The sequence below is a fragment of the Salarias fasciatus genome, chromosome 10 (genome assembly GCF_902148845.1).
Source record: "Salarias fasciatus chromosome 10, fSalaFa1.1, whole genome shotgun sequence".
Classification (NCBI taxonomy): domain Eukaryota; kingdom Metazoa; phylum Chordata; class Actinopteri; order Blenniiformes; family Blenniidae; genus Salarias; species Salarias fasciatus.
The window spans coordinates 3,229,159-3,301,247 of NC_043754.1; the positions used below are offsets into that span (position 1 = coordinate 3,229,159).

General features: G+C 46.6%; 1 protein-coding gene across 3 annotated transcripts; it reads right to left on the reverse strand.

The window, feature by feature from the left end:
• Nucleotides 1-7,183: 7,183 nt before the first annotated feature.
• nrip1b (nuclear receptor interacting protein 1b) lies at nucleotides 7,184-59,295 on the reverse strand. 3 transcript variants are annotated; one of them, XM_030100314.1, is made up of 2 exons: nucleotides 59,038-59,295; nucleotides 7,184-12,508 (listed from the first exon to the last, which is right to left on the reverse strand). In XM_030100314.1, exon 2 carries the CDS (start codon nucleotides 12,059-12,061, stop codon nucleotides 8,447-8,449), a length of 3,615 nt encoding a protein of 1,204 aa, XP_029956174.1. In that variant the 5' UTR covers nucleotides 12,062-12,508; nucleotides 59,038-59,295; the 3' UTR covers nucleotides 7,184-8,446. The 3 variants fall into 3 exon arrangements, with proteins under 3 accessions (XP_029956174.1, XP_029956175.1, XP_029956176.1); XM_030100315.1 differs by lacking the exon at nucleotides 59,038-59,295 and adding an exon at nucleotides 56,912-56,931; XM_030100316.1 differs by lacking the exon at nucleotides 59,038-59,295 and adding an exon at nucleotides 35,945-35,964.
• Nucleotides 59,296-72,089: the final 12,794 nt, after the last annotated feature.

Below are 72,089 nucleotides of genomic sequence, written 5' to 3' on the forward strand. Positions count from 1 at the left end.
CGACTCAGTCGGATTCACCCGTTTAACCGTTTGGTTGAAGTTAACTTTGGAGGATCTCTCAGAACCGCAGACGCGAGCGTTTCCAGACCACTGACATTTTAACTATGGTGGTTTAAAATGTGGTTAAATGAGATTTCAGAGGCTTGAGAAGAAATTGTAACATCACCAGTGACTGAATTACGGTCCTGTTTCAGTGGTATTCAGGAAGATTTGTGGCGTTTTGGTGATTTTAAAGTCATGTGACGATGAATCTGATCATGGATGAATAACCAGCTCCAGAATGAAACACGATAAATAGAATAAATCCAGCTGGACTGAAACAGTTCCCAAACTTTGTCATATGCTTATTTTTGACCGTATTATCGTATAGAGGTTCATGTATATTTAATGACTAATATAGTTGACTTTCAACTTTGAAAAAAACTATGAATTTACATGGAATTGAATGTTATTTCTCTTTAAAAAATCCCCCAAATGAAATGCCCTTGAAACAGACTCATCCAGCGACATCGGCAGCTCTTAAACAACAGACAAACAGCCGTACAAAAGGTACAGAGAAAAAAAGCAACATCTGTCAAGCTCTGACGAAGGTCTGGATGAGTTTTAAAGATTAAATTACGATATGCAACTATAGTACATATGATCGATACAGAGAAATACAGCAGAACTTTGCAGTCAACTAGAACACCTGAACTTTAGTTGGCAGATTTTTTTCAAGCTTTTTTAATAATGTGACAATCTAAAATTACTAATAATATAAAGTCAAATGACTTTACAGTCAATTTTGTGAAAAAAAGTTCCCACTAATTAAATGATTGTATTGACTGTGTTTAACACTGAGATAGATGTTTAAAAAAAAACTTTGAAAGTCCGATAACTGCAGCTGATAATGTAATATGTTGATTGTACTGATTGTGTTATAGATGATAAACTTTTTTCACTATTTTATTATATTACTGGAAGATTACTGGTTTCATTTGATAATATGAATTTATTAGGTTATAAGCTATATTTCTACTGCAGGTATTCATTGAAACACTTAGAGTCATTAATCAGTGTAAATAATCAGATTAATTAGTTACCGAGCATTAAACCAACTGAAATCTCCCAGAATTAATGGATTTTCGAGGAAAATAACTGTCACTGTCATGCTATGTGATCGATTATCTGCGGGAAAAGTCTCCTAAATGTGACTGAAAGAATCAAGAAAAGCTTTAAAAACAGACTGATTCATATTTGCAGAACTTTTCTGTGGACAGATTTGGATCTTATCGTAAAGTGTTCCAGCATGTTGGGATTTGGGGAAACGTTAAACGTTGCGTCGTATCAAGATTCTCACATCTGTTCGCAAAATCTTAAAAAAAAACCAGAAATGAAAGAATGAGTCGGTTCAGAGAGCTGAGACTCCGACTGTGTGGCAGCTTTTCAAAGCGCGACTCAACACGTCAACCCGCCCGAATCCCGGCTGAACGCCAGATGCAGCCTCTATTATTTTTGCCTTCAGACATCAGAAAGCCAACTCAACAAAGTTAAATTTGCCGTGCGGCGTCCTAAACGGCCCCCGGCCCCCCGCGGCACAAAGTTCACGTCCCAGGCCGGTCCCGGCCAGACCGGCTGACACTCATCTGCCCTTTCTCATTCTGACGGGGACTCCGAGAAATGTTTACTCCAAAAGTTCACGACCCCACAGATCAACCGCGGCTTGGCGGCTCGCCGTCAAGCGCGCAGGAAATTAGCGGTGAGCGCACTTCCTGGACGTGACTACGGCGCTTCTCGGGCGAGCGAGCAGGTGACGGATCCAGTCGTTGATCTGGGTATCTGGGCGGCGGCGGCGGCGCTCGGCCTCCCCGGCCACTTTGTAGAACATTCCCCCCTCGTGCTGATCTGACACGGCGAATATCATCCATGTTCTCTCAGCGTCGGCCAAGAACCGGGAGGCTGACAGCCGCTCGGCGGACGGCAGGGAGCCCCGCTCATCATGAATATTACATCGGCCGTGTTGACGCCGGGACGTTCGAACGCCGCTATCTGATCCCGGATCCAACAGCCTGTGAATGATCACCGCTTCCAGTGAGTGTGTGTGAGTGTGTGCGTGTGTGTGTAAGTGTGTGTGTCTGGACTGAGAGGGGCCATGGGAAACAGCGGGGGGGTCAAGAGGCTATCAGACATGGAAGGAGAGAAAAGGACTTAAGCCGCGATGCCACTTGTCATATTTACATGAAACATGAGAAGAAGGGAAGGAGCGCATGAGTCTGAGTGCATGAGAGAGGAGGAAGAGGAGGAGGAGGAGGAGGGAGGGAGGGGGGAGGGATGGGGGGGGGGGGGGCGGGGGGGGCTGCCACAGCTGCAGGCTAACAGTTGATCCTGTCCCGGGAAACAGGATCAGCCAGGTCAGGGCAAAAGGAGGTGGGACAGAAAGGTCACGACCCCAGGGAAAGGGGGGGCGGTGAAGGAAAAGACTTCACAAAGAGGTACATCTTCAAACGACTGCGAGGAGGAGGGGGGGGGGGGGCGCTATGAGGGTAGGAAAATAAACCGATCTGACCTCTTTTCTGGGCGCAGGAGTTTCCCCAGGTGTTTGCTTTAACCTTCCACTGTTGACTGACTGCAGGCGCAGCTCGCATGTGTTTCACACCGGAGGCTTCCTGCTCGCTCGGTGTTTCAGCATCCACACATCTTCCTTTGCAACTGGAAAAGATGGATCATCTTTCACTAAATTCACCCTGTCTGCTTTAAAATGGAGTCAACATTTACACATCTATCACTGCCAGTGATCACCATCAGTAGATGTTCATATTCACTGGCTGGCACAGTGTGTTGTTTCATTATTTCAAAGCAGAAATTTTGGAAATTTGACTGCGTTATCCAATATGGCCGCTGTCCTGGCGTCTCTCCACGCACACTTGGATACATTTTTCTTTCATCATAAACTCTGGATCATAATTTTTAACACTGTAATGTTACAGAATTTTGAAATATTTCAAAAACTCTGTCTGAACGGTTGAAACATTCTTTAACTTTAAATGAAGAAACATGCTGAGGGTTGATAGATTAAGGCTTTCTGATAAAAGGAGTGTGTTTGTTTGAGCTCAGAGTTTATTGCATTGAATAAAAAAGTGTGTGTGAAGCCCCCTGAGGGCAGGAACATCTCATACCTCCACTGAAGGCATTTGGGGTTTAATGAATTGCGCTCTCTGTGAGGAATCATTAAAACAGAGCCGCTCAGCTGTGAGGGTCAGAGTGAGGTGAACCGAGAATTACGGCTGATTTTCGAGTGAAGCTGCAGGAAATGAGTCAAGAAAACCCCACACACACTTCTGAGAGACCCGCAGAATAACACACACTGTCCACTGGAAAAGGAAGTTGGAAACTCGGTCAGCGTTCAACAGAAACGCTTCCTCAAATATCTCGCCGCAACGTTTTCTGACTCCTTTGACGGATCATCTCCCATCATGCATCTTCCTTTCTTCTTCTTTTCCTTCGATGCATGTTTGATAAGACCTCCATGTGAACGGCCGGCGGAGCGTTTCATTCGGCGGGCAGACGGAGAGTGAAAGTTTCAAACCACGCTAAACGGCGTCATTAAGCTGTTTGTCAGGGAATGAGCGTCTGCAATGCCAGGAAGTAGAGGCCGAAACGGAGGCCGCGCAGCTCCGAGGCGCCCGCCGTGGGACTCTGCAGTCCTTGGACTCTGCAGTTGAGTCACCGGCGGCTCGGCGAGCGGCGCTCACATCCTCCCGGCCTCACGCTGAGGTCAGGAAATCAAAGAGAGGAGCCGCAGACAAACAGCCGATTGTCAAGTTTTACACCTTGACCTCCGCTTAAACTCTCGCCTGCCCTGCTTTGTGCCTGCCGCCGCTTCAGCAATCAGAGGAAATCGAGAGGTTAGCGGCGGTTCAGCCTTGATAAGAATCTTGAAATGGAGAAGTTCAGCGAGGGGAAAGGTTAGCAGGAGTTTAAAGGCAGCGCAGTCAGTCATGGGGAGGATTAAATAAAAGGGAAGTCAAGACTGAGGAACTGTGCTGCAATTTCAAAAGTGCACTGCAGACAAAAAGCTGTCTGTTCGCTCGCCGGACTTCATATTCAGGCCCAGCGCAGGGGAAGTTTCGCCTGAACTCGTCTTCACCTTTAGGCGCTCTCACGATACGGCCTGTTTTGCTCCAGTCGAGGAAAATCGTCACTAATCAGTCGACTCTGCAGGCTCCCAGCAGAGAATCAGGGTTCTGTGCTCGGGCTACAATCGCAGCCTTTGTGGGCTCTAAATCAAAGATATACGTTCCATTTGTGGAAGTCACATCCTTGGGCATTCCGTGTACATCTGGTGACCTTGGTCGTCCTCCCTCCTTCCACTGTCTTTCCTGCCTTTGTCACTGGAAGTGAACGGCGGCCAACTCAGGAGCGGGAGTTGTGGGCCGAGCGCAGGACATCCTCTCACTCTCCTTTAACTGAACTCCGGCTTTGATTACAGAAAGTGCCGTTTGGCTTTGATGGCAACCCCCCCCCCCCCCCCCCCCCCCGTTTTAATAGGAATACTCTTAAACATGAGGCTCTTCTCTGGTCGATTCACGCTCATGAATTATGCTGCTCGTGGATCAGGAGGACATGCAGACGCAGAACAGAGGCGCAGGCTGAGTGGGATCGAACGATATCTGCGGTCGTATCGTGAAATCAGGAGATTCTCCACTGTAAATATTGGCCTTGCTCCATATCTTATAGGAATAATATCAATCCTGGTGAAGACAAGGGAAGAATTTGGTTTTGAAAACAAGTGAAACTCAGTTTTCATCTCTTTCTTCGCCGAGTTTCACTGCTTCTGGGCAAACAGACCGGTTTCCTGTTTGTTTGTTGGTGGAATCAAGACGTAACCGCAGCACTTGAACATTTTCATGGTCCCTCAGTTCCACTGATGCCCCATTAACATCAACTAATGTACCAAAACCTGGAATATTTTTTATCAATAAATCACTTTACATCTGGACAGTGTTCCCTCCTTCTAGTTCTCCCATTGTTTTTCAGGGTACAGTGGACTTTCTCGGGTAATTTACCAGTATTTTCGGTTTATAACAGATCGAGTAGTCAGGCTTTAATGTCTGAAGCCTCTTGTGGGCTGCTTTTGGTCCAAGGGCTTCATGTTTGACATCCCTGGAAGATACCAGCCAGCACCAGACTGAGACGTCACATTTTTTACAAGCTAATGGAGTCTTCTTTGGACTGTGGGAGAAAACTAAAGTACTGAAAGTGAAGCCTGCAGGGAGAACATGAAAACCTCACTCAGAAAACTGACCTTATCCTGGAGGGTGAACACATGACTGCTATAATGGAGACAAAGCTATTTTAGTCTTGATTTCAGCTGAAAGTGGGTAAAGGAACCTCCCTGACCCCTGGATTTCGCCTGGCAGGAGACGCCGCGCTCTTTAAACACCAACGTCAGGTTAGAGCTATTTTCTATTTCTATGCAGCTGTGTGGGAACTATTTCAGAAGCTAAAGATGCTTAATAGTGTGCAAAATTCTATGAAAATGTCAAGCTTGTAGCATAAACTGCTGACCAGTCATGACTTCTGGATGCCTGGCATTTCTCAGTTTGGACACACTGACACCACTTTTTTTTAATAAGTGAGCACAAATACTAACTTCCCCAGGCAAAGTACCTGTATGAGGACTTAATAAACACGATTAAGCTTAATTTATACTCCATACGTAGGCGATATATGAAAGCATGATGAGTTCAGCATCGAACAAAGAATCTTTTCAGACATGTGGACGACACACATCCAAAACAAGGATTTCCCTCTGAGATCAATAAAGTATTTCTATTCTAAAACACTCTGTTAATCAGTTTTATATAAAACACAACTCTTCCGAGGCTTGAATGGAACTCCTGAGAAAAAGAGGAAGACGTCCATACTAGGTCATGCATTTTAGTACTTTATTTTTGAGATATCAGTGCAAATGAACACCAAAAATGAAAACATAAAAAAATGAAATAATGTTTCAGGTCTTCACATGAAAAAATGAAACATCTTTTTTTTTTTTTTTTTGAATATTCGCTGCTACAAATGTATTTCTTCAGATGCACAATGCAGATCTATGATTGTACGTCAATCCCCCACCTGCCCCGCCCCACCCCACACACATCACCACTAGCCCCGCCCCCTCCCGGACCCCCCCCCCCAGCTCCTCTCACGGAGCTTTGTTAACCAGTAACAGAAAAGAAAGAAAAAACAAAACAAAAAAAAAAAAAAAACAAAATAAAATCACAAAAATATTCAATGCACGTTTAGTTTTCCACACATTTTCATCAACTTGCTGGGCAGCCTGTGGTTATTTAGGGACTGACTGCTCGTTTTCTAAACCGGCCACGCTCGCCGCTCCCTCGCTCGCCTTCTCCGTGATAAAAAAAAAAAAAAAGAAAAAAAAGAAAAAAAGAAAGACCTATTTTAAGACTTGACATTTTCCCCCATCACCAGTAGGGATACACAGGTAGTTCCCATGCGTCTGCATGCAACAGGCAGCAGTGAGGAGAGTCAGACATTATTACACAACACAGCGCAGGATAGATTATCATTTACCACATAGAGACACATGCAAAGAACAAACCAACCAAAAAAAGATGGGCATAGCATCCTCTGCCTTTGTATGTACACTTGTACGCATATAATTCATATTTACATATCAGGGCATTAAAAACTAGGGTAATATCTTTTTCTTAAACATTACAAAATAGTCATCTTTCATACTGAAAGTACTATTTACACAAATATATTTAACCATTGTGAAAATGTATTAATAATCGAATAGACGTACGTCGTAGGTATATGTATTAAAAAGATCACAAGACTAAATGGATGAAAGCAGTGTGTGAATCAACCCAAAAGAATACAGTACAATCAAAAACAGAAGAGTAAGGAGCTAGATAGCAGATTTCCCTCAAGACACCGGCGCGTCTTGGTGGTTTTTGGGGGGCAGGTACACATATCCAGCTGCTCTGAAAAAAACAAAGACGTACCTGTGGTCTTCTCTTTATTATCATGCAATTCTTTTGACATTTTATGAGTTAAGAGACTGCCACGAAACTGAACAAATAAACAGAAACCACAAGAAATAATGACGAAAAAGAAATAAAGTATCACAAACTGTCAAATCTTCAACAGATATAACAATACTGACTTTTTTTTTTAATCATTATTATTATTTTCAACTACATGCCGTTAAATTATTCTGAAAGAGGACAAAGAGGACTCGGATTCGATAGTGCAAACTCTGGGCGTTCCCTTTTTGGATTAAGTGAAAAAAAAACATAAAAAAAAAAAAAAAAAGCCATGTGCTTCCAACTCCGTGAGGTTTTGGTGTGCATGACAGAAAAACGCAGTGTGTGTTTTATCCATGCACACTTATTTCTCTTCTAACCCCGCGACGGGTTTCCGAGCCATGGCATGCCTTTTTAACTGTTGCTCTAGAAACCTGTTTACCCACAGTTGCTCAACGGTAAAGCACCGCACGCACTCAGTTGACCCATCTGCCTGAATGTGCACTTTCTGCAAAACACGCTAACCCTGAATTTGCACTGACGAATATTGGCCTGGTAACGTTGCAAGAAAAAAAAAAACAAAAAAAAAAAAAAACAAATCAAAATAAGCTAAAATGCGATAAGGTATGACCGTTCGAAGCCTCGGCTGATTTATCCTCATACCACACATCGCAAATCTTGAATTTAAACAGGAAAAAAAAGCAAGACAAAGCATTCATTGTGGTAGGATCCTCACTGAAGCTATTGCAGTGTGAATGTTGTTTTCAAGGTCCCCCTCTGAATGAATTTATCATGTACATTGTTGTAATAGACCGCCGCGACTGCCCCAGAACGGCTTTATTTGGAATCTTATCTAAAATTGATGGGACTCTGTCTATCCGAAAATGTTCCGATGGAGAAAATAAATAAATGTCCACTGAACTGAGCACTAACATTTTTTGGAGTCATCAATAATAAATGTAGCTCGAAATGTTCGTTCTAAATGTTTTATGGCAGGCAACAAAGGGGACATGGAATAGTGATATGTGCGCAATTCAGATACGACGAGATCGAGTAAAACTGGCAGAAACTGCAAGTGAGGACTTCAGAATCAAGAAAACCAAAGATGTCATGTATGGCAATAAGTGGAGGGCTCAATTTGTGAACATTGTTTGGGTTTTATCATTCGGGGATTTCGCGAAGATAGACCTTTTTTTAGACCATTCCATGACCTCAGCGTTTGTAATTGAGAAGGCAGGGCAAATGTGGCCTTGCTCATTTCCACTTAAAAAATAGTTTTTGCATTCTTTCTTATTTGTGTCATCGAACAAATTTGGCAAGTCAATAAAAAAACAAAAACAAATGAAAGAACAATAACAACAATAAAAGAGTCAATGAGTTTGATTTTGCTTTGAACTTGTCTGCAGTTGATACAACTTCTACTCGGACGACTGGCTCAGCCCCGGGCTCTCATGGCTGTGCTTGTCATTGTGGGCGGGCGATTGAGGGGTGGAGCTCAGTCTGCGTTCGTATGCATGCATGTCAGTGATTGGCTCTTCTTTAACTCGGACCACAGACTGGGCTCCCTCGGTCTGATCCCTCCCGTCCCGCCTCAGCTGAAGGCTGCCCTTCTGCAACATGTAGTACAGGATGGGGTTGGAGCGCGAGAGGCGAGGAGAGTCTGGGTTTGAGTCCTCTTCTTCGTCCTCCTCCTCCCTTTCGTTGCCCCGACCGCTCCACCTCACGATGCTCTCGGGCTCCTGCTTCACGAGGGTGGGGGTCTCTCGTTTCTGAGCGGCGGGCCACGGAGCTTGGTGGCGGTTCCAGGGGCTGCGGACGGGGCTGTCGGCGGCGGCGGGAGGCGTGGGCAGTGGTCTGAGATTGCTCGGAAGCCCTGAGTTAAGGGAGCCGTGAGGGTGCCAGCCGGGGACGTGGAGGAAGCTGTGATTATGGGCCGGCGGACTGAGGATGCTGCCGTTGGCTTTCCCGTTGGCCTGCAGGACGGAGGGGCTGGGGGCCCCCCGGGGCTGCTGGGACAGCTTCTTCAGGCAGTTGTCGGAGAGCAGCAGCTGTTTCAGCACGTTGAAGCCCCGGCTCTCTCTGGTGAGGGTTTCGCTTGGCGGGCTGCTTGGTGGAACGTCCTCCTCCTTCATGGCCCTCTGCTGGTCAGCCTCTGTCTGAGTCGCAGAGCAGGTCTGAATGTGTGCGTCACCACTGTCCAGTGCTCGAGGAGAGCTGATATTACTCAAACTATCAGTCTGATCAGAGCAAAAGCGTCTCTTCTTAGGACTAGGGCTGGGATACTCCCTCTGTTCCTCTTTAATCAGCCGGGGCTGTGACTCGGTCTGCATGGCAGCACTGGTGTAGTAGGTAGCAGTCTGTTGTTTGAGCAGCTGGCTGAGGAGGCCATACTTTGCTATGACCTCTGCGGGCCTCGGTTCTGTTTTTAAGTCCTGCTGGGGATCTCGAAGGGGGCTATTCCTCTCGTAACTTAGTCTCTTTCTGCCATTGAAGTCCTCAGACATGGCAGAGGATGGCCCTGCCTCCTCTGTGAGCTCCGATTTGACCTTTACATCCAAAGGAGGCCCATTGGAGCTGTCACAGATGATGGAGGCACTGGGGCTCTTCTCGTAGTATCCTCCTGCCACCTCAACACCTCTCCTGTCGTTCCCACTGGGCCTATCTTTGCGGCCGGTGCCCGCCGACCCCGAGCCAGTTCCGAGGAGAAGCTGCAGCACGGTGCGCCTCTCTAAGAGGTTTTCGATTTGTGTCGCAGGAGGAGAAGCTTCCTTCCGGCTGAAGGGTGTGCCACTGCTCGAGGCTCCATCAGACAGTGGAGTGGTGGTAGTTCTGTGGATTGGAGCATTGAGCCTTTCCAAAAGGGCAAGGGGCCTACTGGCATCAGCCTCCGGGCCAAGAGTTTTGCCAGAGGGGATGGGTGGGGAGGAAGAAGCTGTGCCACACTGAGCCAGATTCTGTAACAGTTTACTGGCACTGAAGGCCGGCTCTGAAGCCTTCTCAGCAGGGAAGGTTTTAGACTTACACAAATCCAGTGGGCTGGACTGGACATTTGGGGAGGGGTAAGAAAAGGGGGACAGTGCACCATTTGGATCACGGCTATGAGAGTATTGGGGCTGAGCTGGGGCTATGGGCCTGTCAAGAGGGCTTGTCGTCCTGGTCTCTTCCCAAGGCACCAGTCCATTTTGCTGGTTTCGAGACATGGTGGCCATAGTGATATCGAGGGGCAAATCCTGGTTACATACGTTCTTATTTACCATCTCATTATTTCTGCGCTCAAGAAGAAGCTGCATAAGTGTTAGCTTAGGGTGGGACTTTAGCTCTGGGCTCATTTCAGGTTCCTTGTTCTTGGACCCCTGTGACACTGCTGGCTCTGGCTTCCACTTGTTAATTAAGGATTCTGTTAATTTGTCCAGGGAAGAGGTAGAGAAAGAAGAGGAGGAAGAGGAAGAAACAGCGGTGGAAACAGAGGAGACAGCAGTAGAGGAAGGGGAGAAAGCTGAGGATAAAGGCTGACCAGAAGCATGAGGGGAGAATGTAACCGGGGCGGAGGCAAACACTGGGGCAGAGGTGGAGGAAGGGGTGCTAGTTTTGGGCCCTGTATCTTGAATATTAACACGGCTTCTCATGGAAAGGTCAATGGGAGAACAACTTGAGTAGGAACTCTCGGCATCGCTGCTGTCCTTGGTCAGACTCCTTTCCTGGGTGGAGCACTCGCTGTCGGATGTGACTGAAGAGGAGCCGCTCTGTGGCAAAAGGCCACAGCTGTCCTCCAGGTGGCCATTTTTGGTCAGCTGCTTCTGGTTGTTGTGGTTGTTCAGTAGCAACAACAGCAAGCTGCTGCAAGTCTGGGGGGGCCGGGTTGGACGCGAGTCAAAGCTTCGCTTCTCCCTTGGCGGCTGGCTGTGAGTGTGGCTGGGAGCGCGTGGGGGAGTGGGTGGAGAGCTTTGGCTGTGGCCGCGCAGCAGAGAGGGGCTCTGTGGACTGGACAGCGCCGATCGAGGGAGTGTTGTTGTTATTGTGGGTGTTGTTGTCATTCCATTTTGGGTTGTTAAGGAGCTTAGAGTGTCTGGAGCTCCGGGCAGAGATCCTCCCACACTAGGTGGCTTTTTGTCAGGGCCGTGCTGCTGGTTTGCCATGGCGGCTAGCCTCTCACTAGCAGACCTCCCCGACAGCTGGGCCTTGAGCGCATGCTCTCTGGAGTACTGCTGGAGATGGGCTTCGCTGGACAGCAGCAAGGCTAGCTGACTGCAGGCCACACTGGGCTTGGGAGAAGGTGCGGGGCTCGAGCGGATTTTCACCATGTTGGCCACAGCCTTCAGACGCTCCGCACAGGACACCGAGTCAGCACCTGCCGGTGCAGCGGGAGGCGTGGCGCTGTGTACTGAGCGAGGCGACTCTGGCGGCCTGTCCTGACTGTGAGAACGGCGACTGTACGGCGTGCTGCTGTGATTCTGAAGTTTATTCTTCCTCATCAGGCCCTTCAGGCGGCTTGAAGCTGTTCCATACACGGGAACCGGCTCTTTGTCAGCAGGCGGCGCCTTGGATGGAGAGGAACACTCACTGGGGGGCTTATTAGAGTGCTGAGACATTGCAACACTCTGAAGCCGTGAGCTAAATGACTGCAGAAGAGAGGCTAACAGGGTGCTCTCGCCAGCGTGAGGAGACCCCTCCAGTGCTCCATTCTGCAGACCTCCCACTTGCCCGTTCAGCTCCACTGGGGGGGAACTCATTCGCTGGTTCCCTGGATCATTCCAGGCTGAAGAGCGCAGTAAGCGAGCCTTCTTCAGGTGCTGTGAAGAACCCAGCGTGGGCCCATTTGTTCCGGCCTTGGGAGCGGTGGGGCCATGATTGGGCAGCTGGAAGGACCCGCCCACTTTGTCACTCTGCTCCTGATTGCTGTGGGCAGCCTCGGACCTCCCGCTCGCCGTGGCCCCAGGCCCGGCCACCACTGGATGCATCAGTAAACCTTCCAGATAAGTTAGAACAGCTGAATCCTTGTGTGTCTCAGGGCCAGGCTCCTCCCCATGAGTCATGTTCAATACTAGGATCCCCTCGTATGGCTCAGCACGGCTACAGGGAAATAAATGTCCACTAGGTCATCTGGTTGACAGTGGCATGTACTTCCTAAATACCAAAAAGAGGTCAGGCAGTCGCACTGAGTGAGCCTACTGGAGGGAGAAAGGATAGATTCGCTGGATTGTAGTGGGCACAGTCAGCACTGTAGTAAAACAGCAGCCATGGTTGGAGGCGATGTGGGGCAGGTGGGCCTCCCAGGCATTGTTGTGTGCCTTTAAACACCGTAGGATCCCAGAAGGCCCGGCTCCAGGCTTATGTGAGCAGCAAGCGAGGAGTCAGCGGGATTTGACCACAAAGATGTTGACACATTCCGCGGCTGTGGCTGTTTGGGATGTCTGTCCTGAAACGCTGGCCGTGGGTCTGTCAGCGGAGCCTTTCAGCTTCGCAGATCTCACATGGGCGACCTATGGGAGTGAGCGACAGAGAGAGAGAGACAGAGAGAGAGAGGAGGGATGGGGAGAAATGGGTTGAAGAAAAAAGAGGGGGAAAAAAAAGAAGAAACAGTGTGAGAAGCTAGACCGCACTGTATCACATTCATTTCACCACCTTGTCTGCCATCTCTGTTACTTAGCAACATTTCAGATTGACTGCACACGGCTCCTTCTCCTCTCTGCACTCTCCCCTCGCAGCCACCGAGCAGACGACAAATGTAGATTAGACCTGATTGGATCCAAATTGAAAATTCAAGCCCACTACCTTGAAAACATTCAGGTCTTGAGCGGTAAGCCCCTCACAGCGGCGTCTTTCAAAAGTGAAGGGCCTTGTGAGCGCTGTGAATAATTCCTTATGCAGCTTGTCATTTCAGTGGATTATCCCCCCCTTCCTCCCCCTGCACTCCCTCTCCACCACCTCCTGCTCTTTATGCACTTGAGCGGCATCTCACACGACGCAACCCTCGGTCTACATTAGGCAAGAGCCGCCCACCCACTCGCCCACGCACGTACAAGTAAGCGTTTAAGCATCCATGCTGAGACACGAGAATGAATATGTGTGAGGAGACGTCCGTAGAATCCAGCGCAGACGGCCTCACTGGCGCGTTATCTTTATTAACACCTGGCCAGCCATGAATCCCTCGCCCAGCTTAGCTCCTCTGACCCTGAGTCGATGCTAAATCGGAAGGCGAGAGAATGCGAGGTGACTTGACGTGACGTGAGCGGTGTTTACAGGTACAGTACAAAGGCGGCGGGGACTCAGAGCAAGGATACATCCAACAGACAAACTGTCAAGCCCGCGTGTGTGGATAATGGCGTGGCGGGCGGCGGTGCGGGGGAGCGGGGTGGCCTCAGGATCAGGTGCACCTGTCACACCACACCACTGTCAGCGGGGCACCGCGGGTGACACCGGGGTGAGCGTAGTGCCAGTTGCCATGACAGTGTCAGCGCCGCTGCCCTGGGAGACCTCCCGCTCTGAACCCTGTCAGCGTGGTTTCCGTGGATACAGGACACCTCCGACAGTCCTGGCCGCGTCCCATAAAGGTTAATTAATACAGAGCTTCCACCTCGCCTCAGCTGCCGCCCGTGTCCTTTCCCCCGACGCCGTCCTCACCTTTGGTGTCTGCCGAGCGGACCGACATAGCGGGTCACGCGACAGGACAGCAGCCCTTGATTCTGACGAAAGGCCACGGCAAGGCGCACACCGCACAGCGGCCCGGACGCTCCACACAGAGCCGGGCAGGGGGACAAAACACAACGAGGCTACAACCAGGCCCGGATCCATCCCCCGGTCAAGGTCCACAGGTCGCCATGACGGCGGGGGCAACGAGGAGTCAACGTCAAATTCCACCTTGGAAACGAGCTGGGATCACAACTAAACACAAACTGACTCAGACGCAACTCCGTAAAGCAAATCGCACCCCAATCACATGAGATGTTACTATTAGAACTGAGCGTATAAACGGTGGACGGACTCCACTCACGTAACGCATTTCCACCGGTTTGTATCAGTCTCAAAGTGCTTCACTCAGACACACACACTCACACACACACTCGCACAACACTGCGGTTATGCAAGGCGCTGCTACAGGGCTCTGAGTACCTTGAGTTCAGAAGCCTCCCAAAAAAAACAAGGTATCAAACTCGAATCACAAGACTGGAGTACAACCCTCCCTACCTCCGTGCGGGTTTTAACCGCCTGCGTTAAAAAGAAAGAAACAATGAAACACATCCGAAGGTCAGACCGAGCAGAACCCAGACCTGTGTGCTGCTTCAGGAAGCTTCGGGCTGCCGGTGCATATTTTACACTTTTTATCGCTTCAGACAAATAAAAAAAACATTCCAGAATTCCCCCAGCCTGCGTCTCTATCAAACGTTATGGCCGGCACAGTCGTACAGCGGTTTGTGTTCACATACCACAGTTTGATTCTGGGTTCTGACACTGAAATGTGGAGTTTGCATGTTCTCCCCGCAGGAATTCTTTCACAGATATACAGCCTGGAGAATATTTTTTTAACTTCTTTAATGGATTTATTAAACTTTGTGACACATCTCATTGTTTTTGAAAATAAAAATATATTTAAAAAAAATTGGAAAAAAAACTTCTTTTCTAAAAATGCTACTTTAACTTAGTTATGAATGCAGACTTAAATGAATAAAGGTTGATTTTTTAATAGATATATTTGATTACATTTATGTGGATTGACTCAGTTGTTTTTGGTAATCGTGAATTCAGTTCAAGAACTCACAAAACACGTCTCGCCTTGTTTACACAACGATTTCAGGTGAAAACAGAAAACCTTCGCTGCGTTTTGCGTGTCTGTTTACATGAGGCTTCTACTGCTCATGCGCACCACGGCCAAATAGCTCTGCATTCATATGTGTAAATGGACAATGAAAACAAAAATAAATTACTGTTGACTTGAAATCCACAGCTTCGTTTCACATAAGATGAACAAAAACAAAACCCTTTACGTAACGCAGAGCGAGACTCATTCACAGAAAAGCCTGTTAGCAGCAGTTTCTCAGCGGACGGCTCCAGTCAGCCAGAAGAGACCTGGCTTCACCTTGCTAAGGTAGCAAAGGTCGGGGATTCTTCCTCCAGTTATTTATAAACGCCGGAGCAATGAACTTTATTTTTAAGTGTCTGCGATGTGCTTGTGAATAAGTCTGAGCGGGGAGAGGAAAAACAATCTGCTCGGCTCTTTTCTGAGCTCCACAGGTTGATGAGACTCTCCAGGCAGAAGATTGGCCCATCAGCGTCAATTACAGTTCAAGGCCATCTTTAAGCTGTTGACCTAAATCTGACGACAACAAAAGCCAACCTGGTCGCACTGGACCATCTGACGTCTGTTGTCATGCTAATCTTAGATGCTCGGGATTAGGACTATTTTCCCGCCTGCGGGCTTAACGCCGCTATAATGGAGTGGTCTGGAACAGCGAGCCAGCATGTACACATGTTTACCTTCAAAATAACTAATATGCTGCGATGCAAGACCCTCCAGTTACTGAGGGAGGGAGAGAGAGAGAGAGAGCGAGAGAGTAAATGTAGATGGGAAAGAAACCCTGACACAGTTTCAGCACGGGAAACGCTGTTAATCTCTCCGCTGCTGGCAGTGAACCTTTGGAATTACAGTTGACCTTGTCTATGTTTTTGCCCAAAGGCACTTCTATAGAGAGCAGACGAGGCAGCGCGGGGACACTATGACACTGCACTATGTTGGTTTATATACGCCCAGCGCCGCCGCCGCCGCTGCTGCTCTCCCCCCACGTCGCGGACAAAGTACGAATTACTCTTTAAACAAAGTGAGGACCTTCGGGCTCTTGAGAGACGTGTAATGACAGAGCCGGTGTCAGAAAGCCCCCGCAACAGCAAGGGCAAGACGAAATATGTTCTCCTCGGTGACAAAGCTCTGTTAACAAATAAATGACCTTAATATAGGAGCGCTGTCCTCCACAGCGAGCCCCGAAAGCACACATCCCTCCTCCGCCGCCACTACGTGTGATGTGTGCATTACTATTACATTATCTCCCCCCGGTGTATACATTGAAAATGACCTTACACATCTGTTAACATGTCATCTCATTGGTGGTGGCACCCAAAAAGCCCGACCTCCGCCCCCTCCCTCCGTCGCTCCCCCAGCGCGGGACGCCGCGGCACCGATGAGCTGCTCGACGGTTTCTGTGGTGATTATCCATTATCCTTGACAATGTCAGCCAATGACAGAGCAGGCACCATTCTAAAGTGATTTTTACCCCTACAGTCGGCGACGCGCGGGCGAGAGGGAGGCTCCATCATACCCCCCCCCCCACCACCCCCGGCGGCTCCACTCTTTCTGCTTCTCTCCTCCGGTACTTAAAAGACGCCGTCGGAACAGGAAAGGTCAGATCCCCTTCCGGAGACGTGCCGATGCAGATGTCACGGATTAGATCGGGAAAAACGTGAGCTTTCCGTCTCCTCGCTGACCCCCAGATTACAACTCCACACTCCCACCGTTATCTTAAAGGGAGAAATAAAGTGAGTTTCTGAACGACCTTCATCGTCAGGAATGGTAATCCATTTAAGCCATTTAAAATGTATGAGACCAAACAAAAGAATTAAAAGGGGGAAGAGCCAAAGGAGCGGCAGTTAAAGTCAAGGTCACTCATGCCGCCAAGGCTTTTTTCCACTTGATGCAACAGCTGGTGTCCATGCAAAGCTCTGGGCGTTAATAAAAAGTGACAATGCAGCCCGAGCGGTGTGTATTACTAATGTCTGACACCAGCCGGCAGATGTGTTCCCCCTGCATTTAAGGGGAGTCAAGGTTAAAGGAATTTAAAAGGAGAGGCGATGCCTAAACACTATTATATCATGTAATCTGCAGCCGGGCCCTGCTGCACACACTCCACGGGGTAGCTCACTTACACACGCGGCGTGACCGCTATTTGTAAATTCAATATGGCCTGACATGATTAAATAAGACCAAACATAAGCTACCTGACCAAATGCAGTTGTTCCCAGCCTTTCCCACAAGTGAGTGAGCGCGCCGGCGCAAAGTTGAATTAAAAGCTCTTTTTCACCTTGAGGAAGGTAAACAAGGGAATAACATGCTACCGAACAGCAGGAGAGCCCCGGCAAGGAAGTGTTTTTCGCAGATAAGTCAATCAGGACAAAATCACAGTGAAATGCAATCCAGGGGAAAACATGCACGCCCACACAATGAGAACTAGGGCACTCTGACCCACTTCTTAGGATGCATTGACCAAACAAGTCATGCATAGCGCCACACGCCCCCGTGCGCACGCAGCCAAACCCGTGGATGTACCCCACAGAAAGGAAACGCGATACACACACACACACACACACACACACACACACACACACACACACACACACACACACACACACACACACACACACACACACACACACACACACACACACACACACACACACACACACACACACACACACACAGATACACACACACACGTTCTGTAAAAGTCAGAGCTCTTGTGTTAAGCGGCACGGAGCATCCAGTGGGAATCATCTCCATCCCACTCGGCGCTCCGCTCACATGTGAGGAACGGTGGATGCTAACGTTTCAGGGACCGCGGCGCTCCGGCTCTCGGCCTGCATCTGGCCCCAGACGAGCGGCGCGGGGGCGGCTCGCAACTTGGTCGGCACTCATCAGTACAGAGAGTTCCCGGGTCGAGAGAGAGCGAGAGCGCGAGAGAGAGAGAGAGAGAGAGAGAGAGACAGTGCACGGAGGAGCTCGTGCACACCGATGACTCATCTAAGTGTTTGGGAGTAGAGCTGAGTGGCGGCGGACCCGCACAAACCGTCCACCATGATGATGATAGTGATGATGATGATGATGATGATGATGGTATCACTGCATCCCAGACCTGCACCTCTTTTTTTTTTTAATCTCAAGATGAGACGACTGCTTTGTGTTCCTGCGACTTGACTATTTTCCAAAGTTCAGCTGTAGCATATGACTTATTTATCATCTTTGCAGAGGACAAAAGTACACTTTCATACACTGCAGATCAAATATTTCATAGTCTACCCCGGTTGCACTATTTTATAAATGTTTGGTAAAAAAAAACTGTGCAAATGTCACTTTACAAGAGTGGAGCTGCAGTTAAACATGAGGCGCTGACAACGTTTAACATTTTCACTGGCTTTCAGTAAAAAAGCTGCAGAAATTTTTATTTATTTATTTTTTTAATACACTTAAATGCATCCCGGGTTCATCCATTATTAAGCAGGTGATATTACTCAGTGGTTATATTGCAGTCTTCAGTCATACCTTGTGGATAAACTATGCAAAGACATGAGTAAATGCATTAATAATGAGCTTTTTCTAAGACTGTGTGGTTATACAATCTGACATCAGCTGGTTTATTCTGTCATTTGACATTTTTAGGTGTTTAAAGTGTTTTTTCTTGGGGAAAAAGTAAAGTATAAAGACTGGAATGCACGCTCACATCGAGCAGAATCACTCCTGAAGTGCTTTGATTGACATTATCAGGTTAAACAGTGATCAGCAGCCAAATCATTGTGTAAAAATGCGACATGTTGAGTTCTGAGTTTTGCAAAAACTTTGCAAAAGTCGCCCTAACAGACCAAGAATATAGCTCCAGACACACTCAGTGTGTGAAGATTAGATATTTCTGGTTTGTGGTTCCACCGTCTGACACCTTCAGGTTTCCTGTTGCGAAATATGGTGGAAAAAATTCAAAAGACTTTTGCGACACAAACACAAGGTGAAAGTTAACAGTAGCTTTAGATGTACTTGTTGGTGTTTAAGGTTTTCTGCGTTCATGCATGTGTGTGTGTGTGTGTGTAGCTTTATTACAAAAAACGAACAACAGCGCCAACTCACGGTCCGGCGTGCTAAAGACATTGTTTTCAGTGTTTCTGCTGTTTCCGTGGAAACAGACATGGTTTTCAAGAAGCCTTCTGTGGAAACAGTTCAATTCCACTCAAAGTGCATCGAATTGTTTGTTTCATTTGTTTCAGTTTACATCATTTGACATTTTCTGCCTAATCTGATTGAACTTTCGTTTAAAAAGGCACAAACGTCACGGTGACAGATTAGAGTGTAACCATGTGAACGGTTGTGGTTGCGCCGTCTGACTTCTCCAGGATTCTGAATCATCTCTTTTATGAGACACAGTCAAAAAGCTTCAATGATCAAATGAACCCTGGAGGTGGAAGACATGTTTGATGTCTTACATTCAGCTGCGGTTTCATTGTTTGACACTTTCTTAATGTTTTCAGGCACAACGTTTTGTTTAAACTGTGCAAGGTTTCTTTTAGAATACACTTATAGACACTAAAGGTTTATAAAAGCGTCGAATGCTTTGTAATTTCTGGTATTATTTGATTTTACAAAGTGTATTCAGTGAAATCATCTTGGTGAAAATGCTTTCATGAGACATTTTCATTCTTATGAATTCTTTTTTCTTTTGTTATGTATCACATATGAACCTTAGTATGTGCACTGAGCCTGAATTCTACCGTGAAAATAATGCGAGTCTCCGTTAAAAAGCCGTCGGGAGAACAGGAACAATTCTTAAACCGCTCATCTCTCCCGTATCACAATTGAGATTCTTGCAAAAATGTTTGTGTCCACAGTAAATATTTGTGTGCCATTTGGAAGACCCACCCAAGGGCCATTTCCTGAGCGGCTGAGAATTAGCGCATCAATTAAAACACACATACAAACACGCATACACACACAAACACATTCCTCCTTAATGAGCCGTGGCCGCCATCAATCTATACCTGATTCATTTCTATGGGGCTCCGAGGTAATCTTCTGCTTACATCGCCCGTCCGAAATGGTGCTCATTTCCCCTCCCGAAACGACACACATTTTCCATTTGTAAACACTCGGCGCTGGAAATAGGAACAGCTGATTGCCCCGCGGCCGGCGCGCCAACAGGCAGAGCCGGGCCCTTGAAACGGGCTGCGGCGGTGATGTCTGAGGGAAATGGGCCACTTTGCAATTGAGATCAAATGTCCCACTGTCAGGCTGCCCTGAAAGCCGGATAAAACCAGCTAAAAAACCCTGGCCTTTAATGAATCATTTCCATAATATCCTTGGCATCGGCCCTAAGACGGCGATCGCCGTGACTCAGCAAGATGTCCGCCTTTATTGGGTTAAAACGAGTGCTGCTCCTTTATTTCCTTCTTCACTGTGACTAATTTGGGCTGGTTCGGAGTGTTATAGCATGTGACAGAGGTCTAGGTGACAGAAAGAGAGGAGGACATATCTCTGCTATCATTTTGCCTTTCATAATGCTCCCATTGACCTACTTTCTAGTTTTTAAATCATCCTAATGCTCGCTCCGAGTGCGCCTGGAGAATGATATTACAGCGTAAAATGGCTTGTGAAGGCACATTCCATTAGAATCATCAAAAAACACAATTCCTGCTCTTTCTTTATTCTCTCTTACCTCCGTAAAGACGCCGGCTCCCCGCAATTAAAGGAATCTTTTAAATCAGTTGGACACGTTTAACCCAATAAAGCATAAAACAATTACGTGTAACCTTTTCCGAGAAAAGCTCTCAAGCAGCCCCGGTCCAGCTGGCAGGGCCGAGTCCAGCGCCTGCCAGAGAACAGGAGGCTTCAACCGGATTAGGCCTACACCTGGGCCCCCGTACCCGACCCGGCGCTCGCACGGCGCACCCAAAGAAACGGTCCTACACTCCGAACCAGAGGCCGTTTGTCTCTGGATTCCTCCGTCTGCTCGACACACCGTCACACACATCAATCCAAAACCTCCAACGTGCCATCTCAAACCGGGATTACTCACGACTTTGTGCTAAAATTTAAAACAAATTTTGAACTAACATCCATATTTCTCTCATATGCTGTGGCCAAAGGACAAAAGCACAAAAAACAAGAAAACTTGAAGAAAAACCATGGAAATAAAACAAATCAAGGTCACAGACAGTGTGAACCAAGAGGAAAAGAACAGGTTCAAAGAGCAAAGACACAAAATTCATTCAACATACTGTATATTCTTCAGCGTTTAGCTAAAATGGCAGAGACAGTGAAAACGATGCTGTCAGGATACCAGTTTGATGTTTTTCTCACAGAGCAATACGCTATAAACATTATCGTTGACGGACACGACGACCAAGTTCGACTGAAGCTGCAGGTGACTGTCAACTCCAACCGTTTCCATGGAGATGGAGTGGGAGCATTTTCAAAAACTCCTAAAGTTTTGTTTTCAGTGTCTGAGAGAACCTTCGCCATGGTAATAGATCCCAAAATGCTACATTTGGAGTATTTTCACTTGAAAACGTTGCAAAAACAGAGCCTGCATATTGTTTGGGCAAAGCCTCAGGTCCGGTTTTTTGATCTTTGGCACTCCTCAAGAGGACCCAAAAATTTCTGAATATAAATTTTGAAGGGTCCGAGAACTGGACATGAAAAGCTACACGAGTCAGTAAAATGTATCCAACAAACTCCATGAATAAGTGAATGCTAATCACCAAAAGCGTCTGGTTTTCCGGTATCTCAGGTTAAAGAAAGACTCCGGTCCTTCTCTGATCCCCACCTAAAGGGACCCGGACCCCAGATTGGGAACCACAGAATGCTGATCGGCCCCTTTGGATATTTGTTAGTTACTTTATAATGAGACCAACAGATTGGTCACCTACTGTATAAGAGCAACGAACAGGAGGCACAGACATGAAGACCAATTAAACAGTTAGAAATTACAATCTGAGTCTAGCAGGAAGAGACTGTTTAACCACAGCTGACGGTACTTTTAGTGAAACCTCAGGGCGGCGTGCGGCTCGCTGTCTCGTCACCCTGAAGGACCTCGTGCCATCCTTTTGTTACGCAACCTGGAGAAAACCCGATTGTAACCTTTATACGCGCAGCCTCAGCGATTCCGGCTCCGGTTACCGTCCTCATGCGACTCCCTTTCAAGCCAAACACTGGGCCAAACTAATTTTAGACAATTATTAAGATCGGGTGACCCGCATCGATTACACAGGAGGCTGCAAGCGAAGACCTGCCAGCGCGGCCCCGTGGGCCAAGACCGCCGGAGCGTCGCGCACAAAGAAAACCCGAAAAGCTGCTCCTGCCTTCAAAAAGCAGGTGTCCTAGATAACATGAAATGTTTCACTGGGACAGACTTAGAAACACTTAGTCCTGAATTATTCATGTGCTGATAAAATAAAGGATGCTGATAGGACGCTGACGTCCGCTCAGAACATCCACATCGCCTTCCTCTGTGCGGCGACGTGACGATGGGAGCGACGGCCGGCGTTACACCGGGGTTACAACAGACGGGGAGACGAGCCCGGACTCGACAGGAGACGTCAGACGGGAAGACTCAACTAAACATCAGACGGTGGTGGTGCTGGTGGGGGTGGCGAGACGGAGCCGACCAGCTCCGCGACGGCAAACACGTCGATCTGCAGAAACGTGGCGACTCAAAGACGCCGCCTGGGTTTTCCTGAACCGATCGCATCGCAGAAACAGGGCAGGAATTGTTTAGTCGGGATGAAAGTTTCTCAGAGTTGAGGCTCATTGATTAACCAAACAACCTCTGAAGTTCAAAGTCTCACCGAAGAAAGTTACACAAATATTGCAAAGACACACACACGACACACACGTCGAAGCCAACGGGACGCACTGAGGGCTGAGTTTAGCAGCTTTTGGCGTTTGTTCCAGATCGCACACGTTAAGATAGATTTGTGTGATTAAGGTCCAGTTTACAAAGTTTACACAGCAACACTTCAAGAGAAAACACATCATTTATTCACTTTCTTTTAGAGAAGCTTTGTGTTTAAACCTCAAAGTTTTGAAAACGATGTCCATTTACATGGAAACGGCAGAAATGCTGATAACTCCATTGTTAACATGTCAGGAAACGAGTCTGACAGACTCGAAGTGTTTTCAGAAAGTCGTGTTTTCTGTGACTTTCAGCACCGCTGTCGTGTAAACCGACACTGAAACGCTGCGGAAGCTTCCTTTCTTCTGAGAACCTCCTTCAACAAATAACTCCATGGCATTGCGCCTCACTCCATGGCAAAGCCAGAACACATGCAAACAGAGAGGACAAACAATTCGCTCAAGTTTAAGTTGAAATCAGCTGGAAGCGAGGAAAACTCCCAGCATCACATCCACTAATCTGAAGACTGCTGTCTGAATACGCTGGATTTACGCCTCCTGATGTAACTGCTGAAGGAACATCAGGAGTTTTAGGCCAAACCTCGAACACTTGGCAACGCTGAACCGTTCAAATTTGGCTGAGAGGTTAATAACACACTTTTATTTTGCAGTGTGACAAACACACAGAATTATCCCGACACGCAACCCCTGAGCCAAAAGTGTGAAAATCAGTGAGAAAACTCTTAAATGTTGAAGCTTTAAAAAGAGGAGCCTGAACGACGAGCGGCGTTTTCACCGAGCGACACGTTTCTCTGACATTTCACTGCATCGCACCATTAAAAATACATATTGTTGACATTTGACTCCTTCTGCCTCATAAATTTAAATGTTTGCGGGATTTCTAAAGATACATCGCTTGAATATTTATGTGCTCCTTTTTCGTCACATTGAAATAAGAACAAAAAGTAACATTCAGAGTGGTTATTCACAGATTTTCTGATTATAATGCTGTTATTTTCCTCATTTATAAATTAAATACAACGCGCAGCTCGGCGCTCAATCACTGCTGTAAGCAAGCATCGCAATATATATCATTATTTTACTATATTTGGCTTGTATCTATTATTAAAAGTATTTACTGTCGTATTAATAACTTATTAATGAGTGTTAGTGTCAGTTATGATGATTCAGTGACTGAAACGAAGCATTTTCCTGTGAAAACGGAATCAATCAGATGAACGGTAACAGGTTTTACTTTCTAAATGTCAAAACTGTCAAAATGAGGGTTAAAAAAGAAAGAAACTCCACAGGGTTCCACTGTAAAAGGCACGTTTTTGCTAAATTCAAAAGCAAACTCTTCACGTCCTCGAAGCTCCTTTCTTGAAGTGAGCCAAGATCAGCAGCGTCGGCACTGAGCTGCAGATAAATCCATATCCTATAGACACCGGGGCCAAACACACTTGATTTAAACTTGACCTTCTCCTTACATTTAAGCTGTTCCCTCAACCGCTGAGTCTGAGCAGCTCACACACACACACACACACACACACACACACACACACATGCACACGCGCACACAGTTTAGGACTTACGTCTTCCTCGTGTCAGCAGTGTTTGATTAACCAGATAATGAGCTACAGGCCTCACAGTCGAACAGATGTCCTATACTTTCATGTATATTCCTGGATTCACTGGTGGCGTGTAACAGCAGCGGCTCTTCATCAGGGCATTAAACTCATGATACGCACCGATAGTATTGAGTTTTACCAGTTTTAACAGTGTTCTTTCTCTTTTCGGACCCAACTGTAACGGCACCAAGTTAGTTTTCCTTTATTTTTTGATCCTATGTGTAACTCCAGATGTTTCCATGTCGTTTTTACTCGTCTACTCTCGATTTTTATGCTGTTGCCACAATATATAAACAAATACCAAATAAATATTCACTTGAAACAATCCAAAAAACACTGTCGTCCGACCGAGGTCCAACACAAACTGACATGAGACTGGTGTCAAATTACGAGAGCACGACGCTGTGTGTCAGGAGGCTCGGTCAAAATCAGTCAAAATGAGGTGGAATGAAGGAGGGTGGGGCTTTAAACTGATGAGGCGAGGGGCTCAAAGAAAGACTGCAATGAAAAAACTTCAGATTTTTAACCTTTTAAAGGGAAACGGATGATATTTCTCCACTGACAGTGTTAATAATTTAAAATTCTGCTGCATTTTGAGACAGATAAGACATAAAATTGTGACATTTCTGATTCTTGTGCTGTGTTCATTTTCAAATATATACTGAATAAATAATCTTTAAACTACTTTTTATTGCAAATAATACCTCATGTTGTGCACTGTATGGACAGCAGCATTCTGTAGAGTTTCAAATGTGAATAAATAAATGATAAAAAAAAAACCAACACCCTTCGATGGTTTTGGAAGAGTCCGATCGTTCGATCAGACCTCTTCATCGCCGCTCCTGTCCTGTCTGGAGCTTCATGATTCGGCCGTGACGCCGACACACAGTGAATGATAAGGAAAAAAACACAAAAAAAAAAACCAAAACCTGGCGGACAGCATTGACGACACAGAGCACGTAACGCATGAGCCGAACTGATCGATGTAATTGGCTTTGAATTTAAATTTCACAGTGGGAAGCATGTTGTGACCCGAGGAGGGAGAGAGAGAGAGGGAGGGAGGGAGGGAGGGAGGAGAACCAAACCCTCTGCTTCCTCCAGATCGGATGAGCAGAAACACAGGACGGACCCGCGTTCCCGTTCCCTGCTCTCATTAGTCAAACCGCCGCCGCTCCATCCGGGCACCACTTCACGGCCTCGCCGCTCAGGTGGAACGGCGCCGATGGAGAAGCAGCCGGGACGCTCAGCGTCCCTCATTCAGGACGACGCTCGCAATGTGGAAACAACACACAAACGCGGACATTCCCACAAAAATGACAGTTTTAAAGCGCGTATAAAACACACGGTGTTCATGAAGCCTGTAGCGTCAGAAAGATTTTACTACCAGACACATGTCGGCTCAAGCAGGCAATTAATAAGAATAATGTGGAGAATAAGAAGGTGAGATTGAGGTCATGCAGTTTGTTTTTAGCCTTTTGTTAGCTTTCTGTTAGCTGCGATGTTAATTGGGCTGCAAAAGTCATTAAAAATATTAGTTTCTTGAAAAGATAATAAAAGTTGGAGAGATAATTAAAGGATCATCTTCAATGTCACAAACTTTTGTCCATATTAAGTTAGTTTATTATTTTTAAATCTCATTATGTTTCCTTCAAGCCAACCAAATAATAGTGTTCTTTGTTTTTTCTTCCACTTTCTTGTTTTTCGGTGTAATTTAAGTCATCTGGACTTCGCAAAGTGCATTAAAACCTAATTAATCTCTAATATATCGTGTAGCTCCAGTCAGAAGACGCTCGGCTGGAGAAGCAGCACTGAGTAAGAACGTGGATCGCCTCCTCATGGCGCGTTACGATGAGAGTTCTCAGACTTTTTCGGCGGCTGGAGCGATCAAACGGCTTTCGGCGGAGACTGAGAGGAAGCTGCTAATTGTCAGCCGAGACGAGCAGGAAGTGATCAGACGGGGAGCGGCAGACGAGGCCGGCACCCGACTCCAACTGGCATATCATCCCGCTGTAATGAAAGAGGCAGAGAGGGAGAGAGAGGAAGACAGAGAGAGAGAGAGAGAGAGAGAGAGAGAAACCCTTTTCCGGGGGTAAATGTAGTAAAAAGCTGCTCCACAGAGCAAGAAAAGGAAGGCTCCCCGTGAGCCGAGCGCTCCGGCGCCGTTCTGCGGCTCCTCGGCCGGGAGGTGAATGCAGACACACATCATGCCCCCCGTACCTTGTCATCCTTAGCCGTGGAGGCTGATACAGGTAAAGTGCAGTAATCAATTTGCTCCACTGGCAGCGGCGCTGCTCTGGAATACTAATCAGGCTTTCCCGCCCTCTCCCCGCTCCGCTCGTCCCCGCCACCTCCTCCGCCTTTCTCCTTCCTCGTTCACCTTTCTCATGACTTGACACCGCCCCCCCCCCCCCCCCCCCCCCCCCCCCGTCCTCCCGCTCACTTCTCCGCCACGTCCGCCGCACACACACCAGCACCTCCAGTGCCCCAGACCTGACCAAACGCTAAAGGAGGGCGGGCTGTCTTCTGCACAGATAACTGCTGCCACTAATCAAGCCTACGTGCACCGGGGCGTGGGATTAAAAGAGCTTGCACAGCTTGACTCAGGCACTGAATGGTGTTAGCGCGCGCACACACACACACACACACACACACACACACACACACACAAGATCAAAATATATTAAAAAAAAAAAAAGCAAGCAAGAAAAAAAAAACCTATAGGGAAGCCTGCAGCTTCTTGTCCTAGAAACACACACACACACACACACACACACACACACACACACACACACACTGGAGCCTCAGACAAGCAAACAACACAACAAGGTCAACTTAAAAGCTGATGTTAGGTGAACATTCTCGGGCTATAAAAGAACACACACAAGGAGATTAGATCTAAATTTACTCCGCCAGTCAGAACGGGACTCGGCGGTGAAGCCACCCATCTCTATCTCTCAGAACACATGTCACGCAGGGAGCCGCAGTGTTGTGCGCATCTAAAGCGGAAAGAAGAAGAAGAAGAAGAAGAAGAAGAAGGAGGAGAGGGGGGGGAAGGAAAAAAAAAAAAGGAACAAACTCGACTGTGAATTGACAGGGCCTTAATTCCCGTTCGTTTTTCATTTGGAGAGATGGCTTACAAGGGGGGGTGGGGAGGGTCTCTACACCATATCAAACACATACCGGAGTTGCCTGGAGGCTGTAACAAAAGCAACCTCACTCACACACACACACACACACCCATATACAGGCAGAAAGAAAGTGTGTGTGTATAAGAGAGAGAGGGAGAGAGAGAGAGAAAGAGAGACAACGCCACCCTATGCATCAGCAGGGATATTTCATTATGTACATAACGAGTGCCATTAATCGCTCTTAACAAGAGGACACAACCTCACCTTGGCAGTCTCACACGCACAGCGGGAAGGTGGCGGTGGCGGAGGAGGAGGAGGAGGAGGTGGGGGGGGGGGGGGGTCGGTTAGGGGTGGGCGGGGGCATGGAAATATCTATAGCGCACGCCGAAATTAAAATTCACCACACTCAAGGACCCCGACGCCTCCTTTTGACCGACCGCAACGCGAGCGGCCCTCCGGAGAGAGGGAGACATTAAAAACACACAAGAAGAAGAAGACGGAGGAGGAAAAGGAGGAGGAGGAGGAGGAGGAGGAAGAGGAGGAGGAGGAGGAGGAAGAGGACAGGACAGGAGAGAAATACAGAAAGTGTAGCGTGGGTGTAGAGGGGGCAAAATGCCGCAGTGGCGGTTGCCAGCGGGGGGGTCGTTCATGCCCTTGACACACTGACACGGGCAGAGTGTGTGTGTGTGTGTGTGTGTGTGTGTGTGTGTGTGTGTGTGTGTGTGTGTGTGTGTGTGTGTGTGTGTGTGTGTGTGTGTGGTTGTCCTGTCATGTGACACTCTTGTCATTTGCCTGATCACCCGCCTGCCACCTGCCCCGGTATCTTACCCACCTTCCCCCGACCTCATCCTCTGATGACCCCCCCCCCCGACACACACACACACACACACACACACACACACACACACACACACACACACACACACACACACACACACACACACACACACACACACTCTTCTCCTTTTTGCCACCTATGCCCGCTGCCCCCACCTCTCTGCAGTCCCACCGCCTCACCACTAGCCGAGCGCTCTGCACCCCCCCACCTCCGTGCGCCCACACACACACACACACGCACACACACGCACACACACACACACACACCTCCCCTCCTCATCCCCCCCTCCCCCCCCAGCGGCTGTGCAGCAAGGTCAGGCGGGTCACCGTGTCCTCATCTGTAATCCGCTGCCATTCGTCAGCAGGCTGGAGGAGAGAGAGGGAGGGAGAGGGAGGGAGGGAGGGAGGGGGGAGAGCGGGGGGAGAGGCAGGCGCTCCGACGAGGGGAGAATGCCCAATTAGGCAGCTGTCACACATACACACACATACACACACATGCATACACACACACGCACACACACATATATATCTGGGCACAGCGGAGCAGGAGGGGAGGGAGGCTGCAGAATCAGCCTACTGTCCACAGACAGAGGGGCGGGGACGGTGTGTACAGGAGGCCTTTCAGCTGGGAGCATTGTTTTGGTGTGTGTGTGTGTGTGTGTGTGTGTGAGACAGTGTGTGTGGAGGTCAGCTACAGTTGAAACATGTATGAGTACGATCTGACGCGCGTCAGGAGCAGGAGGGTGAAAAAAACAAGACTTTAGAGGACACAGTAGGTTCTATCCCAGATCGATGAGCTGATCAGGTCAAAGCAGCAAAACAGCCGATCAGGAAATGAAAGAAAGAAAGAAATAAAGAAAGAAAGGAAGGAAGGAAGGAAGGAAGGAAGAAGGGCCGTGAAATCCCTTACAGTCACAGACGAACAGCAGATATCAAATGGGTGACAAATATCCCGTAATTGGATCATTCATCACCGGCGAACACATCTGTTTTGAGTAATGGGAAAACTAATCAGCAAAAATGATACAGAGACGACTCCACGCCAGGCAGCGGCAGAGATTTATGCCACCGCCGGTCCGGACTGGAGCCTGCACCTATTGATTGTTTGGTCTAAATGCTTTTTCATTTAATCAAAAGGAAAGAGTCAAAGCGGTGGCGTGCCAGCCGGGTGACGAACAGGTGCGATCGAAGTTTAGAGAGAGAGAGGGAGAGAGACAGAGAGAGAGAGAGAGGGGGAAGGTTTTTCTTTTCTTTTCCTGCATTCTTACTTTCCTCTGAATGTCAAAGTTCGCCGAGGTTCAGCGGAGCTTCAAATCCCGCTCTGAGTGGGGAGCGTTCAGAAGGGTTGCGTCACAAGTGCGAGGGACACTTATCCGGTAAATCCCGTCTGAGTAGAAAGTACAGTTCATGGAGACTTAGAGCCGGATGTCATACGGGCTGCATGCATGTGCTGCTGGAGCGCATGCAGGGGAGGCGTCCTGCCGGGTTCCGGGTGTCGGAGGGGGAGCCGTCTGCTGGCGTTCTGCTGTTCAGACTCTCAGACGGGATCAAGAGCCTCCACACGGTTTACATTTACTCTTCTTACTGAAGAACTTTGCCTCATTTCAGAAGCCACATGGAGCGTTTTCCTGTCAAAATGGAAAATCGTCACTCTTGGGTGTGTTTACACAACAGCAACGCTCGGAGCCACTGACAACGCAACTTTTTGGAAACGGCTCCCAGACTGGAAGTGCCTGAAAACGCTACGTCTCCATGAAAACGCTCTGACTCGGTCGGCAGCTTCGTAGATGAGAATCATCCATATTAGCCTGTTAAAGAGTGGTTTCATTACAAAAACAACCATCAGCGCCAACCCATGGTCTGGCACGCTAACTACACCTTTTCCAGGGTTTCTGCAGTTACTATGGAAACGGACATCTTTCTCAAAACACTGCCAGAATCTTTTCTCAAACGCAAAATGTTGTTGGTTGAATGGGGCTCGAATCTAAAATCAAAATTAATCAAAATAAAACTGCAGGATATGATATAAAAGCATTACATATTATATGTAATCATGACATCTTTTACCAAAGTTTCCTCCAGTTAAAAAGAAATTAACTGTTCATTTTATGTCAAAGTTCCTTGAATTGACTGTTTTTTCCATATAAATAAAACTGAATTAAATTGTGATGAGATTTTTTTTTCTTTTAAATTTCAAGCCTTGTAATATTTGTGAATTTTTGCAGCAACAAGCCCAAAATTTTCGCAGAGAAACAAGAGTTGCCTTAAGTTATCTCTGAGATTTTCACAGAATGCATACTGTACATATTGATACTGCGATAATGATAAAGTTTACCCATCTATAACTGAGAATAATGTTTTCTTCGTTTTACAACAGAAAAATGTCAGCACGTAAACGCTGAACACAATAATGATTTAATGCAGGATGTTTCCGTGTCGTGTTCGCTGAGCCTGCTGAGGATAACTTGTCCCGGTCTCGTGCTGTAATGAGATCTGCTTTTCCCTCATTAAACATCCAGGCGAACACACATTAGAAAAACTCAAACCAGCTGATTTCATCTGGAAAAGTAAAGAAAATCTGTTTTCAAACGCAAATCGTCAAGAAAAAAATCCTGATTTTTTTTATTCTTCTTGCCAAATGGAAACGCTGATTTTCCCTGCATTGACTTCGCTACACAGAAAAGCAAGTTTATAAACATCAAACAACATAAAATGATATATTTACTAGTAGTTACTGTAAGACTGCTGATAATTACTGAAAAGCCTTCTTCAGGGTTTAATTTATGTTGTTTTATTCACATGCACTCATGCTATTTTCTCCAGCCGGTCAAACGAGCTGATATCTTGAAATGTGCACTGAACTTTGATGAACTACATTTCAAATGTTTAAATAGTTTATTTCTAAGAACGTCTTCACTGCTATAACCTGAAACTACAACATGTTGAAGTTAAAAACGTGATGGAAAAAAAAAAAACAAATCTCAAAGGCCTGGGAGGCTTTGCTGCGCCTCTCTTATTGTCCTAAATAAAGAGATTTCAAAGGGGAGCATTCTTTAAAAACAGTGTGCAGCTGGAGCAGAACCGTGTGCAGCCACCGAGGCTAAGCTAGCCGCCGCCGGTTGACCTAATCCCCCCCCCCAGACTTCCTGTTTCCTGCCCCTCGTGCGCGCCGTGCGGCCGCCGAGGATCGGGGCTTGTTTGGAGGCACCTTTGGCGGCGCCGGCCGGAGCTGCGACTGTCACGAGGAATTTAACCTTTTAATTTTGTGGATGAGCGATCAGGAAGGCGGAGAGGTGAGACGCAACGCCGCGCTGCTTTTTTCCTCGCAGCTCTCAGCTCCACCTTTTGTACTTCACACGTGTTTCTGACTTCCTCGTTTCTTCTAACAGCAGTGATTTTAAGGACAATCACAGAAGACGAGAAAAGAAAACATCGAACTTCTGCTTCAAACTGATTAACACTGACATGTTTTTGTCCCTTTTTGCCTTGAAAAAAACTGTCCCTGCAAACATCGCCCCATTTATTATTTAAAATGTGATAAAATATTGCAATTGCTTTTAATGACAGTGTTTAAAAAGACTAGTAATTTCTGTTGCATGTTATTTGAAAAAACACTGCAGGACAGCTGGATAAAATGACCTCAAGCAAAAACAGTGATAGAAATATTCCTCAATTTGACTCATTTTTAAGCAAAAAAAAATTATCATTTGTGTGTTTACTTCCCTTCTCACTATATCTAAATATGAGTAAAATTCAGTTGTGGTGTTTTCAACAGTGAATTGTGCTCACAGTCAGAGAAAAAAAAAAAAAGAAGTTTTGGATCGATTTCAGGCAGAACTCGAGGCAAAAATCATGTACGAGACAAACCGGAGCAGAACCGAGGAGAGGTTGTTATGGAGACGGGAAACACGGCGCCACGTGACTGAAAAGAAACCACAGAACACCGATTCAGGAATGCAACAAAATGTTTCAAGTTCTGGAGTCCAGGAAACACAAATACGAAATGTCTCCCACTGTTTTAGTCAAGCTTTTCTGCTTCTATTTCAAGTTTAGTGAGCATGTCTTATTATTCTCCTTTCACTGAGTAACAGATTACAAGTAGTTACGTAAAAAAGGCCCAAAAAACTGTCACACTTTAACATGTACTGTGAAATATAATCTATGAACTATATTATGTGTATTATGAACCATTTGAAGCCTTCAATCGGTAACAAAACAGATTTTGATGCTGCTAAAGTGCTAAAGGTTAGCATTTAGCCTTTAGCATCCTGCTTGGTGTGGTCAGTACCAAAGCTTCAGCTAAAGGAAGTGGAAACAGATGTTGTGACGGGATGAGCTGTGATCTCCTCAAAACGGGGAACAAGAGCTTCAACAAGTCAAACTACCCGCTGGTTCAGGAATGGGGAGAACTAGTTTTCAAAGTCGTAACATTTTATTTAAATTACTGGTTTAGCGAGATGACAACATTTAATCTCTTACAGCTAAGTTTGGAAAATATTAACCTCGGACTACTGGCCAGCGGGAAAATGACAGCTCAGTACAAACAGAACAAACTAACCAGCTCATACTTGTTCAACTGTTTAGAGAACTAGTTGTAGTCATGTAAAGTGAACTAATGTGTTTTTATTCATTCCAAAACACCCAAAAAGTCCGTCTTTCTGTTGTTAACTTAGTGCCAAACAACCGTCTCAAGGCACTTTTACAGAGAAAATCCAACTATTCCACATGACAATGACAAGAGAAAGTCTTTTAACAGGAAGAAACCTGCAGAACCAGACTCAGAGGAGACTTTCTGAGACCAGAGTAGGTCTTAAGGATTCAAACCCTGGTCCGGACAGCTGTGACACCTTCCTGTAAAGTCTCCTTGAAGCTGGATCGCGCTCACAGTTCCCGACAGTGTGAGCGGCATAAGGACCCGAACTTCACCATCACGGGGAAAAACCCATGTGATATCTAATGAGATGAAAGCTACAATAAAATCCATTATTAATATGGCTGCAATACTCCCATCAAGCCCTGCGGATCCACTCCAAGTCCCCCGGGCATGCTTTAGTAATTTCTATCAGGCTGTATCACAGTGCGACTCCACCCATCTCTGTGATTGTTATTATAATGACTCAGTGGTTTGTCGGCCAGCTCTCGCTCCGTTCCTCCAGCACTGAAAGTACCTAAAGTGCTCCCAAAGTCTAAAGATTGTAATCTCTGATGTCATATTGATGCATGGCCCCAAGCAGCTCCATTAGCAGCCTGGGAGACTGACTTTGTGGACTCATGCAATGTCTGCCTGTACTTTTACATCCGGGAGGAAATTTAGATGATAGTCGGGCTATTAGTTCTGTTCCAGAAAACATAACCTTATCACCGTCCAGAAAAAAAAAAAAAAAAATCGCCCTCCATTACGTTCACCTTGTACTTCTGTATCCTCCGCTTGTATATTGGTGTAAAATATGAGACGGGGAGCTCTCTCTCTTTTCTGGATGATACAAATTGGACAAATCCAGGGGAATACCGGCTCTCCCAGGACCCAAACTCAGCTGTATGAAATAATAATTGAGGCCCATTAATAACGAGATACTTTGCAGAGAGAAAGCCGTTGAAGCCCTGTCCCCCCCCCCCCGTCGCAGGGATTTCAGGTCACAGCGGCGGCGCATGAATAGTTCAGCCCAGCATGCGGTGTGCTGCCAAGAAAACGAGGACTTGAACCCGGCACCTCGGGCCAAATGGGGAGGCGTGTAAACTCACACGTCTCGGCGCTCCCCGAGCGCCGCCCTGATATGTACAGCTGCTGTAGGGCGAGCGGGACATTGTCCTCGCGCGGTGTAACGGGCACCGCAAGCCGATACCTGACGGAGCGGCGAACACATGACGACGGCGTAAACACACACACACACACACACACACACACGAGAAAAGAAAGGGAAAAAAAACCAGCAGACGCACAAGGCTGCCTCAGAATAAGTCACACATTCGACCGTCCCGCTGATTAGCGAGCTTTTAAAACTCACTACTTAAAAAAAAAAGCAAAGTACTCTGATTACTCCGACGGCGGTTTCTGCTAACTGCCAGACGACGGCGGCGGCCCACTGCGGTATAATTCAACCCGCCACAGGAATTTACGACTTTAAGGCTCCTAAAAACACAAGCGCCGTGTATTTAAATCGTACAAAGCCTCCTTGTGCGGCGAGCGGAGAAATGTTCGCACACGCCGACAGGAGTAGGAGCGTCCGAGGCGGGAGAGCGTCCGAGGCGGGAGAGCGTCCGAGGGTCCGAGGCGGGAGAGCGTCGTACAACTTCCCCGTTCAGCTCTGGACTGTAGAGAGTACTGCTGAACAGTATCTGGCGAGAACAATACCACCTATGATAATGATTCTGCTTGACTATTACTAACCAGGACATCTAGAGGAAGCTAGAACTAATGTTAAAAGAAGGCTTCCATTCATAATTTAAGCATTTCATGAGATAATCAATGAAAAGCATGAAGAGATTAGCAATGTCAAGGTTGTCGGTTCGATCCTGATCTCTGCTTTTCTGTGGTATGACACTGAACACAAAGTCAGTCGTTCTGTCGGCTGAGCAGCTTGACTGCCACATAGATATGCGATTTTAGCACCTAAAACAGATCAATATGGAATTTAAGCGTTTTCCTCGTCCATTAGTGACAAATTCGCTCTCGCAAGACAATGAGGCTGGTGTCAAATTACATCAGCAGGACGGTCCATGATGATTTATGGAGAGTTATGTTTTAAAACATAATGAGAAAAACTTTACATTCTGATTCTAACTGAAACCCGCTGGCGTACAGAAGCCCTGACGGTTGAATAGTTTCCATCTGCAGTGAGCTGACGGTGGTTCGTCCTCCCAGAGCGCATTCCTGACACCCTGACGTTGAAGCTCACCTCAGAAACACTCTGTACATACAGGAAGGCGTGGCGTGGCGTGGCGCGGCGCCGTACGTAAACCGTGCCTCCTGCCACATTGCAGGTGCAGCCGGAGAGCGAGCGAGCGAGCGAGCGCCACTTCCAACAAGAGCAACAGTGAGCGACACTAAACTTCCCGTCCGAAAGCAGCTGCTGACGCTCTGCGCTCGGCCGTGCGTGCTCTCCGCAGCGAGGGGGAAAATAATAAAAAAGGAAAGAAAAAAAGAAAGGTGGAATTCACGAAAGCAAAAAACTGACTTCAGCTCGAACAGCCGCCATTGGTTCACTGTCCCTTTAAATAACTTTAAGACCTTTTTTCTCTTCTCTGCCTCCCTCCCTCGAGGTTTATCACAGCGACTCCTCTCTCTCTCTCTCTTCACGCACACACACACTCTGTATGTGTGGCTGGCAACTACAAAGCAGTTAGCCAAGCATCTCCTGGCTCAGTGCAGAGAGAATAAGACACTCTCATTACTGGCCTTAAAAAGCTCCTGCCCTCACAAAATCCACTGTAGACCCAGACGCCGGCGCAGAAAGTCACCGGAAAGACTCCCGGAGTTTAAAGGCTACTTTTTCCTCTCCTGCACACACACACACACACACACACACACTGAGCCTTTACAACTCAATTGACATGTGAGTGTGTGTGTCTGTGTGTGTGTGTGTGTGTGTGTGCATGTCTGCGGTTGATGGTTTCTGCCTCCCTCCCTCCCTCCCTCGCCGTCCCCCTTTTCCTGTTCCTCTTTAATGTCACAGGGCTGGCTCATATGACCTTGAGCGGCAGCGTTGGCACGGCGAGAGGGAGAGCTGCCTCGCCTGCGGGCGCCCTTGAACTGGATCTGCAAGACAAAAAAAAAAAAAAAGGAAAAAAAAACCTTCACGCAGCCTGATAGACATCTCAGCCCTCCTCCTCCTCCTCCTCCTCCGCACCTATCCCCCTCTCCCTCTCTCTCTCTCTTTTCTCCTCAGCTCTTTTATTCAATCTACGCCACTCCTTATCTGTTCCCCCTGGTGGGAAGAGATTTATCAGGATGCTGTATCTTTAACCTCTCTATCAGACTGAGATAGAAACAGAATTTCAAAATGTCTGACCGGCCTGCGCAGGGTTTATTTTTAAACCGCCTCCATCGCCGTGCCATGTGAGGGACGGGGGCTCCGGGTGGGGGTGCTCCGCGGCCCCTCCACCCGGGAGGTGTTGTTTACTCCAGATTGTTCCACCTGGCACACGCTGACCTGTAGCTTCAAAACAAAGGATGAGCGTCGGCCGGGCGGCCAATGGAGGCTCTGCTCCCCGTCACCGAGGGGGGGGCAGTCTGGGGGGGGGGGGAGCGGTAACTCAGGGCTGCTGCTGTTTTGACAGGTTGATGATGACCTGCTGGGTCTCAGTGAAGACCTCTGATTTTCTAAAGTAAACAGCACAGTCCACAGTCCAAAGTCTGAGTCTGCTCTGTCAAACTGTTTTCTTTTTTTTTTTTTTTTTTTGGAGCGGAGTCAACTAGAAAACACACCAGCAAAGCTTCTTTTTTATAAACACTGGGAGACTCGGACCAAAATCCCAGGTAAACATTAGCATTGCGAAGCCACGGGTTCGATACAGCTTGAAAAATTCCAGAAAGCAAACATTATCGATCCAATATAGTTCTGGCAAACCTGATGGGAAGAGGTTCACAGAGTGCACGTACGCAGCCGTGCCGCCCATCCAGCAGACGCAGATTCATCTGGCGCTGGATTGTTGCGACTTGAAATTTACCCACGAGGCCGAGGTGCATGAGTCACTGTTATTTCAGAGGATTAGCTACTGGCTGAACGTGTTTCTCCAGCACTCCGGCAGAAGTTATGGGTCGGTCTGATGGGAGGAAAGCAGCGGTTTGTGAAGGCAGAGGAGGACAAGCAGGAATGGTGATGACTCACCAACAAATAGCGAGAATTAATCGATTCGTAAACATCTGATACGTGACTGAAGAAGCGAAGAAAAACATGGCGAAATATTTCGAAGAAATATGCTGATTACCTAAATTTTGATGAAGCTCGTAACATATTTTTTTTCCAGCAGGAAGCTTGAGGAGCGAAAGCCACAGAGAAAACAGACTAATAGAACGGAGAATATTCAGGAAACTGAAGCTTTGTGAATCCAGGCTTTCCAGACCCGAAGGCACTGGGGAGACTTTACTCAGCAATGTAAGAACAAAGCGTCCACATAAGGTCTGCTGTGGGGGGAGTCGTCCTCGTAAAATATAGAATCTGAACGCCGTACCAACCAACCGGCAGCTACCGAAGACGAGTTTTTTAATAGATCAAATCACTTCATGTTGCGATTCGATGCCAGCGCTCGGGACAGGGCCACGCCCTGTTCGAAGACGGAGACGCTCGGCCGTCGCTCCGTCTGCTCGGCGACACCAAGGCGACTGCATCCGTCTGAGACGTGCAAAGACCACGAACTGCGGAAGAAAGCGCCGTGATAGTCACCTGGAAAGTTACCAAGGAACTAATAGGAGACAGCTGCTGCACTGATCTGCAGGAGCAGCACCGGCTCCGGCAGCATCAGAGCTGCTGCTCAACGGTACTGTAAAGGTTATGCGAGGCGTTTCGTCTGCAGATAAAGCAACAGAAGACTTCAGTCTGGGTTTCCCAAACCGTGATCCAGAGGGGGGGGGAGGGGTAAACTCCGGGGCTGTTTCTGCTCTGACGCTGTCAAAACTTTGACAAACATAATGAGAACAGGACATTTTAAAGGATCTGTTGATTGTGAGGAGCGACAGGAGGAATTCACACGGCCTTCCAATGAGAGTCATGTAATCAATTGCTTGACATTAAGTGATCGGTATCTAAGAGGCTGAACTGGTTTCACTTCTCCACATTAGTGAGCTTTAATGAGCTTCAAACGAACGCTGGGTTAAATGTCAGCGGCGCCTCCTGCACACGTAACACGGCTTCACTTCTGGTTATTCGCCGCGGCCGAAGCCGGGACGGCGAGAGCGTTTCGCGGCGCTCCGCGTTGGAAAAGTATCGGTCAAGAAGAGAGGATTTCTGCTTTTGCTGGAACACGGTGGCGAGGAGCGTTCACCCGGTTTGTGTAAAGCAGAAGGAAACTGCACGAAGTAAGTTTGTGTTTGGAGGGTTGGAAGGAGATCAATGAAGTGTGTACAATTCCAGGTTACCAGAAACATTCCAGACTTTTTGTGTGTGGTTTTTTTTTTGGTAAGTTAAAATGAACTCATGAATGGAAATACATGCATTAGTGCAATAATAGTCCTATCAGCTGCAGAGCTGAGCGTGGGAGGCCTTGAGGTCTGGAGACGGGCCCTCCTCCTCGCCCTCCTCCGGCTCCCCTTCATGCCTGACCTTTCGGAACTGTAATGTTATCACATGTCATACGTGGGCCTGCAGGAAACCATCTGCTGAAGGCGCTGCGGTGGCTCCCTATCACAAACAAACCTGAACATGACGCTGGCCCGAGCAGCCGGGCACTGGTTCCGACTGGTTTCAGTGCTCAGCATGCCTCACCTTCACACACACACACACACACACACACACACACACACTCACACACACACGTCCAGGAGACAGACGGTGACACACGTACGCCCCCTCAGAGGCTGCTTCCCTGAGCCACGCGAGCCACCAGCAGTCTTCTCAATTAGCGTTAAGGGGCTTTCGAGCCGAGACACGAAGTTCTGCGGCTAAGAATAACAGGCGACGGAGACGGGTCCGCCCGCCGCTCGGCGGGCTCCAGGGGAGCCGTGGCACCGAGGAGCGCCGGGCGCGCGGACTAACGCCGAGCCTCGGCGCTAATCCCATCCCCCGCCGCGTTCAGCCCCACCTCGGGATATTATGTTATGTTTGTTAGGGTGACACACTGGCTAATAAAGCTGTTTTTACACAGAGTGAAACCAATATGATTAGCATTAGCAGGCAGAGGAGGAAACATACCAGAGCCGCCTCTGTTTACGCCCATAAAAAGAAACTAATATCTACTTTTCATATCAGGGATATGAGTGTGCTGAAATATTAAAATGGCCCACTATAGATCCTCCCCCCCCCACCCCCCCACCCTCTCATGGAGGAGCCAAAAAGCAGGCTTGGTTGTGGAGGCACTACAGTGTCCTGAGAGATTCATTACAGGCAGATTTGTTCCACATAGTGAAATATGAGTGAGCTCTGCTGCCTGAAAATTGCATTGCTTCCATAAGCGGACCCCCGATGCCAGAATAAGCCCCCATTTTCACTCCTGAAGCTCGACGCGAGCAGCCACGGCAATTATCGGTGAGGAGGAGATGAGACGTCGGTGTTTATCCAGCTTCGTCTGGCCTGAGACGCAGTGGGACGACGCAGAAGCTGAGAGGGAAGGAGCGCGCGAAATCAATATCGAAAAATACGTGGTGGGTGATTCCTGCCCCCTCCCCCCTCCCCCATCACCCCACCCGGCTCGAGGGGGGGCAGTTCGCCAAAAATCAACACGAGCAAAATGAACGCCGTGTTAAATGTTGCTCCAGTGAAAAAAATTCAGTAGAGCAGTCGGGTTTTACCAGCAGGTCAGCGGATCGGAACGGACCAGAAGAATTCAGGATATTTTTATCTTCAACAGATAAAACCGGTGTTTCCCTCCTGCGGCCAACAGGTGGCAGCGTTACAGACGACACTCTGTTATTACTCCCAGAGAAGAAGTCAAGCTACACAAGCCAACAATCCACCAATAAATCCATCAAAAGGTTTTTTTTTTTTTTTTTAACACCACAAGTCGATAATACTGGTTCAGATTTTATTTATTTATTTTATTTATTTATATTTTATTTATTCATTTCCTATTTGTGAATTTCACAATAAAACCACATAATTTTCTTGCTTTGAAAGATGTTCCTATTCTTGTGTTTTATCTTCTTTTTCAATCGAGCTGAAAGAAAATACAAATTTTCAAAGTTTAAACTTAAATTTATGTACCTCAGTTTCACAAAAGCCTGTAAAGGAGCCAGTCTTGTTCGAAAGTAAAACACTTTTATCAAAATGCTGCTCACATGAGTCATCTTACTACATCTTAAACATTCCGCCATGCTTGTAGTTTGAAGCTTTAACAACTAATTTAAGTGATTTTTACAGCCAAAGAAAAATCCTTCATAGTTTTAAAAGCATCTTGAGGTGCTAGAATTATAGCACAATATGCGACAAACACAGCATTTAACCTCTGATCCATATTTAAGAAAGAAACAATAAGTCACGTTTGGATATGATGAAATTATTGTTAGTTTATTGTTGTTTTTGACAAAATCACAGATAAATGGGTTGATTTCTTTTCACCAAAACAGGCTCAGTCGGTAACAAACACGCTTATTACCTGGTTTGTGAACATCAGCTCCACAATATCGAGCATAAATGCTTCTAATTGTGCGTTTTCTATAAAGTTGGCGGCACGATTTCACCGCATGCATCTCTTCCATTTCAAAGACTTTTCTTTTTTTGTTTAAACCGTCCGCCGAACGTTTTCTCGCATGCGAGCGAACGGAGAATTCACGTGTTCGGCTGTGGCACGGATAAACACGCAAAGGGGTCAGCGCAGCTGAATAGGCAAGTGTATCGCCGCCGCCGCTGCCGCTTTCTAAACCGCGGTTGAACTTGGTACAGTAAATAACCTGACCTGAATAGAGTCAAGCAAATCTGGGAGAAAGCTGGCTCTATATTTAGAAATCAGCAGAAATCCGCATGTCAGGGAGAGAGACAATGTGAAAAGACGCTGTACTTAAAAATCGTGTGTGTGTGTGTGTGTGTGTGTGTGTGTGTGTGTGTGTGTGTGTGTGGTTTGAGCTTTGAGCTTGTCAGGTCTGACTGCGGTAATCAAACGCTATTACCGCAGCCTGAGAGGGGGGAGAGCGGGACTTATAGGAGGTGGTGCTGCTTCACAGACTTTCTGTGCTACTGTAAAGCTCACATTATGTATGTCCTCCCTCTTTCTCTCTCTCGTATTTGAAGTGCGGGGCTGAGGGGGAGCGAGGAGAGACCTCGGCGCTCGGCTTGGGGCGTATAATCTATGGTTCATTTGCAGCTTTTCTCCCTGGTATGACAAGCCGTTTACAAGACGTAGCCTCTGCCGCTGACCCAGTTCTGAGTGGCTGCGTCTCGCGACAAGGCCCTGCCTCCCCATCAGGCCCTGCTCCTCGTCTAACTGACGATAACACCGCCACCCTCTGCCTCCGTGAACTGTGGGAAAAAAAATAGGTCGCCCTGACCCACTTTTCTCTCTCCCTCTCTCTCTCTCTCTCTCTTTTCTCTCTCTCTTGATTTTTTTTCTCCTCTCCCCTCCCTGAGATCGTGCGAGGAGTTTTCTGCAGAGCATGATCGAGAGAGACAGTCAAAGCAGGAAACAAAGGGAGAGAAGAAGTTAAATGAGACCAGACTGGGAGACCTCTCCGTGATCGGGAGCCGTGCTGCCGTGGCCTTTGGAACCGACGCCACCCTTAGAATAAAAAAATAAAAACAACAGAACCCTCTGATTCTTTGATGCTAACACTGCTCTGGAGGTGAAACGCCGTCCCCGGTCCCCCTCTGCTCGCTCGCCATCATCTCCTGTCTCACTCAGAATGCTAAATTGGACCCTCTTCTTTATTTAAACAAGACACACACACACACACACACACACACACACACACACACACACACACACACACACACACACACACACACACACACACACACACACACACACACACACACACACACACACACACACACACACAGCGTTCTGCACTCCTTTAGCTCCCCTGAAGGTTTGACAAGTCATCCAGATCCAGCGGGGGAAATTATGAGTCTGTCTGAGGAGCGAGAAACACCGATAACGCCTGGTAGCATGACACCGTGGCCCCCTTCCTCAACGCCTCTGTGTGTGTGTGTGTGTGTGTGTGTGTGTGTGTGTGTGTGTGTGTGTTTGGTTAGGGACAGCTCATGATGGATCCGAGATCACGCACGGCTCTCTCATGCAACCCCGTCCCTCATTAAGCCGGCGCCCACTCATGCATCGCTTTTGTAATCCCTCCATACATTAAGCGCGGCTCTGGCACGTTCCCTCCTCTTCCTCCTCCTCCTCCTCTTCCTCCTCGCCACAGCTGAGAGTTCTCATTCATTTCCAGAAAACGGAGTTCTGCTGAGAGGCGGCCTTTGTGTCGGCGCCGGATTCCTGTTTGAAGTCGTGCAATACCTAATCAACGCGCACCTTTGACTGCTAATTTAAATATTAATGCGCCTGTCAAAAAGCATCACTCACGGCCGCCTCGCCGCCGCCTTGCATCCTTTGTTTAGCTCCCGGTCCAGAGCTATATTTGTAGAAGTGAGACTGACATTTAATTATTACCTTTTAAAAACCTTTTACTTTGAAAGACGCTCGCTGAGCGGGAGTCTTTCTGCCGCCGCTCGCCCTCGGCTCCCTCAAACCCACAACATGACCTGCGGATATCTCGGACTCGGAGGCACAAATCTCTCCCAAACAAACATTCAGAGGAACGGCCACGCGGCGCGCTCGCAGGACGGTTGGCAGCCCAGATGCCGGAGACATGCGTGCGTTTGCGTGTGTGCTCGTTTGCGTCGGTTTGACACTTTAAAAAAGCGGCGGAGGGTTTGACCCGCTACTAAACTCCCTGCTAAGCTCCTGCGTGCTAATGGCGACCCGGAGCGCACTCCAGAGATGAGCCACCAAGTCCGCTGCTCCACTTTTCCCAACGAAAACGTGTCAAAAAGAAAAAAAAAAAAAAAAAAAAAAAAAAAGGGTTTGAAAGCGGCAGGCAGAGGCGGAATGTGTGTTGCGAGGACGCGGGGTGTCAGGTTCTCTTTATTCTGCGGGGGCTGCTGGTGGCGGAGGTGGAGGTTCCAGTTCCCGCTGAAAGGGGGTGGGGGGATGTAGGTCAAACCCTGCCTCCCCGTAAGCACCAAGGTCAGGCCTGAACGGACGGGAAGGTGGCTTAGAGCGGGAGAGAGAGGCCCGGGATAAACCGCAGCGGCCGACTCCTGCGCCAGCGTCGGCCCGAGACGTGTAAACACAGTTACACAAGCGCACACACACACACACACACACACACACACACTGATAACGCCGCGCGCATTACACAAGACTCGCCGTAACTCCCACTGCCTTCAAAACACCCAAACAAAGCTCAACTTTAAATGACTCCTCCGACACCTGTTGCGCCGCTCGCCCTGGACACGGCGCGGTTACACAAGAGGAAGCGCTCTGATTGGCTGAAGATCAACAATCAAACAAATTATGCAGGCTGCAGGTGCCTCCGCTGTGTGTGTGGTGTGTGTGTGTGTGTGAGCTGAAAGGTGCATCCAGGCGGGCGGGCAGCGTTCGGCGTCTGATTTGAAATGTCACATCCTGGCAGGTGATCCTGCCTTCATTTAAGTCGAGTCTGAGCAGCACAACTTTTCTTTCTCTGCACTTAATCAAGCGAAAGCTCGCGAGGAGTCGAGACGGCGGGGGAGGAGGAGGAGGAGAGCGCCGCCGCCACGGAGGAGCGTCTCTGATTAAAGTCATAATGATCCAAAACAAGTGCCGACATTTAAATATTTCTTCAGTATCAGGAGAGTAAAGACGCGGCGTCGGACTGGTGATCCGTCGACTTAAGACTCAACTTGAGCAAAGTGTTGCAGGAACAGTTTGACCTGAAATTCATACAAAAGATTCAGAGATTTTTTTTTTTAGCTTTTTTTCCCATCTTCACTGAGACCAACAGGTGTGAAAAATTAGATTTCACTTCATCTTCCGTAGGGTTTCGGCCAACTTAGATCATCGGGATGCAAAAGAATGTAATCGTCACATTGAGACTGAGCACATCGACCGCTGGGAATTATGGGAATCATAGCAGCTAGTTTAATTAAAAGGACTAATTACATGCCTCTAATTTTAATCAACATGCATGTATTAAATAGTCTTTAATGTAACCCTTCATCTGGCTAGTGGCTGTACTTACCAACTTCTACATTTCTTCCTTTATTATTAAAAAATTCATGAATAAAAAACAAGATGTATGCTGCTGTTGTGTTTGGGCGATATTCTTAATTTGGAATTATGGCTGAAAAAATGAAAACTGAGCAATATGGCAGTGATGTATCTGAAAATTTAATGGCCTATAATAGCCAATTTAGAGAATACTCTTACTTTAGGTCATTTCATTGATTTTCACCACATTTTATTATAAATAAATGGGTTGTAATTCATAGATATGCAAATATTGACACTCTGTAAGGAAGAAAAATGCAGTGATTTCAGCTAATATGAGACTCAAACATGCATCAGATGATTATCATCAGTTGTGAAACCAGAAGTTTCATAATTTATGAAAGTTAGAGGCTGCAAAACGACCCACGAGCAACAAGTTGGAAAATGTGTGAAAATGCAAATATCCACATCGATACTGGACAATATCTTGATATAATCTTACATGAGTATAGAAAATACCTGTGGATCCATGTGAGCGTTCACACACGTGAGCACGCAGCTGGAGCGCGGTACGAATAAGGACACGATTATCAAAAATGTATGAAAGGCAAGATAAAGTGTTCAATAATTCAGGAACCTGGAGGGAGGGTTTTCATACCACAGGTATGTAAACAACAGCGAGAAACCTGAAAACGTCAGTTTGACAAAATGTGTCCGACATTATAGGAGTAAAATTCCACAGTATTGGTTCATCTGCTGCGTAACGCTACTGACGCACAACATATGTCTGCATTTCCTGCATTATCTTTAGGATCTTTATGACATTAAGTAGAAACACACCACTGAACCCGCAGAGTGTGTTTTCCTCTCCAGCTGATATAAATGAACTGTGTTCTTCCAGCAGAGGAACAAACTGAAAGTCTTCAATGTAACGTTTTGAGGGACACCGAGCTGCACTCAAGTTATTTGATCACTTTTGGAGTTCAGATGATTACAGAAGCCGCCCTGAGAGGGAAAGAGAGCAGATCAGTTACAGGAGGAGCAGCAGAGGGTTTGAGCCGCTGCTAAACCACTAAACTCTTAAACATCCTGCAGCAGAAGGACCTGAAAAGGACAGATGTTCGTTTTCTGCACTTTATCTGAACGTCTGAAGCATTTGCGTAACTTTTCTGCACCTAAACCCCCGAACTAATTAATAGCAACTAATCACGCGACCAACGCTCATCCAAACGGCTGATCTTTGATTATCAATCAACCATCCTGCAACACCTGATCAGTGGTATTTGGCCTTTTAATGAGAAGAGCAGCAGAATCAGTGAAGGTTTGCCTGAATGGTTTATGGTTACCGTGCGACTCGAACCTCTCTCAGCACGCACACACTGTTATGTTCTTATCAGCTGGCAGATTAAGTTTCTTTAAGAAAACTAAAAGTATCTTTTTGTGATCATTCCAGCTCAGATTGTTGCAGCCATCAGAGCGTTTTAGTTGTGTTCCTTTGCTGTTCTGCTGCTGAAGTGACTGAAAAACACCAGGAAACAACAACTTCTCCCACATCAGAGCCATACGGTGGCTTTAACGCCGCCATACGAGGAAATAAACAGCAGTGGAATCGAAGGTGGCGGTTCTTCCCTTCCATAATAACAGACATTTGAGACTAATTGCAGACAGAATGTCTCAGAGGTGTCAATTACCCCAAAGTTAGACAAAACCTGCTAGAGGAGGGGTGAATGGGGGAGAGGGACCCCCCTCCAGCCTACTTATCCCCCCTGCTGAGTTATCTTTATCACAGAGGGGATCAAATCCAGTCCCTCCTCGTCGGGATTAAGGTTACTACACCGGATAAAACACTTCAGATGAATCTAGGTCTGCACAACACATGACAAACGCACAAGATCCATACTGCAAAGAGACACAGAGCTGCATTAATGATGTTTCCATGCATCCATGCTCTGCATGTAATCAGATGGAGCGGGGTCAGAGGTCAGCAGCCTATATGACCTAAAGAGAAAGCCAAATAAAACTGGACTGGAGGAAAAAAAAAAAAAACATGTTTAACATTCAAACTGAAGCTCAGAAGGGTTTTCGAACACCAAAACTGGATTTAATTTGGCTCAATGAACTTTAACAACTATTATTCTTCATGTAGATTTATGACATACGACAGGTTCACCTACACATCACATCTAAATCTGAATTATTTGCTAGTCTAAGCCAACATGGACTTTATTTTGAGTTATTCTACTATTTCCAGCCTGTGAACTGCAGTTCGTGTGTGTGTGTGTGTGTGTGTGTGTGTGTACTTGTACACACAGAAGTATGGAATTACTTTTTTTTTTTGCTTTTAGTGTTTTTTGCCAATTAGCTATAAAGCACTTTGAGTTAGATTTACCATCTAATAAGTGCTGTATAAATAAAAATCGATCGGTACACTTGTTCCCTTTCTGACCAGATTTCTCCTCAAAATATATGAGTAGGGAGGCATGATGGGAAACGCGCAGATTCTGGTCGCAGCCGCCGCGATGGAGCTGGGAGACGCTGAGGGGGAAGAGAGAAAAAGATATTCTCAGCGAGACAAAACGGAGCGGCAGTTTGGGGAAAAAGTGACGGTGCAGAAACTCGGGCTGCGCTTTTATTAACGCAGCTCCAGCAAAGTGGGCTGGGATCCCCATTTCCTCCGCCATGTGGCGAACACGTCCGGAGGAGAGGCGCGAGCCGGCGAGCCGGCGTGGTTTCGGCAGCGGGGGCAGCTGTGGGGGGGGGGGGAGCGAGTCCAGGCGACTGCAGCAACGCGGACCCCGGCAGGCGGCTCGGCCGGGACGTGAATCAGCGACCTTTCCCCGACGCGCCGGTATCGCGGGTTTGAGAATCGAGGAGATGACTAAACCCGCTCGCTTCGTCACCGCCCGCCAAGCCGGGTGGAAACTTGTGGCCGGCCAAATTCAGATAAGAGGGGGAGGAGGAGGGTGGGGGGGAGAGCTGGATCTGACACGACCTCGACCCCGTTTGACCTTGAAGCGATTACCCAATTGAGTGACGGCCCCCGCGGCGTCTCCACCCCCTCACCCTCGCAGACGCACAAGGTCGGGAGAGAGAGGTGGCGGTGGCGGGGGTTGGGGAGAGGCTGGGTGAAGGGTGTCACATGATTGGATCTCCTTCTGGAGAGTTACTTAAAAAGCCTCCTCAGCAATCAGGTCAAGGTCACGCACCCGGGCATTAACGCCAGAGGAGAGAGGAGGGAGAAGTGTGTAAATGTGCGTGGAGAGCGAGCGGCGTGTAAAAAAAGACTTTCAGGTTTCAGCCGGCTCAGCTGCTTTTCCTCCAGAAGCTGCAGGAAAACTTCTCCTGGCTGCTTCCCTCAGACAGCTCCATTCAACAGGACGCCTCCTCCGCCAGCGTCACACGGCGGCTTCATCTGGATTCACGCTGCTGCCGCTGAAGGCCGAGCTCCACAACAGTCTGACTTCTATCGGGACGGTTTCTTTTGACTAAATCAAAGTCAGAGGTGTCAACAAACATAAGGCCCGTGGACCAAAACTGGCCTTCAAGAGGCTCCAAGCCTTTCCTTAAAGCCACGCTGTCAGGGTGAGAGAATATAAAAACATGCATAATGCAACCGTTATAGGAGACGTTTTCGGGACATTTCACTGCATTTTGCACCAGAAGGTTTGATTAAAGTTGGCTTCGTGTTGAGATTGTAGTCGTTTTCATTAGTAAATGTTTGGTTTCCACATTTTCATCACATATACTCTGAAGAAAACCTTTCAGTTTAAAGGTTATTACAGCAGTATTTTACCAGTCCGACCGGCTGCAGATGGAACTGGACTGTTTGAGGCCTCTGAACGAAAACGTGTTTGACATTTAGCTCCTTTTTCCTTCTTTTTTCCCAACTCAAATAATTGAGTAATTCTGAAATTTCAACACTGTTTAGGACTTGTGTTAATAACTTAAAACCACCAAAAAACATTTGAACCTTCACCTTTCATCCCAATCCTTCACCCTGAACTCAACTTAGCAGTTTACCAATAATAAAGATCCCTTTAATGCATTTCATTGATTGTTTTTACTTAAATATTTCCGTCTCGCAGACAGAAACATGAGGATTCATGTTCATCTGCCTCATTTTTTGCCTTCACAACTGATTACTGTGAGAACTGCAACCCTTAAAGCAGCTGTGTGTGTAACGACCTGCTTGGTCGAGCTGCTGGTTTTTACAGTGCAGAGGGAGGTGGGGATGGGGGGGGGCGAGGGGGGATCTACACGTTCAGCAGTCCTGGCTCCTCGATAACTTGAAAACACAAGTTACGATTCTATTAGCTGTATTAATCTTCCTGCTTAGTGGACACTTTTATTCAAAGTCACTTACACGATTATCACTCTTGCACATCTCTTTCCAGTTCTGCAGCTGGATATTTACTGGACGAATCCAGGTTAATTGCCTTTGCTCAAGGGCACGGGGTGAGCAGAGTATGAGCCAGCAATCCTCTGGTCCACCAGTCCATTCTCCCTCGGTGAGAGGTCGTACGGCCGCCTCCAGCCATCCGCCCGCCGCGCAGCCAGAAAACCTTCTATCGCAGGAGGAAGCCCGCTCTCCCGCTCTGTTTACCCCGCGAATCACGCCGCCCGGCTAATGGACGCACAAGTAGGCTGGAAGTTCACAAAAGGACGGCGCGTTTCACAAATTCAAGAGGTTACTTTGCGGGTTACGGGAAAATGCGGCGGCGGCCGAAAACATATTTATTCAGCCCGTGCGTTCGTTTAGAGATTTAAATAGAGAATCGGGGCCATTAGGCGGCCCGGCTCGGAGCACCTCTAATGGACTCTGGCTCTGGATGAATGAGGAGCGTCTCCCCTGGAATCACGTGCGGAAGCGGAGGAAGAGTGTGTGACATTCCTCCATTAGGAGAGCCGGATAAATGCGCCGCGGATCCGTCTGAACCGGCGCTGCCTCCTCTCTCCGCGGCCACCCGCACAGGTCCCCTGTTGCCCGGCAACAATTCAGCTCATCACCAGAAGCCAAAAAGTTACACAATTACAGTTCGGGCCAAAAGGAGGATTTGGGGCGTGCGGCGCAGCGCGGAGCGTCGCTCACCGAGACGCGTCCGTCTTCTGGAAGACGCCGCTCTCCGGTCAACGAACATCCCGAGGTCGCACGAAAAAAGATGCTCTTGGGTGCAGGAGTTTCACAACGTCTGGATTTTCCCAAACCCCCCCCCCTTCTTTCTTTCTTCCTCCCACAGTGGGAATACATATAAGGGCCAGAACCTGGGAGCATAAAGTGCATATGCACTGCATATCCCCTCCACCCTATACCTCCGCCCTCCGCCTCCCCGCTCCCTCCCCTGTCGTTCCGTGCAATATATCCATCATTCATTCATAAATTCTGAAAACCTCCTCTTTAGTTAATTGCCTGGGAAAATTTAATTTCAAACGAAAGCTTTTAAAAGAGAAAGATATAATTAAGTTGCAGGGATCTCGCTCCCTCTCTCTTTCACTCTCTCTTTTCTTTGCCCCCGCCTCGCGCTGGCAGTCGGGGTGGGGGCGGGCGAGGGGGCGATGGAGGCAGGGGGACATGTGCCTGAGCGGAGCGCTGCACCGTGTCAGGGAAGTCATACACCCATGTTTAAAGCAGAAACGTTACGTAAAGCCTGTCCTCACCCCCACCAGCCACCCCCCCCTCCCTCTCTCTCTCTCTCTCTCTCTCTCTCCCTCTCTCTCTCTCTCTGCACAGGCTTTACTGCACCAGACGCTGTGTCCTTGCCTGGGCTGCTCAAGGTTTCCCAAAAGGACAGGCTGCTAAGAAGTTGGGAAGGACGAGGGCCCTGTGATAGCCTGCGAAAAAGAAGCGGGTGGGCGGGAGGAGAGGGGAGGCGATGGAGGGAGGGTGGAGAGAGAGAGAGGGAGAGAGAGAGAGAGAGAGAGAGCGCTGCCTCTGCTGCCTGTGACAGCCTTGGACTTTGAATTCAGCGCCAGACAGGCTCATGCATCAATCCCTCAACTTACAAAGACAAGGCACTAACCTTGACGAGGCCAGGGACTCTTCAGGAATGAGTGGCATTTTCACTTAGCCCCGAGCTTCTCCACCCACCCCCACCCCAGCCCCCCCGCCCACCCCCACCCGCCCGCTCTGCTCTCCTGCCACATAACCTGGTTAAAATAAGACTCCGTTGAATAACAGCCAAGCCTCCAACCTGTGGACCCGGCGACCTGTTGTTCTGCCCTCTGACCCCTAGGCTTCTTAGGCCGCGCCGAGGGGACGTCGGGCATTAATGCATCTGAGAACGGCGCAAATAGCAACCGAGTACAGGAGGCACGGGGCTGCGGCCTGACGCCTGTCACGGACGCTCCGGCGTGACCGGGAGCCGCGCCGAGACGTCCGGGCTGGACCGGCGCTGCCTTCATGACGGCGTCTTCCTGAGCAGCTGCAGACAAGTATCTGCTGTCTTTATCCTCTGTATTCCTGCGTAACCAAACAAGGCACACTCTATCTCACACACACACACACGCGCGCACACACACGCTCGGCCCGGGCATGCCTCCTATCTATGAGCGTCTGTCCTCATTCCCCTTGCTGCCCGCCTACTCTCTCACCAGCCTGTGACATTGGCCCGCTCGTGGCGAGGCAGACACTTTCCCCCCTCCGTCTGACTGCAGCATCCCAGCTCGCCACGGCGCCCAAGACGAAGACGCCTCCCTACTGCACCTCCACAGCCGGGGGGGCGAGCAGCGCTGCTACAGGAGCGGGGGGGGGGGGGGGGGGGGGAGTCAGTTCCTACTCCACTCCTCTGCTGTGACCACACCAAGCAGTCAGCTCCTCTCACATCACCCAGGAGGTCTGCTGCTCCCCTGCTCCCCGCTGCCGCTCCTCACTTTTTACTTAACGTGGGCGGCGGGGGGGGGGGGGGGGGGGGGGGGGGGGGGGGGGGGGGGGGGGTGTCGATGTAGCTGGTGGCTGAAGACCAAACTACAAGCTAGCTGGACGCCGTCGTCCCCCGCTTCGGCGTCAATCGATCAGCTCTTGCAGCCGACGGCGGATAACATCTCACTGATTCCACAGCCCCCAAAAAAATAATTCTAAAAAACTGATTTCTGTCGGGAAGATTAAAGGTCAGCGTGTCGAAGGGAATCTTTAAAAGGTGGCTGCTAACAAGTAGCTCCATAAGGCACCAGAGAGGAGCCCGTGCAGGTGAAGAAAAGTGAATAAAACCTGTTATTATCGGCCAACGTCATTATTTCCAACTCCTTTAACAATCAAGCAGTCCCAGAGCTCGTTCCAGGATTTCAGTTTTTTTTGACACTGAAAGATTTTTCAGTCACTGCAGATGAAATTTCAATTAAAGAGAATTATTAAAGACAGGATGGCAAAATGCTGAAATCCACAATGCTAAAACAACACAAGTCACTCGACAGGTAAACGGCAAGAAAAAGAACAAACGGCAAAAACTGCAGAAATTTCTGAAAAAAAAAAAAAAATGGCTAGTAGAACTAAAGCTAAACAATCATTTCATACTATATGAGTTTGAAAAGCTATGTTGGGGTTATTTCCAAAGTTACGCATGTTTAGCGGCTCCAGGCTAATTTATTTGGTGGAAAGTGGCCAAAAGCAGCTCTTTGGGTCATAAACGTTGCAGATCTCGGGTTCGGGTCGGCTGCCAACAGAAATGCGTCCTCTCCTCCGTCCTGCCGCTCCTCGGGCCTCCTTCCTTCCACAGTGCAGCGGGCAATCGCAGCAAAGTCTAAATAATTCACGGTGACTGCAATCAGCGGCGATCAATCGGTGGAGATAATTGAAGGGCCAGTCATTGCGCCAAGGCCAAGGTGAAGCATGGAGGGGTGGAGAGTCGGAGGTGAGGGTGAAGGAGGAGGAGGAGGAGGAGGAGGAGGAGGAAGGGGGGGTGGCTCATTCAACAGATGAGCTCTGGAGGATATCACTCTCAGAGGTTGCAGAGGAGGAGGAGGAGGAGGAGGACTCCATCTTCCTCGGGAGCATTTCGTCATCCGCCCCCCGCGAGCAGCGGCGGCCGTAAAGCAGCATTTAGCAGATCCTGCCTCGTCATCAAAAGCGGCGCCATTGACTTTGCGCGCGGCAGAGGCGCCGGCAGGAGCCGGGGAGCTCGCCTGTGAATGGAGAGCCTCTCCTGAGAGCGTGGCGCAGCGGGAAAACACTACGGCGGCCCACACCATGATCCCACTTCACTCCTGGAGGTCTGCTCCTCTTCCTCTCCTCTGCAGGAAGACCGACATGCTAGCACCATGCCGACGTTACCAATGTCCGACATCCGAAATGAAACAGTTTCTTGTAATGGTCAGCTGAGAGGACAGATTTGACGTCTGTCCCTGTTGGATTGTGGAATTGGGACAAACGTGCAGTTCAGACGGTACTTTCACGCTCAGATGAAGCCGCAGAGTGCAACAGAAGTTCAGATGAGTCAGCATTTTTCGGTCTGGCATGATGATTAGTTTCAACATTTTAATCAGTCTGTGTTTTTTTTTTTTTTTTCTGTTTCTGTCGGGCTTCAGAGATCTTCATTCACTTTTCTCTTAGCTCTGTCGCTCAGACTTCTTTATTAGCAGGTAGAATTTTACAATTCAGTTTCATTTTATGAGAAAAAACTTGATTTAAAAACTACGACACCGTTGAATTGTTTCCATTTGGATCGCTTCCCTTGACTCATTAAGTGTTGCTTATAGACTAATTTATCATTATCGCAATATGAAGATATCAGAAGAGATTTACTGCACTGCCATAAACAACGCTTCCACACACTGACGCATTCATGCTCTGCAAATTCAAAACGACAGGAGAGAAATGATTCACGAAAACTGCTTAATTATTGAATTAAAAATCTGTTTGGGATTGACAGAGAAAGTTATTTATCTATTTGTTTTTATCTTGTATTTGAACATTTCTTGAATTTATTCGTCAGCGCTTAAATGAATACGGCCAAACTGTGGACAACATGAAGAAGAAGATGAATAAATCACATTTGAACCCGATATCAGATCAAATTATGATTTAAATCATGGATATCAAACACATTTCAGTTCATCGGTCAATAATAGTGCTGTAATAATCTTTAAATCTGAACAATTTGCAACAAATTTGAATAATTACTTCTATAAATCAACACAATCGAAACACGAGGCCAACTTTAATGAAACCTGGTTCAAAATAAAGTTCAATGTCTGTAGTTAGATTCCTGATTCTGATGGAAATTGGAAAACTGACAAATAGTTGTGGCTTTCACAGAGACATGTTCAGATCTGGTCATGTAGTAATAACATGTTAGTTTTAATCCTGAGAAAGTGCCATTTCATTAGAATTGCTAAAATAAAAAAGGAATATTGATAAACTGGATTAAGAAATGAGTTTTTTCTTTGCCTTGTGGCGACTCGAGCGCGCGTTCACGCTTTAATCACTCCAGCCTTGACGTTTATCGTCCTGCTCGTCATAACCATTTCTGTCCCGTTTGGTGTAATCTGGCCGGGCGTGGCGTGGCGTTGTGTGTGTGTCTGTGTGTGTCTGTGTGTGAGTGTGTGTGTGTCTGTGTGTGTGAGTGACAGCAGCTAAGAAGGAGGAGAAAACAACAACAAACTAACAGCCTTTAATGGTCGGATAGTGAAAAGTGACGGTTTCAAACCATCTTCGACTTCCGTCTTGTTAATTCCAGATAAACCTTTCAGACAAATTTACAGCATAATTGCTGTGGTGTAAATCTCCGCAGTGATACTGACTATTGTTATTAGCGGAGCGTCTACTGAATAAACAAACAATAAAGCAGACAATAAAATCATTTGGCTTAATGCATGCTCTACACCAGCATTACACATCCCAGACAATTAGAGGAATGAGCCGCTGGCCCGGAGGTCCCCGGTTTGAATCCAGCCGAGCGCCGGCCTGGAAGCAAATGAGAGGCGCTCTTTCTACTCCTCAACATCGACTCGTCAAAGTGCCCTTGAACAATGTTCGGTGGCCAACAACACGAGCGCTGGGCATCTCCCAGGTCTATAATAAATCAAAAACTCTGCAGTAAATGCATGACACTTGTTCTGCTAGATTGCACATTAGTTTTTTGTTTTTTTTTCCTTCCTTCCCAGCTGAGTGTCTCTGCAATCAAAAAGCAAGATGCCACCTTCAATTTTTTGTCCGCCCCTTGTCCCGAGCTGTGCTGAGTGACGGATTTACAAACGGTGCGCTGTGGCGCTGGCACGGCGGCGGCGGCGGCGGCGGCTGGAGGAGGTAAGTGCCTGGGCAGGCCTGCGCTCTTTGTTTCAGATCATCAGCTCCGATTTTCAGTCGTGACACACACATCGGGTCTGAGTGTGTTCATGCAGAGACGGATAACGTAACGTTATTAGTTCTGAGGGTTGAGTCTTACAGTCTGTTAGTTTTCACCAGTAAAACACTAGAAAGACTTTAAAACAGCTGGATGATGTGATGTATCACCTCTGAAAACACTGAAGATCATAACGATGAGAGACCTTTCCGCTCCTGGCTCCCCGTGGCTTTGATTTGTGGACTTTATTTTGATTCTCATATTTAAACCTTATGATGGTCTTTCAAAATGTTCGAACATGTTTGCACACTTCGGTATCGCATTTTGTTGCATTTCAGCGGTGATCCCTCTAAACATTCTGCTGATGAACTGATAAAACAGTCGAAATCAGAGACGTGAAACGCATTTCAGTAAAATAAGCTTCAAATTTAAACTTTTCCTTTGTCGTGATGTGGATTATACAGAACAAAAATATCTATATTTTCACAAAACCAAACCAAAACTACTAAAAATTCCAAGTATTTCCACAGAAAGTCAACTTTACTGAAATCTTCTGGTGCAAAATACAGTAAAATATTCAAAATACTTGTCCTCCAGCGGTTGCTTTATATGGGTTTTTATAACCTCACCTTGGCAGCATGGCTTCGAGGCTGGTGTTGGTTTTCCAGCTTTCAGGGAAGCATCTCGATATCTCAGCTCAGGTCTCACAGTTGCTTCTGATTTGTTTAAAAAAAAAAAAATCTGTGTTTTCTTTGAAATTTTGACCATTATCTAGGTGGTTTGCTGAGCTGGATTAGAGCCTCCTGTTGGCCAGTTTTGGCCCACGGGCCTTATGTTGACACGTGGTCTACAGCATTCAAAACCTAATTTGTATCAGTAAATTAAGTGAAAAATCCACCTATTTGCATACTTGAGTAAATCCTGCCATCTGTATCAATATCTTTTCATTTCTTTACATCTTACTCTGAAGTTTTTTTCATGATTTTGTGAAGATAAGACAGAATATTTTCATTATGTGATGAAACTACCTTTCTTGGGAATTTGTAAAAAAAATATATATATATAAAAAAAAGATTAAAAACAACAATTTATCTTCAGATTGTCTCAGAATCTTCTGTTTCACCCTCGGCTGAAAAACTAGGTTATGATGATACTCTTTTTATCTGTTATGTAAGTAGGTTTCATCACGCATGAAGACATTTCATTCTTATTTTTTCTTTTATGAATTTATTTAGTGATTAAAACTAACTAGAACTGAGTTAACTTGTAGTAAACGTCCTACTGTGAGTCATTCTGAAAAAAGTCATTGAAACACAGAAACATGGGTTCAGTTTTCAATACTTTTCAATAATATGATTCAAAACCATTGTTTCAATAAAAACTTTCTACTGTTCCAAACATTGCTCGACCTCTGGGAATGAAATAATTACAGCTGACAATCAATTAAAACAACTGATTCAGATAATTGCACATGATTTGTGAATTAATTGGGTTTAATTACATTTTAGAAGAGAATATTTTATTAATCCCACAGGAAATTCCTGGTTTTTATTCCATATTTAAGCTTTTGGCAAACTGAATTTACACAGTGCTTGGAAACAACATGTTGATATTTCGATAGAAAACTGATATATTGTGCATCCAGGATATGTTTACTATTTCTATTAGGATCATTTGGATTATCAGATGATTAGATTCCTGATTCATGTGACGAGAAACACTGAAAGAGTCACATGTTGGCGTATTAGTGACACATAACAGGTTCGGATTTGCTCATTTTAAGAGCCGTTTTTACATTTATTATTTTAATTCAATCACTTTTCCTTCATATTAATCACACGATTTTAACAGAATGAGTAACTAAAACGACTGAAAGCAAAAGAGAAAGCCACAAAATGCCAAAGAGCACACCTGGAGGAGCATAACCCCACGCACACGCACACGCACACACACAAACACACACACGCGTTCCTCCAGCAGCAGTAGCTGCAGCTGCAGCCGCGCTTGTTGTTTTTGATGGCAGATAAGATTTGCTGTAATGAAAAGCGGCCGGCGGACAGGGGAGCGGTGCAGAGTCCAGTCTTGTGACTGCTCAGCAGCCTCCACATCATTTGCATTTGGCCATTTGAATGTCCTCTGGTTCTGTTGCAGGCTGCTGCACATCAGTCACCGGCAGCAGCTCCCGGGACAATAGCAGATGGCTCCGTCCAACCCGGCCACCACCAAAACACCGAGGATCCTCCGAGCGAGAGCCAGCCCAGCACAGGCACTTTGAAAAGTGCAGCTTTAAAAGTTGGGCTATAAATGTGGAGGTTTTAAGTTATCTATGGCAACAGAGGACACGCTGAACTACCTTGAACATCTTGTGTAAGTTCAGGTCAAATAATTAAGCAGCTTAAATGTTCAACAAAAGGAAGGCTAAAAGGCAGACCCCCAGGCACAGACAGCATTTAGAAGGCTTTAAAAAGTTGGACTTTTCTCCACATTACTTGAGATTGTTAGGCGAAGTCGCAGCGGTTTCCAGTGAAAAGAAGCCACATCAACTTACCCACGTTTCAAGCCCACAACATCCAAACAGGTCGCATCTGGGAAGCTTTGTAAAAAAAAAAAAAAAAAAAACTGTCCTTTTAGAGTCTGAACTGAAGATGTACTCTGCCCTCTCGCCTGTAACTCACTGAAAACTTCAGCCTGTGACCTTTTGCCTCCAGTCTGCACTGATCCAAAGTCCAGTGAAGCAATAGGACATTTCAGAAAAGAGGAACACCTACGCAAAGGCCATTCAAAAGAGCCTCTCTGGCAGTTACTGCGAGGAAGAAGAGGAAGAAGAAGAAAAACCCCATGAAAGTCTTTGAAATCCATCAAAACATATCTGACATGATGACACAGTGATGTGACAGGCTGCAATAGACCAACTTCAACCAGCCGTGTTTTGGTCTGCAGACCGAGCCGAGGCCCGTCTGAGGACCCCGGCAGGCCGGATCACACACACGGACACACTTCCAGAGGTGGAGGGGAGTGACGGGGAGAAACAAAATGAGCATTAATGGGGATCATTAACCCAGCAATGAATCCAGACTCGGGTGATTCGGAGTGTATTAAAGCACAATTTCTTATAACTTCACGCAGTAGAAACCAGTAGCAGTTTGGGACCATTTCAGCACCAATTCCCTTCATAAAATGTTCATTTTCTTTCAAAAATCAATTTTCAGTTGACTGGAAAAGGTAGAAACTGATAAACGATCCCGAAGAAGTAAATGCAAAAAGAAAAAGTAAAGTAAAATATTCAAGCTAGTAGAAATACTTGATAACAATCTGTTGAAGGACCAGAAAAACAAAGAAACTGCCAAACATATTCAATATGATCTAAATTCAAAATGTATGTTCACACTACTTCATTAGAAAAGATTCAGATACTCCAACAAACGAACAGGAAATAGAATGTTTAAATCAACAAAACTATTCAAAGGTGTTTAGTTGGTTGATTTCCATCAAGAAGACATTTCAGAATAGCATCAATTGTTTCATTTCTGAGACTGTGCTTTTAGGTCGTGTCTTCATTCCTCAAGATTCATAAGATCTGAGTTCGATGGACTCCGAATGCAAACAAATGTAAGAGGAACTGAAAATAATGACTTCCACACAATTCTTGCACACAATTACCTTCCTGCTGCTCCATCTGTGTAATTACTGCGACCCTCTGGGCTCGCAGCGTTATAAGCTTGTTGTAGCAACAGTGTTTTGCAACATTTTTCGCCAGCCTTGGCCTCTGCTGTGTTTACTGTACATGCTCCTGGGCTGATGCCACCCTCCCTGCCTCATGCAACACAATTCCGACCCCCCCTCCCCATCAGATGGTTCCATCGCCCACCGCCTCCAAATAAACCCCGACGCGTCCGGGACAAAGCTGCGGGACGTGTCAGCGCACGAGGAGACGTGTTTATTTCTGAACAGCACCGAGAACCGACGCTCGTCTAAACCCTCCCCGGCCCAGATCCTCTCTGCCAAGTGTGATTTACAGAGGAGTGCAACTGTGAAGCGTTTCCCATTGGCGGTGCTAAAACTGCCCCGGCCGCCGGGGGAAGCGCGCGGCTGCGTGCGTGCATGCGTGCGTGCGTGCGCCGCGTTGACCCGCTGTGAGGAAGTGCACTCTCCGTACCGACGTTACACCTACGGCCCCGACACGGTGCGATCGGCCGGTAACGGCGCGTGCTGTTATGAAACCGGCGGTCGCTGCCCCTCTTCCCGAGCGGCGGCGCGGCCGCCGGAGCTCCGCCCGGCCGGAGCGCGCATCACGCGGGGGGAAGAAGAGCCGCGGAGCCGCGGCGCGGAGCCGAGCGGAGCGCCCGCCGCCTTTACACGAGGGGGCAGAAATTAACGCCGGGGCAAATTAGCGACGTTCACGCAGAAATGCCTCCATTGTGGGCCTAATTTAGCGCGAGGGCTGCCGTTGTGTGTGTGCGCGCGCGCGTGTGTGTGTGTGTGTTTTTTTTATTCTAATGATTCTTCTTTTACGCAGCGTTTTCGTTCGCGCCGTCAGCCCCCGCTGTACGACACACACGCACATCCATCCCCCGACAAAACAGCCCCTCATCCAGCGGCACACATACGTGTCACGCGCCCCAGACCCGAGCGCGACCAGCCCCGCGCGGCCGGCGGGGAGAGCGGCTTGCTTACCTGCGGTCCGCCGCGCCGTCAGCCGGAGCGGCGCATCGTTCCTCTTCGACCGGAGGAGGCAAATCCAATGAAAACGGTCGCGACACTTTTGGCAGGAAACAGAAATGGCGAGGCAGGGTTTAAATTAAAAAATAAAAAAAAATAAAAAATAAAAATGTTAGTCCGGGGTTTTTGCAGAGAAGCCTCGGTCTGTTTCTTGCTGCCGTTGTTCGGTGCCGGAGGACGAGCGGCGGTGCGGAGCGCAGCGCAGCGCGCAGTCTGTGGGAATTGTTTATTCTCGGAGTCCCCTCGCTGTGGAGAAGTGAGCGCAGACAGTCAGCCACACTGCTCCTCCTCTGCTGCCGCTGACACCACCCTTAAAGGAACAAGCTTCATTCACCCTGCTGCCGCTGATGGACGCCGCTCTCTGCTCCCACAATAAAACACACGTCAGGACTGAATGTGCATGGAAGCCGAGGAACACCACCCTTCATAGAGGAATTACAGTAACATTTTAATCATATTCCATAGAATAACAATAAAAAAAAAAAACTGATTTCTACATTTATATTTCATATGAAATGTACGAGTATGCATATCATCATGTACTGTATGCGGGCAACAAATATTCATGTCACTGTAAATAACAAGTATTTCTTATCATTTCACAGTGAGAGAAGTTTTTAAGTACAGATTAACCTGAAGGATCTTCAAACTCCTCAGTATAGCCTTCAAAAACAAATAAACCACACCCTTCTCACTGATATGTCTAAAAATTAAGCTTAAGTAATGAATCAATTATTCACATTACAGTAATAAAAAAATATTCTGAATACTTTAAATAAGTGTCCTTATGTTTCTCCAAATAACAAATCTTATATTATAATTACACAAATGAGTTTTAGCCCCAAACTTATCAAAATATCTGAAATTGGAAATTCTCATTACCAAGAGGTAAGATGGTCTAAACATGTACACATGTATGAATGAGCCCCTTCTCTGTCATAAAATGTGTTAATATACATCGAAATGACCAAATGACACACATTTCCAAACTTTTTAGCTCCTGAAACTCTTCAATTTAACTGAATCTCTATAGACGTTTTGTCGACACACTACTGTGCAGAACTGCTATGAACTGGATTTTATGTAAACAAATACCATAAGACTTATTATTGTGCTTTTATATTTAAAATTATCTCTTTTTTAAGTTAAAATCATCCCACTCTCTTAAGGAGTTGGAGATATTTTACCAAAACAGTCATACACAGCAGGAGCTCAGTTTAAAACAAGCTCATATAATCCCACATTATCTGATTTTTATCAATTTAAGATTAAAATTTTGGAAGAAACTGCAAGAAGTGTGGAAGTCACCAAAATACAACCACAAACAGAAGAACTTCAAGTATCTTCATATTTCTTATCATCACATCAGAATCAAACAGGTCCTCGTCTTTATTATCCAGAAAAAAATGTTTTATTACTATCTAGGATGTAAGTAACTGAATATAAATACTCACTTTACTGTTGTCATTTTTTTGCATTTCTTCTCTCCCGTGGTGAATGATGATTATAGAAATTATCCCTTAAAAGAATACTCCAAAGATTTTGGACCCATGCCCTATCCCTATCATTTACAAAGTGAGACAAGCTCATAAATACCTTTTTTGTGTCTGTGCGTCCAGCCGCTGGCTCCCAGCTGTTAGCACCGTAGTTAGCTTAGCTCACCTGCTGGAGGTGAAGAGGAGACAGAGCCGGACTGACGAAAGTGGACAAAATACTCTTATCAGTGGTCCAGGGAACGGCGTATTAGCACGTGAAGTAAATCCGAATGGTTATAAAACATTTTAAAAGATGTGTTTTCTTTTCAATCCGTTAAAATAACGTTTTGATACATACAGATCTGCACAAGCATAGTGTTCCGCGGAAGGATATACCGGCGCACAGCAGCTGAGTCTACGGCTTCTACTGCTGTGCTCTGGCATATCCTTCCGTGGAGCACTGCGCATGCGCAGGTCTGTGTGTATCAAAACATTATTTTAATGGATTGAAAAGAAAACGCGTCTTTTAAAATGTTTTATAACCATTCGGATTTACTTCACATGCTAATACGCCGTCCCCTGGACCACTGGAAGGAGTATTTTGTCCATTTTCGTCAGTCCGGCTCTGATTCCTATTGACTTCCAGCAATTGAGCTAAGCTAACTACGATGCTAACAGCTGGGAGCCAGCGGCTGGACGAACGGACACAAAAAAGGTATTTATGAGCTTATCTCACTGTGTAAATGATCGGGATTGGGCTTGGGTCCAAAATCTTCGGAGTATTCCTTTAAAAAGGAGTTGGTTGCTTCTAGAAATAATACATATCTATAAAACCAAACATTCATTCCTTCATTCATTGCCCTGATCACTTTGATAACATCAACACAGCAACCAAAGCTGTCCTCATCGTAACATGAATAATTTCAATTATCTCTTCGATTGGCCACATAATATAATTTCTATCATGGATGTTAAAGGTGCTGTAGGCAGGATTCCACATCTCCGCCATCTTGCTTAGGGTTACCTAAGCAAGATGGCGATTTGACCCATCTAAGATGGCGATTTGAAACCCAGCACAGCCAATCCTGTCCTGTTTTCTCTGACATCACGCCCATACTCAAGTTAAGCCCCTCCCACAAGAACGTGCGACGAACGCCCCTCGACCAATCATGGTTAGAGCCTCATGGGCTCTTCTGATTGGTCAAAGATACCTGGAGCTGTCGAGATTCCTTTTCAGCTCAGAACAGAGACAGATGGAAACGCTGCGCCCTCGCGGTAGTGCAATTATGCTACACTCCTAAAGGATTATCAATGGATACTCTAACATTTAATCCAAAGAAAACACAGAAAATTAGCATTGACTAGCAAAATCCTGCCTGCAGCACCTTTAATAACAAATTACAAATACTAACATTTCTGTACTTTAATGGTATCATGAATAAATTCATTTCTCTGTCTTCACATTTAGTGAAGTTATTTAACACAGAAAGATATAAATTAGCTTCAAACTTTATAAACAAATGACAGGTTATTCTTGGGACTGGACTACCAAGGTTCATGTCTTAATTAGAATGACAAAGGAGTGATATTACTACTGTGATTCATATAAAGAAATACAAGTTTAATCTTTTTTTTATGAAACGTATATTTATTTGATTGTGTTCTAACTATTTTCATGGAACTATAGAAAGAAAATGTGAACAATTTAAAGTGGAAGAACTGCTGCAGTAAGAAGCTTCAGAGGAGCAACAGGGCAAAATAATGTGTTCTGTTTAGAAGACACAAGGCATTTTACAGAAACTGAAATTACTAAGTTTGTGAAGAAATGCCTTATAGTTGTGAAATAGGTTATTCACAGTGTGCTTCCTGGATCTCTGAAACATTTTCTGATAGTCTCCTCAGAGGTTAGTGCGTCTCAAATAATCGCACTCTGGCAATCAGCGCTGCGAAAATCACTGAAGAATCTCTGGAATTAATAAACAGAGCAGATAATGCTGCTTCTGTGAGGAGAAATTAACTTTTCTGTGTGGTTCATCCTTCACTTCCAGTGTAATGATGTGAACCATCAACAAGCCCAGCATTTTGTTCAAAGTGACTCTCGAACAAAACAGTGAAGTTTAAATTTAAAGCAAAGGGAATAAATGAAAGATTAATAGTTAAATAAAACATGGAAAACATCCGTGTCTGATGGCTAGGTATTATGCTGTCTGATACGGTGGGAGTTTGGTTATAAACTGTCCAGAAGACATGTCTCATGTGCAGAGTTCAACTTTCTGAATGAAGAATATGAGCAGAATCATCACGTCTGATGATTTACCGTCATTTGGGTATGATAATGCAGCACGTTTTAAGAGCACCTTTCAGTTCCTGATATATTGATCACATTTATAAACCTAACACCTAAACATAAATAAGCGCTTGTTTATCATGATCAAGGAGGCCAATACAGAAAACCCTGATATCAACCCAGTCGGCCCGTCACTGCGGCTCCTTCACATGTGTGAGGATCTCATTTGTGCTTGATAGTGATTTTAAATACAATGCATGCTCAAAGGCCTCTGGCAGTGTCCCGACGACCGTCGTGTGGTCGCCAGCTGTGACCCCCCCCCCCCCCCCCCCCCCCCCCCCCCCTCCCCGCCCTCCTGGGGTCGTTGACCCCTGACGCAGCCTTTTGTTTCAGTCTGAAACCTCTGCTGGTCAGGATGTTGCGTTGTGGACCTGAAGCCTCAAGACCTCAAAAGAGACTGTAGCTTAAATTCATTAGAGAAAGAATTCTAAGGTTTTGGTTCATACTAACTTGAACATTTAGTGAAATGAAAGAGAATATTTGATAAACATGTTGATGTTCTCACAAAAAATAAACGTTTAGTATGGAAACTATTACAGCATTACAATCTCAACTTTATCGAAACTTTCTGGTGCAAAATACAGCTAAAAGTCCTAAAAACTTGTCTTATAGCTGCTGCTTTCGGCATGTTTTTACAAACCGACCCTGTCGCATGGCTCTGAGGCTAATGCTAGCCGCTTAGCTAGCACTCAGCTCGGGTCATTGTGTTTGATATTCTAAAGAAAACTGTTTGAAAATCAATGTTTTCTTTGAAATTTGCACCATTTTCTTGATGGTTTGGACCAAATTAGATCCTCTTGTGAGTCGCTCTTGGACCGCGGGCCTCATGTTTGAAACCCCAGCTTCCATTTCTGTTTTCTTTCTCATTCATTCGTTTTCGACGGTTTCCAGACAGATGATATCTTCATTTGTCTTTGGATTTGTGTTTTCTTTTTTAATTTGAGTACAAATGAGCTTTTCCTATTATCTGAGAACTGAAAGGTCAAAGTGTTTCACTGCTTTCCAAGCAAAGTTCGGCTTCACAGTTTTCACCTGAATCACCCTGTGACTGGGACCAGAGGGAGACGCAGGCCGGAGCTGCTGACGCCGGTTTCCCAGTGACAGACAGCAGATTTCTCGCCCGTACGGAGAGCTGCTGCTTGTTCCTGCCAGTCTGCGTCTGATCTGTGAGCAACGCAGTGACGAAACAGCAGCGTGAGACACAGGCGCAGGTCTGAATCCATGGGTTTTCTCAGGTTTTTTTTTTTAGGTTAACTGTTGAATAATTGTCTGATGGACCGGTCCACCTGGACCAGATGAGTCCAGCCTATCCTTCTGTCTCCCCGTTTAAACTAAAGTGGGTTAATAAACTGACCTTTCAGTCAAGTGAAGAATTAAACAAGAATGGTCCCAACCATTCTTTTTTTTTTTTTCAGGAGCCTCTCTAAACAAATCATTAGGCCGGCTGCCTGGACCGGCTCCAGAATATGTGCGTTAAAAGAATATATCTGCCGCCGCGCCGGGGATTTACTACCTGCCTGGGCACACGCTGACCAAGTGGAGAAAATGAACAGCATGGACGGCGTCGAGGTGCCCTTGAACAAGGCACCAGGCGTGAACGTGCGCCGGTGCCGATCCAAAGCGGCAGATGGACTCCAGAAACTACAAAAAAGAAAAAAAAAAAAAAAACCCTGAACGGGATCATTTTGTTTTCAGCCTTCTCCGAATCCGTGACTGCACGGCGAAGGCTCGACAATAAGTTTTTTTGTCATCTTGTGCTGATCGGCGCTATCGGCTCCGCCGGCCGACAGCCTGTCATCGCACCGCGGCCTTGAACAGAACGTCTCCGAGGACCTGGAGAACATCAGCGTCCTCGTGAATAAGAACACAACAACATAACCTACTTCCACCCATCCCCGTCTCCACTGCTCTGAATGCTGGATGGGGGTGAGTGTGTGTGTGAGTGTGTGTGTGTGTGTGTGTGTGTCTCCACCCCTCCTCCCCCCGCTGCTGTGTTATCACATCATGCTGTGTTATTGGCCACTTGTATTCAGCCAGCTGGATACTGTGCCTTGCTAACCTGCCGTAACCCCTCCGCGGTGTTTAAACAGTAATTCACTTCATTGCCAGTAGTATAAACAGAGGCGGCACTCAACGTGTCAGGCAGGTAAATTGGATACTTTTCTTTTACAAGGCTGTTGTACGCAATAGGTGTTACCTGCCATTTGCATTTTGAGTGCAGCAGCAGTTAAAAGTCTGATCAAAGTCCTCTCCAAAGTGCTATTCATAAAAAGTTGATGTCGCCCGGTTTATTGTTGTTGTTGTTGTTTTCTCATTGCACGGCGAGTCCTGCTGCTATTTCCACCGGTCTGGTCCGGTCTGGTCCGGCCCCCGCCCCCGCCCCCCCACCGCCGCCAGTTGCAGGCCCGACTCTGCAATTTGGATGGCATCTCACCTTGTGACCTCTGACCCGGGGCGACCTTTCATCTTTGAACTCTGACCCCTGAATGCCACATAAATGGAGATACAATATCCTCCCTTTCAGCCTCAGCCCCCACCTCTCGCCTGCTCCCCCACCCCCTCAACCGGAGCAGCCTGAACTTTGCCCCCGAAGCTTTTGACAGAAGTGCGTTTCAGGAAAGTCTGTCCTTTGACCTGGAGTATAAGGACAGATTGCGAGTGACAAAAAAAAAGAAAACTCGGAGAGGCCTCTTTTGGAAAACATTTCGCCGTGATGTTATTTATGCTCGGGGTTTAACTCCGAGCCGTGTGACGGGGGCTGCTTGCAGATGTTCGCCAGGCTGCTTGCAGCTGTGGCCGAGGAACAATAGGACCGAGGGAAATGGAAAAAAAAAAAAAAAAAAGAGTGGTGCTTTAAAAAGTGGAAGGTTAAGTGTTTCGGAAACGGACTGTACTGCTTTACATGGTCGACTTTTACCAGCTCGTATCCACAGCGGTGTGAATTAATAAGTCCCTGCTAGCAGCTGATCACTATGATGGAATCAGGGAGGCGACGACCGTCAACAAAGTTTTGTAATGCCTGAAAAGCAGAAAAAAAACCCCAACGAGTTTAAAGGCTGCTTTTGATCTCTGCCCTGTTGACGAAAGTTACTATTTCACCAAACTCCAGTTTAACGGAGAAATCACCTGGAACTAACTTGTATCCGCAGCATCTGTGATGGATGACCAGCCCTGAGTAAACATTAACTTTCCTGTTTTCAGAGCTTCTGGTTGATCTCAGCTCTCTTGTTGGTGTTTCTTCTCACCGTTATCAGCTTCGTTTTTTTTCCCAAAATTTACCATTTAAACAGCATCTGAAAGCAAAAACTGTAAACTTCAGTTTTATTTTGGGTGTTTCGCTGTAACATTTCCAAAAACGTAGCAGTCTGTCTTGTTTTTTTGTCTGAATTTGAGACCAAAATGAAAAAACAATGCTGTTTCACACCAATTTTTGTCATGTAAACAAACAATGAACCGCTATATTAATACAGTTATTACAACAGAAGGCCTGCCTATAAGATAACACCATTCCTTTCCATAGAACTAACTTATTTACGTAATCATGAACAGATTTTTATCATCTTAACAGCACTTTGAAGTGTGTACAATAGTCTGGTACAGACCCAAGTATTAAATCTTTGAATTAATCGAGCGTTTAGACATTTTGGCAACTGCAGACAAATGTGAAAAAGGAGATAATAGAGAAACTTCCCCTCTCTGCTTGAACATTCAAAGGCTGGAGTGGTGTTCAAGTGCAAATAATTCATCTGGCAGATATATTTCCAAGCTTCGCAGCCTATTTTGCATCTGTATAATACCGTAATATCGCTGGTTCATGTGCGACTCACCTTGTGTGTCAGCGTGAGTTCAGTGAGTGGTTACCGGGGCAGATTATCATTCAGATCTGCAGATGAGAAACGCTTTGATTTGTTCACCCCACTCAGCGGTGAAGTAATGTGACCCCCGGGGGCGCTTCGGAATCAGCTTCCAATAGAATTTTACTGTATCCTGCTGAATACGTGAAGGTAAAGAGAAGGAAAAATAGATGGGAAACACAGAAACGGGCGGGCAAAGGTCATCTGCGCGGCGGCGTTCTCTCAGCCGAGCAGAGCAAACAGCGGCGGGTTTAGATTCAGACGCCTGATTGTCTCAGAAGGAGGGAGGCCGGGGAGTCGGCAGACATTAACCCTTCCACCTTTGACCCCGGCCACCCACCCCCCAAAAAATTCTGCCGCGGTATTGCCCAAGGTTGGGAGTGAACTCCGGCCCTGGCGGGGAGGAGGCAGGTGCGAGGTGCAGTGGGAGGGCCTGCTGGAAGTCACACCATACTGTAACCTTTGAACTGCTATGCGTATGAGATGGTTGTGACATTCCCCACGTATGCAGCTGCAGGGGAAGGACCCGCTCAAACAAAGTGACGCAGCACAAAGCGCCAAACACACACACACACACACACACACACACACACACACACACACACACACACACACACACACCAAAGTTAAACTGTTTGCCTGAAAGGAATTAATGCATCTGTGGATGATACAGATGGTTGGTTCACTTCAAGAATCAGCAGCGAAAAGCTCGAGCTGAGAGGAAGGAAACACATTAAGCCCCTACTTCCTCACGGTCCAATTAAAGGAATAATGATTTCTTGCTCGCATTCTTTTGTTTATTGCCACGTAATATAAATGCACCTTGTTCTGCTTGGGAACAAAAGACAATATAAAAGAGGGAAGCTCACATTTTACTTCACTGTAACACTGACATGAGGCATGAAGCCTCGTAAAAAAAGACTTTTGTAATGAAATGAAGGACTGTCTGCAGTGTTCCAAAATAAACAAGCATGTCTTTAAAATCATGAAATACTAATGATGGCATGAAAATGGTGAATTTATATTCCAGTAAACTCTCCGAGTAGCATTGTTTTTATGTATTGTATAGTTGTACTTTCCAAATAATAAGCTGATTTTGGACTGATGTAAAGTGTGTAGGCTGTGCTGTCTCGGTCATCATGCAGCTGCCACTGGGTCATTAGAAGCATAACATGACCAGGCTCTTTCCTATTATTCTGATAAGAAATAGATTGGGAAAACCTTGAGGAAATATCTCCAAATATGGCATGAGATAAAGTCAATATGTTGGTCAGAGGTCACAGCAGTGATGAACCGACGGCCCAGTGCTGCCTTAAAGGCACTTTTCACGAATTGACCCAAAAAAATAAACTAATTAAGTTCAGTTTAACTTCTGAATTCTCCATTTTCATCGGAGTTTCTCCAGAAATACTTTGTCTATGTTCTGGCGGAGCTGGTCCTGTTTCTACATTATCACTGAAATGCTGAAGCAAATCTCAGAGATTCACATGAACCCCAGAGGAAACCCGTTCCTCTGAGGGAGCCGTTGCTTTTTCAGGCTCCGTCATTTCGTTTCAGCCGGTCTGTTATCTCTGGCATGACTCGCAGATATCTGCATGCTTGGCAGAAAAAAAAAAAAAAAAAATCTGTTTGAGTCAAAGATGAGCTGATTCCATTTCGTTAGTCTTGCTACATTAACAGAAGGGTTGAAGTATTTTTCTCAATTGCGAAACATAAACAAGAGTAAAGTAGTGCTTCGAAGACTTCTAAATAAGTTAACTAGTCGTATTTGCATAGTGTAGTTGACCATTACTGCGAGATATCTCAACCAAAGAATGAACTGATTAGAGTTTAGTAGTTAGTGGATATTCCAGTTACTCAAACATGCTCATCCAGTCGGTCAGTGAGTATAACAGGAAGGCCGTCATGTTATTTGTGATGGAGCATCTTTAAAAGGTGTTGCAAATTCAGCAAAATCCTTTCTTGGACTTCTGTTGAGTAGCTTGGTCAAAGGTCAGTCACAGGGCCGACCTTTGAGGCCACGAGATTTCACTCTGGTCACAGATGAAAATGTCAGTGAGACGTTAGATTCCCTGGAAGCTGGAAATAAAGTCCATTAGACCAGCATCAGCTCTCTCTGTGCAGCACATCATCCTTCAACTGATACATTCAGAGTATGTTGGTCAAATATTTTCTAATGAGTCTCAAATCTTTCCTGGTTGATGTTGAACCGATTAGCTTGTGGTAGTCTTGTTGTACAGACTTATCTTATGGTTACGGTTATTAACTGAGTCATGACCAAAACAATGAATGTACATACAGAAGAGCTGACAATAAGACTCACTTTGACGGTGACTTGGACGGACGGATGGACGGATGAAGAAATATTCAAGATCTGAAAATGAAATGACGAGAAACAAACATGTCTGAATTTTCTTGAGAATGAGGAACAGCAGCTGAAAATGCTGACGTCAGTAAAAGGACGAGTTAGTTGGAGTTTCAGTTTAATGGCTCATGGTGACCTCGGGGTCGTCTGTTCTTGAGAATGTTCTTCACTTAAAACACAGGAAGGAAACCTCAATACTGGTTCCTTTTTCATTAATCCTTCACCCAACGTAGGTTCACATGGTGCTGGAGAGAGACAGACACGCCCTCATGTTCATGCCTAGAGGCAAATTAGAGCCACCGATTAACTGAATAATCATGTTTTCGGTCTGCTGAGGACAAATTGGAGAGAATCCACACACACTCTAAAGAGATGCAAACTCCTCGCAGAGTGGACTCTCATTATACAAGGCAGGATGTTGTTTTGACGAAAAGATGAACTGAAAGAGAGACTGAAGAGTTTAATTGGCAATGCCTTCACGACCTGAGCCGCACATTGTGACTGTGGGGGTCAAACACTTAAGAACAGCCGTTACTGTGCCTGAAAATGTGTGGCCATCGACAGCTCACAACAATCCACTGACAGTCAGAAAATCCATGATGGTTGACACGGTCCACCAATCGAAATGCAGGTCCAAGTGACCACGACCAGAACCACGGTTTGAACCCCTCCCATCAATCTGTCTGTCCTTCAAACTCAAACCGGAACAGCAGGAAGTCTCCTCCTCTGAGTCTGGTTCTGCAGGTTTCTTCATGTTAAAGTTATTTTTTCCCTCTATACTGTCTCCTCGGCTCGCTCCTGAGGAATTATTGGGGTTTTCTCAATAAAAGCTGAATTTGGCACAATAGGAATAAAATAGAATAGAATTAAAAATACGACTTTGGTTTTAATAACTTCATCCTTCAACATATCAACACTTCACTGCAAAAAAAAAAACAAACCATGTTTTTTTTAAATCTATATCTATTTTCTATAATACCTGAGTTTTGACCTATTAAAACACATTTAAAGGGATTATTGACACCTGTCATGGAGGAGCAAACGGACGACACCACATTGATTATTATGAAAGTACTGATGAATGAAGCGTCGATCCACTTGTTGCTCGCATCCCGACAGTTGGGTGATAGGAGTTGACATGTTCTCCGTTGGTGCCTGGGTACTCTAAAGGTAAGCTTTTTCAGCGTGATGAATCCTTCGATGGACTGTTAACCATAAAGCACTCAGCCTTTGCCCAGAGTCCACTGGGATCATCTCTACCCGGGTAATTCTGGAACATAATTGGATGGATAAGAAAATTGTTTTGAACCCTGCATCCATAAAAGTCCGGTTTGCTTCCAGCAGTGCTTGAACTGCATTAATGAATGTTTTCCACTGTATTGGTACCAGTAGGAGCTGCTCAGTGGTTTATCCCTACATTATTCATACAGCAGAACTGCGGTGTGAACCGAGTGCTTCCTCACAAACTCTGAGTCTACATTTGCGTTTTAAAGTAGGTCTGACAAGGTCAGCGCCCGAGGAACTGACATCCCTTTTTACTGGCTCAACTCTGGCCTTGTGATGAGTGGATTATTCATTAACGAGCAAAACTGTCTTTATTGGTGCAACAAACTACGGACGGAGACGAAAATTCATGACCTCTGTTCAAAATAAACAGACGAGAGTGATTATGAGTGGATTATGGCAGACATGCTAAACAGCCACCTCAGTCGCCTCGGTAAATATTCCACTTTTGTCCTTGAAGTGTGTCAGCGAGATGAAACTGGGCCTGATAGACAAGATAGATAATGCCAGCACGACGTAGCGCGGCGCTAAGAGAGGAGATGCATGAAAGTCACAGCTGCCACTGCGAGAAAAAGGTGCGCCGAGCTACTGATTCAATATGATGACCTCCGTCTCGCTCGCCTCGCATTATTTCCCCTCATCAGACTCTCAATGAGCGCGTTCCTTGCGAGTTATTTAAATGCGAGCTGCCAAGAAAAGTCCTCCAGGAAAGCAACATTATATTGGACTGAGGTCACAGCAGGATGTTGAGAAATGTCTACCGGGGGCAGCGACGCGCAGACAGTTGATACCGCGCTCAGCGTCTAGGTATGTCAGGGTTATTCAGCGAGGCGGCTCCGTGTTGAGTTTCTCCCGAGAGCCGGCTAGCCGGCTGAAAGGATCCGCGCTCTTTTCTTTGCGGCGCTCCGCGAAGGGATATCATGATGTTGGGCTCACAATGGCGATGGTGTCTGCTTTCCCATTCAACAGTTTCTTCAGTCTGCGCAGAAGAATAGTCTTCATAAACAGCTAGGAAAAAAAAAAAAAAAAATCCACAAGGCCATCGCGCCTGGAGCTGTTTTTCTTAAGGTGTGACTGTGAAACTTATTCAGCAGTTGGCCTCAACTTGCACGGCGTGTGAAGTTTGGAGGTGAAACAACTGAGTTTGCACCAAAAAAAAAACCCCCCAAAAAAAAACCAACTGTAAAAAGAAGGACATCCTCAGTGTTTAAACCAGCTTCATCTCATAATCATCTCGCTTTTTTACGCGGCAAATCCGATGCCGTGCCAGGGAGTCAATTGTGCGGCTGCTGACAGCAGTGGGAATGTTTACATCTCCCAACGCCTGGCCTCATATCTCAGGCTTAACCCATACCCGCTCGCTCTGAACCAGGCAAATCAAGAGGAATTTTGGAGTTGTTTTTGGATAACTGTCAAAGTGTGGGAAAACAGGTCACTGCGTAAGCGTGGCTGCCTCCGCGAGAGAGGCCTGGGCTTGAGCGTGTGTGTGTGTGTGTGTGAGAGAGAGAGAGAGAGAGAGAGAGAGAGAGAGAGAGAGAGAGAGAGAGAGAGAGAGAGAGAGAGAGAGACGAGGCCGACTCCTGTGTGGGTGAGTCTGCCTTGCGTCCCCCTGAACATGCACTGGCCCTGCATCTTGTTGACCTAGTTGGTGCTCTTTGACTAATCCCTGACGATACTGCGGG

Coding starts and splice junctions, on each gene's coding strand:
- nrip1b (XM_030100314.1), bottom strand. CDS start 12,061: ATGACTCATGGGGAGGAGCCTGGCCCTGAGACACACAAGGATTCAGCT.